We start from the raw sequence: 72,089 nt of genomic DNA on the forward strand, positions 1-72,089 counted from the left end.
GTGCATGTAATATGTGTATGGTTCTATTTATGTTCCTTTGAGGTGGTAATTTCTTACTTGGGTTTGTCCACATAAAACTGAAAATTTGTTCAGGATCTTCCCAGTATCATTAGTAAAAGATTTTGTTTAAATGTGGAAATTGTTTCTATGAAGATATATTATGGTTTTAAGTAACGATAATATACCAGATATGGCAGATTCCAATACAGATGCTCATAACTCCTACAAACTGATTAAAATTGTTTTAGATATGAACAGGATTGACGGACAAAAGGATTAAAACAATTTATTTATACTTACTAACATTACCGGTATGTATAAGTGAATGATCATTTACACTAAGGACTCATCAGCAGGCAGCACAGATGTTTAACAAGTGGAGAATGTGTCCCCATGGACACAGATGATGCCCCCACTTGCATACAACATTATAAAGGGACATAACTCAAGAACAATAAAAGTGACGCCACCAAAATTCAAACTTGATCTGTGTTTTGTGGTAATAAGCAAGTTTGATAACATTTAGTTTAGGCAAACTTAAGTTAGAGAACGGAAACCAATTTTGGGACGTACGGAGGTACGTACGTACAAATGTACGTACGGACAGACAGACAAGGGTAAAACTTAATGCCCCCTCCGCTTCCGCGGGGGCATAAAAAAGTTTTACAAAACCACCTAGCATCATATTGTTAGTAGCACGAGTAGCATTGTTTGATAAATTTGTGCTTTTTTATTTTGCTTCTGGACAAAAAATGTTTGGTTCAAGTGTAAATAAATGCTTTAATCTCCCCTTAAATACTTACATTGAATGGATGGTACAACTCCTTGGGCTGACAGTTTTAATCATCTTACCTTGCAGCAGATCATGTGCAGATGTGTGTTGTCTGTCAAATCTTTGTTTCACAAAGAATGCATTTGCATAACAATGAACTGAGCTCAAAGCAAAGCACTTTAATAATACACTTGGACAAAAAGCTCAATCCAGTGATATACTGTCATGAACATTCACCCTTCATAACCACCTCTATGATCTAACAAACATGCCAAACATGGACCAAACGTCTTGAAAAAAGACATGTATTGTTTTATATTATATGTACGTATACGTATCCCTGCACTAATTAATAATATTAGCTGAGTGCCCCTCTTTTTGAAATAAAAACATACTTCCACCTAATCATTGTAAACAGGTGAACAAACATTAAAACTATAAAATGTTATCAGACTTATCTATCAGTGTCCATTTACCATCACAAATGAATCAATAAATATACATATATGAAGACTCGGATTGACTTCCAGTCTCTAACCAACCCCCATTCCTGAAGTCGACATCCAAATATGATGTCATAATGAAATAAGATTTCAAATCTACACTGTATGACCAATTATATATCCATGAAATAGACATCTTTTTTGTTGTTCTCAAATAAATGTCCCAATAGTATTTGATTACGGAAGCGTATTGGCGCCACACAACTTTTTTTTAATATTTCTTCCTATGTTTGCAAACATAGGAAGAAATATTAAAAAATAAAGTTGTGTGGCGCTAATACGCTTCCGTATTGGATTCTCTAATTGATGTCTTTTTTACAGACTAGCCACAATGAAATCAAAGTTTTTTAAAATGTTAGGTTGAACCTAATACTAAAAAAGTTGTGAAAGATATAATATTTTAAATCTTGCAAATGCATGTAATAATACATTTCAGCAATTGGCTGTACTTTTAGTTTTTTATTTTGTCTATTGTTTGAGATTGTGTATTGACATCTAGACGTCTTTCAATTATCTTTGACAGTGGGTTGTTTTCTTATTGTTGTACATGTATATTAATAATAATCCTCATGGCATTTATTTAAATGAATATGAAAGGAATATGACAAAGTAGATCGAGAGGATGAACTTCTTACACCAAAATATTAATATGCATGTACAAATACATGTAATCTTTAAGATGATGTTGATGGTGGTCTTATTGTAATTTTCTGAGGTTTATCCTTTTAATTTTAAGCTGTAACATGCCTAAGATTTAATGTCAATAGACCATGACAACCATGACTAAGGGGGTTGACCAACTAATCCCCATGGATGAGATGTTGTAATTCTGATACATGTACACAACACACCAAACATTATTGACTTACCAGTACAAATGTACAAATGTACTGGTTCCTCACAAACTGAACTAATCAGATTCAGCATATAACAGAGCTCCACATAAGAATTCACAAATTGGGGGTTTTACCCATTATTTTTTATCATGTTTATGTAAATGAGTGAAATAGTTTTTTCAATTGCATTATTAACTCCAATTCACCCATCAAGCAAATATTAAATTGGGGTTTTCACCACCAAGCTCTTTAATGTATTGGGTTTTTTCATCATCAAGATATTGAATTTAGGAATGTTATAATGAAGTTATATCAAACCGAGATGTTCATCCATGATTTAAATATGTTTCTTTCATTATATATGTGAAGGCTGTTTTATTTGGTTTATACCTAGATGAGCAATTGTTCGTTTAATTTGAGTCTGGTTTGTTTTAACTGTTCAGCCAGTTTTGTATTTTCTCTCAAATTTATATAAACTGGTGTCACTAGTGGGGCATGCAGTAACTAATTACCTTTCTAGAGCACATTCGATCACCTTTCGGTTTATTTTGGGTAGGTGCACGTGTGTCTAAGTTTTTAGATATTTATGTAGACGAGTACTTGTGAACATTGGATCCTGTAAGACAGTTTTGCCAGTCCTATCAACTGTTCGCCAGACCTTCTTTAAAAAAAAATGAAAAAAAAATAGTTGGATTAAGATACCTTAAACCTTGACTGGAACGACCAGGTAATAGATATGACCAGGGGTGGTTTAATGACTGGGATCTCACTCAATTTAAATGTTCCTGTAACATTAGATAAATAAATGACAATGCTGTACTACAATTGATACTTGAATGTTTTTGTTTAATTGTATTTACATTAAAGTATCTGGTATATGGTTGTCCCTTATTGTAACTTTTGGTTTCAAATGCTATTCAACTATACATTTGATTTGCCGTTTAACAGTTACAACTGATTTTATTGTTGCACCGTTGATTTATGGAGACGAAACCTGTGTTTGTCATACTAACAGAATTCTCGCTAAGGCGCGTACAGCTGGACGCATTGTTTTCTGTCTGGATGAGCTATGCATGAACCCGTACGTCCGAGGAACGCCTCCTGATAACACTAGGCTGAGTCTAGTTATCATTAACTATTCCTCAGCTATCAAAAAGAAGCTGAAATCAGGGCCGTAACTACATTGAGGCAAATGAGGCAAATGCTTCATGTTGGAAATTTAAAAAAAATTTAATAAGTTGAAACAAAAAGCTTGTCTTCATATTAGATTGTTTTCACGGTGAGTGACTTGTAAGAAGCAAGCTCTGTTCACCCTCTGACGTCGCCCCTGTTTTTTCGGATCCATGTTTCTCATCTATTTTTAGTTTTCAGTGTTGATTGTCTATAATTTGTTGTTATGTGTCTTATCTGTTCACGGGTTTGTCTTTTGTTCATTGATTGCCCTTCTTCATGACTATTGTCTAAGCGTTGAATTTCATTTGTAAATTAGTAATTTTGTTTTAAACTTGAGTTTTATTATATTTAAGGACCTTTAGTCTAATTTCAAAAACTACTTTAAATTCTAAAAATATGTATCGGTTAGTCTATGAAAAATTGATAATGAAAAATAAAAAATATCGAAATAGCATCAGTAGTCGAAGTGGTCGGTAATGACGGGTGAACGGTTGTGTGGTTAGGCAATGTTAGATCTCCACAGATGTCCAGATATTGCTCGAGAAAATGTTTTGAGAAGATACGAAGCTACCGGACATAGAAAAATTGGTCGTTTTTTCATGGAAAATTATACTTTATATTAACGAATACAAAACTGGCTCTCTTTTCTATTAAACTAAAAAGATGACATGGGTTAAATTAAAGTGAGACAACCAATCTCCTGGAATCAAATCATTTAAAAAGAAAAATAATGTATTGCTATATGACCTTTTACATTGAAGGGCGTCAACTTGCATTAAGCCGTGTTCAGGTCCTTTAATATAAAATAAAGGAATATGGAGTAAATGTGCATGGAAAAAATACAAATTATCAATGAACAGGACTTTTATTCCTGTTCTTCATCTTGACAGTCGCTGGAGGGTCTTCAACAATGAACGAATCATTCATACCTTACAACAATGTCATGACGGCCCCAAGCGCCGAATTAAGCGGTACTTAAAGTAACTGTGAATAAATAACAAAGTCATAAAAAAATTACACCAAAGTCTAAACGCAATACAAGACCAGAACAGGCAGATCCGACATTAATCGCCCGATATATATTAAAACAGCACAAAAATGTAGCAATGAGGTCTTTTAAGAACAGTTTTCCTGAGTGTACCCTGAGTGTACCCTTTCTATCCCAGTTAGGAACTACATCAAGTTGTAATTGAAATGTGTTATAAAAACTGAATTCACATAGTTATGTTATAGATATTTCATATCTTTTGGATAGTTTTGCGGTGTTTCGTAAATTATACCATAGCTTTTGTTGAAACCCCCGGCAATAACCTCACGAGACGAAGTCGAGTGAGGTTGCCGAGGGGTTTCAACAAAAAACTATGGTATAACTTATTACGAAACAACGCAAAACTATCCAAAAAATATGGAATATCTGTTTTAACTTATCGCATCTTTTGCTGTTTAAAATTGTATATTTCATATATTTTTGTTTGTTTATTTTAAAAATAGTTTTGATAAGAATCAGTTAAATAACCCTTTTCGGGCCTTACACATAAAGCTCCGCCTACTTTCTAAAATAAGCACGGACTTCTGAAACAGCGGGAAAATCAGTAAGACGAGATGTTTCAACAGAGATGGATGCACATTTACATTGGTGACGGATAACGTTACAGACGAACAAATGTTAAAGGAATTAGATGTTCTGGATATGGACGCAAGAGACCACAGATTAAAAGTTGAACTGCAAAGGGTTAGTTTTTTTCATTTCATCAAAATGTTTGAATGTTTTAATTTTTTAATATTCATATATAATTCTGAGGAAAGTAATTTCACAAGAATCTTTTTGAGAGTTTGGATGAATCATTCTACATTTTAATTTGTACCTGAAGCCCAAGTCGTACATAAATTAAAACGGATTTCAAAATGTTCATAATTAAAATCACTTGTTTACTAGCAATAATTTGCATAAAAATGTAAGCTTCATTTAGAAAAACCAGACGCCATCTAATTTTAATATTTCAACATTATTGTTATTACTTGAGCAACCTCGTTAAAGTCTAGATGTCAGCAATGTATAACACATCGGGTGCGGGTCCAGGATTCTGAAAGGGGGATCTAGCAAGCCAACATTTGGAGTAATACAATGAAAAAGTCTATGCATTTACCAAATATGAAGCTCCTTAAAAGGGGCTTGCTCCCTGCCCTCCCCCGAAAAGCCATCTCGGCAAATTAAAATCTATACATGTAGCTGTAAAGTGAAGCCTATGGAATACATTCCAAGTATAAATCTAAATAACCGAAAATCAACTTATATTTTCCAGTATAATATATACACATTTATATATTTTTTTTAACTTTATTTGTTTGTTTATTTGTTCTAGGAGCGATTTTTTTTTCATTTAAAAATATAGGACAACAGAGTTGGTCTAAGTGGGTTCGATTCCCACCCTAGGCATTCATTTATATCGGCTGGTGCAAAGCGGGCAGTTTAGCTTAGTGGCCCCGCACTGACTCTGTTGTTCAAATGTCAAAACATTCAGACAGCCAGGTCTTGCTATCTTTCTTTTTCTCGAAGACCCTATACAACAAAACCATGGTATAATTGTGAAAATTATACCATAGATATCTATGGTATACATTTCGGTTATTGAGATTTATACTCGGGTTGCATTCCCATAAGTTCCATTGCACAGCTATAGGTTAAATTAATGATAATCAGCTCCTTCTTAGCTTAATTTGAAAAGAACATAATTGACAGGTATAATACGTTTTCCCTACAAGCAGAAACTCAATAACAAAAAAAAAAAACTAAACAAAAAAACAGCAGCCACACACTTAACTATGTGAATTACGATTTTTGCTTTATCCTTCATATCGGTCTTTTGATGTTGTCCCTAAAAACTAAAAGTCTTACACTGAATCTATATATTTTGCTTTGAGACCAGAATATTGTCAAAAAAATAATTAAAACAAAACTTGCGTTTCAGATTAAGAAAGGGTCCGGGAAACGCTCATAATGTACGATTTTGCGTCATTTTTTCCAGAGCTTTTGAGGGCCTTGAGCGGCCCCCAGACCCCTCGCCGGAAATTTTTTCGCCAAGCGACGCGAGATGAATAATTGAGCCTCACTTTTAACAGAGGCTAGTTACGGCCCTGAAATTGGAAAGTGGGAGGTCAGTCAAACTCCTGAAGATGAAAAGCAAAAACACTTTCGATGGTCTAATAGTCTAGTAGTTAGTCAGTGTCTCTTAATCATTTTCTTTTTTATTAGCTATTAAACAAATAATTGCCAAAAATGGGATGCTCTTCCGCCAGTAAATTTCCCCATGTAAAAGAAGGATTAAAGTTGATGTAAGTTATTATAGACCCCATGAAATACCTCTCTTGACCTTCAAATGTCTTTTCTTGTTTTATTGTGTTGTTTTAGTTGCTGTCTCAGTGACAAATAAAAATACATGTACCCATCATCTATCTACCTTTACTACTATCAGAGTTTTGACAAAGCAGACATCATAGTTAATTCATTTGCCGTCAGCCTCGTTTTCTATTGTTATTAAGAGCATTTGGTGTTGATGGCAGATTTTCTATTGGTTCTGCTTAATTCATTCAAAACATTAATAGGCCCCGTGTTGAAGGCCGTACTTTGACCTATAATGGTTTACTTTTACAAATTGTGACTTGGATGGAGAGTTGTCTCATTGGCACTCGTACCACATCATCTTATATCTATTATATAAAAATAAGGAGATGTGGTATGATTGCCAATGAGACAGCTATCCACCAAAGTTCAAATAAAATGGATGTACACAGACCGGACGTGGCAGGGTATTTATCCGTTCTCATCACTAACAACCAAAAGGACACTAAGTACATATCTGAGAGTACTCGCAGTTACTGACAGCTAATTCAAAGCCAATAACAACTATTAAAAAATTAATGTATCTAAGACTTAAATATCAATCAGTACACATCCAACATCCAATGGATTTAGTGTAAAGACGTCATAAACAGTCAGAGAACATGACCTTGTGCAACGCCAAAATAAAGGTATCGACAGATTGTAGTACCGTTAAAATGGATATGTGTATAACAAATCTTTAGTATGATTTTAATTTACTGATGACAAAATCAATATTTATACCAAAAAAAAACAATATTCAAAGATCTAATTACAGTGTTGAATTGGTAACCTTTTAGAATAAGTTTATTGAAAGGATTGATTATGGCGATTAAAAGCTTGACATAGTGTACAGAAGCCTATCTATTGTTGAAGACTATATACTGCCCTCTATAAATGTTCTCTGGTTATTCTTGAAGTCAGATTGCTGTCTCATTGAGGTAAAAAAACGTACATGAATAGGCCAGATCTCCTAACCAACGTTCATATTTCTGCATATTTCAATGTTAGTTTTGGCGCCAAATTTATATAATTGTCAAACAATGAACATAAGTTTTAAGATGCAATTTAATTTTTGAAAGCAAATAATTAGTTTTCGTTTAGTTTTTGTATCGGTCCATGACATCTAACCATCCACGTTGTAGGCAAACTCTTAGGCTGAAAAAAATAAGAAAAACAAATGAAGGAAATAACAGTTAAGAAATCATGAATTATTATAACTGTAATCGTGGAACTTAAATTATAGGCTTAAATATACCGGAAAGACTGATTTTTTTAACAAGAAAAAATAATTTCAACGAAATTGAAGTTCAAGAAACATTTCAATTTATATTGATTTTTTTAACCGTTTCTTGGAAAGGAACATTTAATTTAAGAGAGTAATTCCTAGTGATTGCAACAATGCAAAACCATTCATCATTTTTTTTAAATTTCTGTAATTTTACACAGTACAGTACAAATATTTTCTATTGCGAATTAATTATATTTAAATATTTTGTTTGCACATGGCTAAAAGACAAATAACTCTCTATAAGTTTAATTACCTGAACATTTCCGTTGTATAAGAACATCTCGCATGTTTCGTAGAGGATCAAAGCTTGAGTCGGAGAATACATATTTGTTATATGGCTCTGTTGCCATCTCCTTGAAAAGTTCCTGGTTAGTATGGGAGCCAACGCCTATCACCATCACCTTTATCCCACTGTTTTTTGCCTTCTGTGCTTCTCCCAGTGTTTTGGAAAGTCCCTTGTCAGACCCATTTGTTAGTATGACCATCATTTTCTTTGCCTTGCTGCGAGAATCTGAAGGATACATTTAAATTTACAAGATTCGTCTCCCATAAAAACTAGACATTTAGAGACAATAATAGATTAGAATAAAACAGATAGCATCATGGCCAAAGAAAACAGACGAACAAACAGACAACAGTCCACAAAACACTATACCAAGAAAACATAAGAGTGCGCAACACGAACCAAAAAAAAATTGGGTGATCGCAGGTACTTCTTCAGAAGGGTGAGCAGTTCCTGCTCCACTATTGGAAACATCATTTTTTTTGTTGTAATTTTGATGAGTTTCTTTATATCTTTCTTTGCGGTATGGGTTTTGCTCATATTTGAAGGCCGTACATAAACCGATAGTTGATAACTTCTACGTCATTAGATCTTAAATTGGCGGAGAGTTGTCTTATTGGCAATCATACCACATCGTCTTATTTTTACATTTACTATAACAAAAATCCTTAAGAATAATAAATACATTTTAAGAATTTGATAATAATAGTTAAACATGCGCAAGTATGTCGTTAGGTGATTATTTAATTTGCGTATGCCCCCACGTCTCCTTTTAATCAAAATAATAAATGACTGTTTGACTGCTGTCTCACTCTGCGCCAGTGAAACAGTTGCGAATGTTTTAGTTTCAGGACGAGATTTAAATGATATATGATTTACCTGGGAAACTATTCTTCCTTGTATATTCAATAGCTTTTCCAGTATTCACCTTTCCTCCAGTGTATTTTATTTTATTAACAGCTCTAATGATGTCTTTCCCCTTTTTATACGTTCCAACTTGGAATGCTGTACTAGCAGTACATCTGAATGTATTGACACCAACTTGGACATTTCCTTTACCAACCGGTACTTCTTGGACAAGATCTTCAACAATGTCTAACATTTTCTGGAAATTTTGTTTCCCTACATGACAAGAATCTTCAAGGACAAATACCAAATCAGTCATGCCCCAACAAGCTGCCAAAATAAAACAAATTAAGTTATATACTGTGTAACATATGTATTGACATGTGAATTTAGGGAGCTTCATGTTCCATTTCAATGTTAATGGGGGGGGGGGGGGGGGGTCAACTGTAACACGAGATAATGTACAGGTTAATATGTCAACATAACAGTAACAATGTAATAATAACCTTTAAACTGGGTGCACGCTTTTAATATTCTAATATAAAAGGTATTATGAATATATTTAATTCATGGATAGATACTGAAATACAAATTAAAAAAGAATAAGTACAATTCTAAATTAAATCGCTGTTATCCGTACATTCGTTTTTTCAAATGAAACAGAACAGCTGCATTTAACAGGTCGGGCATATTTCCTTATACGGACATGTATAATTATTTAGCATACGTATGCCCCGTCAATGCATGTGCTAGTGTTTGTTTACAAATAAAGCATTTTGTTTATTTTGGCGATTGACCTATGCACTGAATGATTTGGAATGTATGATGGACTACTTGTCTATAACTGACACACTACTTAATTTTTCACTTATTGCCAGAAAAGAATTTTTCTTTCTTTTTTTCTCTCGATTACTTGGTGATACCACCTCTGAATATACTCATTCTTTCAAAAGAAACTTTTTGCTGTGATTATATGAATATAAGTTAATATACTCAAAAACAAATTCCTATAAACTTTAATGCAGAAAAATGATTTTAAGAATGGACATGTGTAAAATAGGAATTATGTATATCCCCATTGAGAGGCCCTGACATACTGTAATTGCGTGAAGTCTTTGTTGTCGACAGTCAGTTACCGACACGATATCATTTAAATATCAGGTGTCCATGTCCACACTGTTATGAAATTCATTCTATATGTGTGATACAGTTTTTTGTACCTTTAAAGCTGGTAAACATTTCAAAGTGTTTCTAGCTCTAATATTCGATACAAATAATTATTTTGCGACTCATCTAGAAATTTGATTGCCCATACAATATACAAGAAAGGAAATCAAATTGCCTCTTTTGCATCACAATAATTTGCCAACTGATTCATTTGTAAATAAAATATCGAAATATAATTTTTTTTATGCGCACATCACACGCACATAATGGAAAAGCCCTGTAGGTACATATGCATAACAAAATCGGTTTAAAATGTGAAAAAAATAAAAACGGAACAGCCGCAGCAGTGTATGCAACCCTAGATTTATTTTTTGTGAGCTCGAAATTCACATGAAGATGCGAAATGATCGTTTATACTTGATTGCATTACATATTTACACATTTTGTGACGAAAGTTTGATATTCGAATGAAAATAACAAGTTTAAATATTAGCATAATACTGTTTTTATTCAACTCATAATTTGTTTGGGTGTTTTAGAGAATGTTTCATTGATGTGAAAATATAAAGTTTGTTTTTCGCATACAACCATTTGAAATGCTCACTAAAGTCGATCGTGTGTACACTTGAATTGGCTTTAATTTATGTGAATCTAAGAAACTAATAAAAGATCTTGTATTATAGTCTAGAAATACCAGATCAGACCCTGCAGCAACTTTGTTAAACCATGCCTTGACCATTGCAGAATAAAACCTTTAAATCGGAACACTGTTTCAAGAAATCTGAGATGTATTTAACATTTGCAATCAGACCCTTGACCCCAGTCATATTTTCAACTCATAAAGGTATTTTATTTAATTATATATGCAAAGAAAAATATGAATACTTACTTATATCGGCGACTGTAAATAAAGTCAAAACATATATTTATAAGTATTAAATTGAATTTACATTTTAAAATAGTCCATTTTCAAATTACCGACCTTTAAAAGCATTATTTTTTATCTTAAGGGAAAGGGAAATGATCCCTATACACTGTGTTCAATGTTACTGAAGCCTAATGAAAAATGTGTTGGTGAACGTATAACAATGTAAGCTTTTTTAAAAGCTTTTTCTATTCCGTTACCACTTATTTTGCAATCTCATTTGTGATGCTCTTTGAAAATACGAAGTCAAATTGTTGTTGTTAGATGCGTTACAATAGACCAATGCCATGATCGTCCAATCTATCTTCTACAGGCAGGAACGCAGTATATCCTACCTAGGTGTTGAACCAATTTGCCAAAAAAAAAAATAAAAAAAATAGGAAACAAAGTCGAAAATTTAAAAATGGACTTTTACAATCGAAACTAGTCATCAAAACTACAAAATCTTCCGTACTCTTGATTCTTAAGATTATAATTTGTTCAGAAGTTTAATAGTACGTGTTATAATTGTTTTTCTTAGATCTTCAATTGAAGTATATATTTCTACTTCTTGAATATATATTGTTGTGTGTGTAGTATGATTGTAGAATATTTGTACTGACATATATTTTATTTGGTAAATATGTATAAATACAATGTAGCTTTCACTAATTATTAAAAATATGTCATTCTTTATTTAATTTTTTTTTTTTTTCAATTTCTAGCGTGATTTAGTAAATGACATCTATTTTTAATTGTTAGAAAACAATTGACTGATTGGTTGGTTTATTTACCGATTGTGTAGACTTGAAAAAAAAACATATATTAAAAATTAACAGATGATTAGACCTACCTTCGCAAGCCTTACTCAAGACTAAAGTCTTGATTGATTTCAGTAAGTTGAAATTTGCAGCTGTGAAGACAAACTGGCTCTTAGGTTCACTGGCCACACTCTGGATTTCTGTCGCATCCACGGAACTACCCACTCCTATAGAAAACATTTTAATCCCCTTGAGTCGGGCATTCCTGGCCTCTTCTCGTGTCTGTGCTTTGTTTGAAGAATATCCGTCTGTTATTAAAATTCCGATCATTGGGTGTCCAGGTCTATGGCCTAAATCATGAAAATCATTGGATTCAAACTGTTTAAAATTGCTTACACAAAGCAAGCAAAACAAAAATAAAAACAACAAAACATTCAACATTAATGACTTGCAAATGTACTGCGTGTAACTTATTACTCAAAGCAATGTTAAAATGGAAGAAAAACACGCATATTTGACTACCACTTAGGAAATACCATATACACATAGCATGATATTTTACTGCCACTGGGTCGATGCCTCTGCTGGTGGACTGATAGTCCCCGAGGGTATCACCAGCCCAGTAGCCAGTATTTCGGTAGTGGCATGAAAATACGGGTTTTGTGCTTAATATTTGCTGTTACAAAATTTTGGAAATTATTTTAAATTAAGGAATGTATCTCCCTCATGCAAAGCTCTGATTCCTTGCCCGGCTTTAGCTATACTTTTTTGTCCTTTTTGGTTTATAGCTCTTCATCTTTTAAATAGGCTTTGGATTTTCAAATATTTAAGCCTCGAGCATCACTGAAGAGACATTGATTGTCGAAATGCGCATCTGGTACAGTAAAATTGGTACCGTTAATGTTATTATGACGAGAAATCTTTTATAAACCATCAAAAGCCTTTAAACAGTCTAGTTAAGAAATCAAATCAAATGCAGAAATAGTTATGAAACAAATACATTATCATTTGTCCAGTGATAGGGGTGAGAATTTACTAGATACAAATGATCTTTCAGTCTTTTTTTTTTCGATTAAACAAGAATATTTTTAGATTGAAAAGAATTTTGCTGTTGGATGTGATACATGTATAAACTTTAACATGTTATGTGTATATGGTATTTCATCACATGATCATTTGTTTGTTAAAAATTTGAACTGCAACATGAACGATACTGCTACAAACTTAAGGAAAAAAAACTGAAATTTATTCTAACAGTACTTTTTGTCATGATCGCCTGTGCGACTGGATTGTGTCCATGTCTGAGGGTCTGGATGAGGTTTAAAGAATACAGAATAATGACACAAAAAAACAGAGAAAAATGAGCAGAAAGAAAATAATGGGGGGGGGGGGGGACATATAAAAGATAACTCTAAAAAATAAAAGAAATATAGGTAATACAATACTGGTTACAGAAATGAAAGATGTGTGGTACAGAACAAAGATAGCATCAAGAAAAATTTAATACTTTAAAGTTAAATCATTTCATCAGATTTGTTTGAATTTGATAAAATAACCGTTTTTAAGAATTGAAAAAATCCCTAAAAATTTAAAGAATACAAAAATTAAGGACCCCCACCCAGACCCTGATGTGTCTGCCTTGTAAATCAGTTACAAATCTTTAAGTATACTCTAGATGCACACCTGACGAGCGGGAAAAAGAAGTCGAATGTAGATATTTGATAGCACTTCCGGTATTTGTTCCACCTCCCTCATACTTGATTGACATTATAGCAGCCTTGATATCTTTCTTATTCTGATACTTGTCAAGATTAAACTCCGCCTTCACTGGTGTGTGAAACGTTATCACTCCTACTTGAAACTTGTCTTTGCCAACATCTAGGCCATCAACAATGTCCGACATAAACTTCAGAGTGGTTTTGAAATTTGTTGACCCAACACTGCCAGAATTATCAACCAGAAAAACCAGGTCCGCTCCAGCTTTGCAACCTGATATTATGAATTAGCATACTTATTAAAGTTTGAGAGAAAAAAAAAGAATATGTTATAACTGGATTCCTTTCATTTATTGTTGGTATTGTTTAACTTTATATACATTTGGATTCCCATTCATTTTAGTTTTTTGTTTACCATGTACTGAGCATTTTTTTCGTAATGCACACTACGGTGCCACTAGTAAACGTCGGTAGCTGGTGATTTGTCTCAATTTTCACGTGCAAATATTTGATAATATGTTGGTAAACTACAAAAAAAAAGATTAAGAATAAATGTAATTAAAAAACTGTATACATAGGCACAAATATGAAATATCATTCATAGATCCTGCTAATAGCTAAAATTTTGGCATGGGATTTTTCGGAGTGCACACATCTGTAAAGTAATTCGACAGTTGAAATATGTCGTTAATCAATACACCGTAACAGCAATACCGTTTCTCCATCTTTGGTCAACAAACATAATCTGTACATAAACGATATGTATACAAAGAATTGAATTGCAGTTCTAGTTTAAAACGTTAAAGACTTACCAGTAGGTGTTGGTGCGAATACTGAAATCATAAGATGCAAATATAGTCGTATAATAAAACACAAGGCGATTTGGCGCAGTTGTCAGTAGACAACAAACCTACTAAAAACAAGAAGACAAAACAATAACATCAGAAAGATAATGTACGACCCTTAGCAGTATGTTCACAGCGTTTGGAAAGCTTAATAAATGTTATACAATGCAGGATAAAACACATTTTCTTCTTGCTAGTAAAAAAAATCATCCCTCATTTAATACTGTGCATGGCGTTCATCTTTTGAAATATAAAAAGAATGTCTTCTATCTTGAACCCATCAATCTAACTTAAAGTAATAAATAAGGTTATGTTTGTTAAAACGTATGTAGAACTGAGGGTGAGGGACTGATTCATGTAAATGTATACTATTTTTATCACAAAATGTAATGATGAATAAACACTGGACACTTTTAATTTGCAAAACACTCATTTGCAAATCCGCCGCCGCCTCTCCTTAGACCTACAGTGTCATGTATATAACCAAAATGTGCGGAATTACATGGGATTCAATAATTTCATTGCTTTTCTGCTGTTATTATTATATATATTTTGTAATTTGATTTAGAAAAACATGGGATTTTCAATATCCCATGGGATACGGCAAATCCCATGGGATTTACCATTATCCCATGGGATTTTGGTTAAATCCCATAGGATTTTTTTGGGTCCCATGGGATAATTGTAGTCCCATGGGATATTTGTTGTCCCATGGGACAAAAAAAATCCCATGGGACTATAATTATCCCATGGGATTTTTAATATCCCATGGGACAAAATAAAATCCTATGGAATTCAAATTATAAATATACAGTAATGTGTATGTTACAATGAATTCTGTTTGGTAGTAAAAAGTTTTGTAATATATATATGAGTGTATTTTGGTTTTTTTCATTTTGTCACAAACATGTTTTTAATTTGTTTATATGACAATAAAGATTATTATTATTTTGGAAAGTATAATAATATTTAAAGTCAAAAAATAAAATCCTTTAACTGAAATAAAATGATGACATGTCTTAATAAAAGAAAAAAATATTGATTTGAAATCTTGGTCTTGTTTGTTTTTATTATGAAAAATAGAACTGAAAAAAATATTTCATATTCTGACTGAATAAATTGACAAAGCACAGTTAATAGTTTACTCTTTTCGTGAGGTAAAGTTTCTTTGTTATAGTTCCATTGCAATATATGAATATGCAAAGGATGTGAATCTTATACCTTTGTGGTGTTCATAATATTACATTTATATTTGCAAATTTATAAAATAAACACTTTTCCTGTTAAGATTTAGTTTTCTTGTTTCAGCTTGCTATGAACAATTATTCAGTCCACTATATAAGAGTCAAGTAAATAAATTATTTCATCCACTAGAATATTCCTACAATTCTTAGACAAAACATTTTTGCAATCTGTTTTTCAAAAATCTTCCTCCGTACATCTTTATTGGATGGAGCGATTTAAATGAGTGGCAAGTTCATTTGGACAATAAAATACTAATATATTTTTTCATTCCTCCCTTCTTTCAATTGATAATTACGTTGTTGCATTTACATGATTAAGTTCTTGTGCATCTATGATCATGATGATATGACTCCTTTTTGTTTATAGTCATCATGTTGAAATTTCCTCTTTCTTATGTAGGAAAAAAACACATTCCATTTCAAATTAATAAAAAAGACACACTATGTAGAAAAATATCAACTTTAAGTTTTCTGTTCAGTATTGACCTGTTGAATGATGATCATGAAAACCAAGATGTCTGACCTACAAATACACAAAACTCAAAAATTATAAATGAAGAGAAATACAGCAATAAAATGGCTATTTTATCATGTTTATGTACATTTTGATAAAAATTTCATTTGAATATTTAAAATTGTAAGAACTCTTATTTCAGTGCTTTGTGTCTATGGTTTTCATATTAGTTGTTTTTTGTGCCTTGTTGCAGTCTTTTGAGTTAAGCCAATTGCAACAAATGTTTACAGTTTGTTCAAATGTTGTGCTGTTATTAAAACCAATGTCCCAGGTTAGGGGTGGGTTGGGTGCTCACTAAATGTTTATTTTATTAGTCGATATTTGCTTTGAATTAGCTGTCAGTAACTGTGAGTACTAATAGATCTGTATGTTGTGTCTTTTTTGTTAAAGGGAAAGAATAAATTTCCAGCCACATCCAGTCTGTGTTTTTGGTAGCTGTTTTTCTGCTTTGTTGCATTCTAATGAGTTAATAAAATTGAGAATGAAAACGGGAATGTATCAAAATAACCTGACCCAAGAGCAGAAAAAAACCCTTTTCAACTGATTTTATAGTTTTTATATTGACTGATTTTATAGTTTTTATATTGAACTGACACTTACTCCACTGTCCTTAATTAGAGGAGGATTTGGCGCCAGCAAACATGTTAAACCATGCCACATTTTGTAAGTGTCTGTCCCAAGTCAGGGGCCTATTATTCAGTGGTTGTCAATTGTTGCTATATATCATATTTGTTTTTTGTTTATTGTTTTGTGCAAAAATCAGGCACTTAGCTTTCACCTTTGTGGTGTTTCCCCCAAAGCATGTTTAGCATGGATAGACACCATGCCCTTTTTAAATGACGCCATGCCCTTTTTGAATTGTTTTACATTTGTTATTTCATGGCCTTTTATAGATTTCTATGCAGTATAGGGTTTGCTCATTGTCGAAGGCTGTACAGTGAACTAATTTTGTTAAATTTAATGTCATTTGATTTCTATTGGAGAAAAGTCTCATTGGCAATCATACCGCTTCTTATTTTTATATCAACCCTGCTATATTTTGCCTGTCCAAAATCAGGAGCCTGTACATAGTTCAGTGGTTGATGTTGGTTCACGTCCGTCATATTTGTTTTCATAACTTGTTTTTTTTATAAATTAGTCTGGTAAATTTGAAGTTTGAATTGTTTTTTTTCTAAATTTTGTTTGTGGTGTCTTTTATAGATGACTATATCATGTATAGGGTATGGGTTTTCTCATTATTTACAGGTCATCATTGGCCTCTAATAAGTAATTGCATTGCTTACATCCACTTAATTGAACTCTGGTGGATAGTTTTCTCATTTATCATACCACATCTTATTTTCATAATAAACATTATTCAAGGGCAATAACTTTTATAGAAGTGGACTTACCATTTAGGTTTTGTTGACGTCTGTAAATCTATTTTTGTTGATAATTTCTTTTGTTTATAGTTTCCCTTTATCTTTAATGTTCTTGCCCTACACATAAAAGGGTAAACATTATCATTTAATGACAATAACTACTATTACATAATGAGTAGGCAACTGACAATTTTGGATCATTTTTATATCTTGTCTTGCTCATCATTTTTGCTGTTTAATATTATCAATATTCTAAGAAAATGAGGTCACAGTAATATTAAACTTGGCAGACAGACATCTTCTTATTTTTATATGACTCCTTGCAGTCATTCCATACACCAACAAGTAGACATATGCTTATAATATCTGATAAAATGAAAAAAACAAGAAAACTTAGCATTGACCAAAGAACCATAAAATGCGATCATGGTTATATGAATCTGCCAGACAGACATGTACACCTTACAATCGTTACATCCGCCAAATATAATTTACCTGTTGCTTAAAGCATATGATAAACTGACAAAACAATGCAAATTTTTCATTGACCAATGAAACATGAAAATGAGGTCAAGGTCATATAAAACATGCCAGACAGACATGTGCATCTCACAATCATTCCATTCACCAAATATAGGGGCCTTATTCATGTTATTGCTTACAGTATCCGAAAAAAACACAAAAACTAAACATTGTCCAATGTACTATGAAAATAAAGTCATGGTAAGATGAAACTTCTCAGTCAGACATATGCACCTTACAATCATTCCATACACCAAATATAGTTGACCTATTGCTAATTTGAAAATAAGAAAATAGAAAAACTGATCAAAAAACAAAAAAATAACATTGAGCAATGAACCATAAAAATGAGGTCAAGGTCGAATAAAACATGCCAGACTAACATGTACATCCTTAAAAATTTTCATACACCAAATATACTTGACATGTTGCATACAATATTAGAAAAACTGGACATTTTTACCTAGGAATAGTGATGTCATGGACTAGGAAAATTAGTCTGGGGACATAAATAATATTTTACTGACATCGGACTTAATATACTAGTAAATTCTGTATCTGTGGACTTTTTATACTAGTTATATTTGTCTGACCAGACAATTTTTACCAGGACTAATTTATCTCTTACACTAGTTCTCAGAGAGACATGTCACCTTACCTTGACACATTATTCTGACTCTGAACAAACCAGTATTTGCTCTTACTCCTTAATAATACTGCGTGCTTAGGGGAGTAGCAGCAAATACCAACTTTAAAGTCTTTGGTTTTACCCGGTTGGGTTCAAAATAAACAACCTTCTGCACTTGAGGTGAACACGCTACCACGAGACCAGGCAGTATAATATAAGGAGTTTACCCAAGATTTAGAGTTTCCAAGTTTTTGCAAAAACTGGATCAAAATCATCATTGAAAAGCAATAACTTTTTAATAAGATTTAAGTTTCTCTTTAATTATTACAGTTTTCGAGATAAAAAGGCAAATTCAAGAAATATGAAGAAAAAAAAATGGTTAAATAAAATCTGTATTTTAAGGCAACAACTCCTATGAGTCAGCTGCCAGTTTTGATGCAAATGGACAGTAGATTTTTTTTTCAACATTCTGAACATTTCTACCCTTGTCAGATATTGTCTATCTATTTTGGCCTTTTGTAGCTTATTACGCAGTTTGGCTTTTTAGCCCATTGTTGAAATCTGTACGGTGACCTATATAGTTGTTAACTTCTACGTTTTTAGTTTCTGTTGAAGAGCCGTCACATTGGCAATGATACTATATTTGTATATGTTTTGTTATGTAGGTGTAAGGAGACAACCTTTTGATTTTCTGGTGGGATAAAAAGGGGAGACAGATTTTTTATCACCTGGCCTGGTAAGTTTTTCAGGGTTCGTAAGGATAGGAAACCCGGCAAATTGTAACAAACCACTGTGGTTCGACCATATTTGCCAAAAGATTAGTCCAAAATAATTATTTTAACTTTTTTCTGTTATAGATAATGCATATTTTAAGGTTTTCTTGTAGGGAGGTCCTTTTTTGAGCAATCCTGACACCCCTCGGTGTGTTCTACGACAAGAAAACCCTTAAAATGTGCATTATCTAACTTATATACCGTCAAAAAAATACTGTTTTTTATAAAGATTTGTAAAATCTTGCATCCTATTTTACCGACCACACAAAAGTGGGATATTCCTTTCTAATGCATTCAGGTTTTAATACGCCATACGGCTCATTTAGAATGTGAAATAAAACTCATTGATTAATCTAGATATAAACCTTAGAAATTATTATCCATACACAATAAAAATATTACTGTAACTGCATGAAGTAAGACACAAATGAATTGTTACCATCTGATAACGGTGTATGAAAAATACAAGACACTTTGTAAGTAATTTATTGTACCAACTTAGTTTATGGAAAGGGGGAGGTGCTATGTTTTTTTTTGTCTATTTGTAATGACATTTTATCGCGGAAAAGTGGTTATTTTGTTAACAATTTTAATTGAATCGAATGAAATATTCAGAATGATTTTCTTTTGAATAGCAATACATTTTTTTAACAGATAATCAGGATATAATTATATACTCTCCCCCCCCACCCGACCTCATTGTGAGGTAAGTGAATGTTATTCAATAGAATATAAGAATATTTTATTAGTTAATCATTTGATAGAGTAAAAGGTATACATAAATGTAAAAAAGTTAAGAACTGACACTAAGGTGGCACGAAATCGTGATACATGTACATGTAATACGAAAACGAATATCAATACATGTAGGTCACAGTATGATTTCCTATTCAGTGTGTATCGTCCTGAACTTGCATGAAATATTTGCCACTGGACATTAAGTAACCATCAATCAATGAACCTATTCGGTGTGAATCAATAAAATTTTCAAAATCTTACACACGAATATGTTAAATCTGGCTTTATTTTAAAGTGTTATGAAAGTTTTACATTAAAATTCATCTTGCATATATATGATAATGTCTCTGTATTGTAGCGATAAATTAACAAAACTTCACATTATTTGTTTCTAAAATTAAAATTCGGGCAATGACGATTTTTTTTACACCTATCATAGATTGAACTTTAAAAAATAAATTCCCAAATCAGCAACAGAAACTATCAGACGAATATAATTATGGAGGAAATAATAGTTTGCATTTTTATCAAGGAAAATAATGACCATGTGATGACCTCACACAGGTCATTATTTTATGCCTTGGAGCATATTTCATTGAAACATGGTATCGTCCGGGTTGATTCTTCGAAAGAATGACCTATCGTTCTGAAAGAAAATAACTCCATATAGGTATATAAGGGCACGTAATAGTCAAAGTTGTTACTGAGTGCGGAAATATGAAGATAGATAGATAGAAAAATTATAAAGGGACATAACTGAAGAACGGTAAAAGTGATGCTACCCAAGTTTGAACTTGATCTGATTTTTGTGGTAATAAGCATTGTGTGTAAGTCTCATAACATTTGATTGAGGCTAACTTAAGTTGAGAACAGAAACTAAAAATTCAGCAATTTTTCTATTTGTAAACATGCATAGCTCTAGAACGGTTGTGTATAAGTTTTATAACATTTGGTTGAGACAAACTAAAGTTAGAGAACAGAAACGAAAAATTCAGCAATGTTTATGTTTATAAAGGGACATTACTCAAGAATGGTAACACCAAATTTCGTACTTAATCTGTATTATGTAGTAATAAGCATCATGTATAAGTTTCATAACATTTGGTTGAGGCAAACTAGTTAGAAAACGGAAACAAAAAATTTGTACTTGGTCTTAGTTTTGTGGTAATGAATATTGTGTATAGGTTTCATAATGTTTGGTTGGGGCAAACTTAAGTTACAGAATGGAAAGTAAGATTACTCCAATTTTAAAAATTACTTGATATTTAGAAGAAAATAAAAATTTTGCAATTTTTCCATTTATAAAGGGACATAACTCAGGACGCCACCAATATTCAAACTTGATCTGTGTTTTGTGGTAACATGCATTGTGTATAAGTTTCATAACATTTGGTTGAAGCAAACTTAAGTTAGAGAACATGGAGAATGGAAACTAAGTTTTTGCAATTTTTCCATTTATAAAGGGGCATAACTCTAGAACGGTTATAGTGATGCCACCAAAATTAAAACTTGATCTGTGTTTTGTGGTAATAAGCATTGTGTATAAGTTTCATAACATTTGGTTGAGGCAAACTCAAGTTAGAGAACGGAAACTAATTTTGGGACGTTCGGATGTACGTACGTACAGACGGACAAGGGTAAAACTTAATCCCCCCACCGCTACGGCGGGGGCATAAAAAAATTAAAATAGCCTTGCTAGACGTCATAATTATTTGGACTACCAAAACTGGCAAAAGATGTAACCTAATTCTTACTTGTTTGGGGAAGAGGGGATTAACCGAACCACTATTCAATCTAAATCAGTGAACTGAATTATTGTCTTTTGCAGTAGTCCGAGTCGACATCTGTTACTAATCATGCAAATTGATAGTCAACAGTATACCTTTTTCCGAATGTCAGCTTACAACAAAGAATCACTGGTGATAGGGGAGTGTAACCGATAAATTGATCCTGAATCAGATAAGATTTTCCCAGTAACGGAGAACCCCTTTCTTTTTAGTGAATATAAATAGTGACGGGGGTCTCACAAATAAATTTAAATCTGAATTACAGGAACATCGATTAGCAAAGTAAACTTACATATTAATCTCGAAGTTATTTACGGTAAAGACAGACTGTGCTCCTGAATTAAGGTATTATACATTTGTGTATTTTACTCGGGGGGGGGGGGGGGGGGGGGGGGGGGGGGGGGCACTTCCTATATAACGTGCCGCTGGAATAGGTCACTTTTTCCAGCTTGAAAATATGGGAATAGGTGGGGAAAACTATCAGAAATATATGATAAGGTCGATAAAGTTCCAATTACTTGTATATGAAAAGCCCTGTCATTTTTTCACAGCCGAAAGTCTCGCCGTAAGTAAACATTACATACAGAATCTTAACCTTAAATATTCCACTTTTCCAACACACCCCACGAAAACCAACCAATATGGGAAAAGGTTACAATTTTACCCACGCAATATATGAAAAGGTATACATTTTTAAGATCTAAATTATATGAATAGGGTGGGGTAACAGAACCCCAGCGGCGACACACCCTATCAATTAAGTATTGAAGTGCCTCCTCCACCCCCCCCCCCCCCCCCCCGAGGTATTTTACTGCTACAAGATATTTGATTTGCTAATCACGCACCCGTTGATGAGCAGAGAACCATACTTTCAAGCCAGCTGTAAAAAGGCAGGCAAATCCTAACAGTACTGTAACTTAATGATACATGTATATCAAGTTACAGCACCTCACCCAGCACAGTTAGCACACTGGTGTGTGTCAGTCTTATAATATAAAACTGCGTAGGTTCATATCGTTTGATTCAACGTTTTTTTAGGACCGTTGTCATCATTGTCAAATCCGACCTGCCACTTTGCAACCTGACCTGCAAAAATATAATTCGACTAAAAACAATGCCAGTCAAAATTGCTTTTTGAGACTGGGCGACTGAAAAAGTTTTAAAATGTGACCTTGTTGTGACCTTGTGACCCTACTTGGAATTCTTCATTCATCGGCGTGTGTCGGTAGGAAAAAAAGGAGGCATTGTTTTTTTTTTTCTTTCTTTATTAAAAAAAAAACAATCATAAATTTTTTTTCAAAACTCAGTGTCGTATTTAACTGTTCTCCCAACAATTTTTAAAATGTTTGTTTCACTTCCCTTTGACTTCCTTCCTGATTTTTTTTCTCATGAAATTATAGAATCAGTAAATGGATATATATATATGTCTGTGGTCACCGTCATGCATTTAGATAAGAAATTCCAGCATGCATCATCAAATTATTCATGTTTTATTTGTGACATCAACATAACTGAAACATCATATTATTTCCCAGTAATTATGTAAATCATTTTGATTTACAATTATATATGTCTAGGACTTATGCATGTATATATCTTACAGGCACTTTTCTCAGAAAAAAATCCTATATACTTTAATAGAAGTATATAGGAAATATATAGGAAAAAAAATCTGAGACAAGTGCCTGTGATATATCTGTCAGTCCCAGAATAATAAATATAATTTTATCTTAATCTTTGGAAAAATCCGATTATTAAATTGTTAAATTCTTTTACTTCATAATTATGTCAAAGTATACTTTTTAAAGTTTTAAATTTTAAAGTTAAAATGTATATTCCGTTTTGATCTGAGGAAAAACTTTTTAAACTGTAATGACATGGTCAGTCAACTGATTTGTTGCATGGCTGATTACAGGTAATTAAAGCATGCAGTCATTTTCCATTACGACAGTGCGTGTACCCTGGGGTGTGTATAACATATTAGAAATACCATAGTTTTCTAGAGAACATCCTGTCTATGTGTAATACAGATTGATGACATTACACAAAATTTCTTTCGTTAAATCTAGTTAAGTATCTATGTCCATTCCCTATTGCAACACTACAATTTTTTCGAAGAAAAAAATGTTAAAATTTTAGAAAAAAATCATTTATATAAAATAAAGAAAAAAGTAGCAAAAAAAACTTATGTTACTACGCATTGAGTAAACATAATTTCACTTAACATGTACAAACCCTTGAGAAAACGTATATATAGATGTGTTTAAAAAGGCCAATTCCCAGTGGATTTATTTAGACCACAGGCACTTGTCTCAGAATTTTGTTTCCTATATACCTTAATACAGGGACTTTCTATACTAACTTAGTATAGAAAGTCCATGCTTAATATAACATTAAAAGTATATAGGAATTTTTTTTCTGAGACAAGTGCCTGTGACTAGGAACTAAGATAACTAGAACTAAGTTCATTGGAAAGTCTTTTTGTCTGATAATGTATACCTATAGATAATGAACATAATTAAGAACAGCTTCAAATATATGCCTATAAATTAACGGTACGTCTAAAAACCGCTCAGGACCTCCTGAGTGCAGACAGGACATAAAAAGTCAGTCAGGACATGTTTATATGTTTTAGTGAGCGTTGATGGTATACATTCGATAGATAATTTAATATTTGATCTCATAATTTTGGTTTTGATAAAATCAAACCAACATTTAAGAAGTTATTTGGGATACGTCATGCATGACCGATGATCATATTCAATACCAATCATCATTTTGATTAGGACGTTTGATCTTTAATAATTAGGACTGATTGGTGATGGTTATAAACACATACAAGTAAACTTTACAAACAAACCAAAAAAAAAAACAACGTTTCCTTGGAAAAATTATAAAAATACATGAATATTGTTTTTACAAAAAAAGTTAAATAAATTTTTCGTTTTGTATGTAATAATTGAAGCCATTTAGAAATATAAGAAATCTTAACATAGTCGGGAAATTTTCAATTCAAGTTATTTCATTTGAAAACGTTAACAAATATAGATCTTATTCGATGTAAAATGTGACGTCCTTGGAGATCAAAACCCCGTTTAAATAGGGTTTGTCTACTTTCGTCTATTGCCGAACATTCTATAATCAAGTATTTTTACAAATCCTTGCTATAATATAATGAATCGCGTCGCCACTATCACCACAATTACATAATGTACAAGTACAATCTTCTCCTAAATATTTGGCATCTAACAATTTCAATAGGAAATTTTGAGTCGAAACTGAAGTACCAAATCTACAAAAAGAATCACTATTTTTGTAGTAGTAGGCGTCGAAAACCAAACTGTTTATAATCTTTTTTTTCCTCCTAAATTAATTGAAACTCCTGAAATAATTTAACATTATCTATAGACAGCTTACATATGCAAATCTTTTTAGAAGTATGTGAGTGTGTAGTAATAATTTGTTCATTAACCCCCCTTTTTCCTTCTATAAAATTACATTGAAATCGATTTTATTTCCAAATTTGTGTTTGCTAGGATTGACACTTAGAACGTACAACAAAAAGTATCAAGTAAAAAGTCACGATTCAGTTTTGGGATATTATTTTCTTTGAATAATTTTAATTTTAAAAACGTTTCAGTATTTTTCTGAAACATTTTTAAAAAGAAACGGACTTGTAAACAAAATTTATTTTTTAATATTAATATTGAACAATGATTGTTAAGAAAACAATCTGCCAAAGAGGTTTGGTAATTAACTGGCTTCATGCTGTCAAAAATGTCTCCTTTTTATAAGTTATTGATAAAAAAAAACTATTTGAAGGCGAATTAATCATTTCCTCAACTAAATACATTTATCTATGAGTAAAGTCAATTCGTCAAGAACTTTCTCTCATATATTTAAACAATTGTAAAATAATTAATTTAAACTTTTGTACTGCGACTTTCTGTCCGTTTACCAATACTTATTCCTTGTTAAGTTTTTCATATCCATTTACGAATACTTATAATGTGATAATTAATTTTTCCGTATGCTTTTTATCCTATTTTCATATCAAACAACCATGTTACCCGTAGAACGGAGTTAAGTACAAATTTAGGAATTTAGTACTTAAAATTTTCAACAACAAAATTTTACACTTTCATTTACCTGGATTGTTTTCTACGCTTCGAAGCCGCCATCCTGTATCAAACTTAGCCAACACCTCGCATGGCGTATTCACGATGTGGAGGGATTGACAATATACAATCAAAGTTAGCAATATACAGCAAGTAAATAATTGGGTGTTGAATGCCAGTAGATCTGAATTTGTAAATTTTTAAATTGAATTTAACCTGTTTAGAACGTGTATTGTTGAATTGTTTAATAAAATTACACACATAATCTGGGCTGATATGCATAAAACCACTTTAAGTTCAAGGTATCAATGAAACTGGGTCTGCATGAAAAAATGACTTATCACATAATACCAGAACCTATGTTTACTGTTAGACGATAAGAAAATATAGCTGTAGGCCTAGTTGAAAATCTTTACAAATTATTTATTCTTTTAATTTCTATTTGACTGTCTGGGTGCTTCTTATGTGTTTTAAATGTTTGCGTTTTGTATGCTATAGTTAAGTTTTATAGACTGTTGTACGTCATTTGGTCGTTTTTAAGTTTTTGCCATGGCGTTGTCAGTATATGTCTTCGACTTATAAGTTTTATATAATCTGCATCTCTTGTGCTGTATTTCAAAATGTATTACAATTGCTGCATCTTTACACATTCATCAATACACCAAACAAGATGAATAAAGCTTTCGTATATATAAAAATAAGGAGATGTGGTACGATTGGTAATGAAACAACTATCCGCCAGTTCAATTCAAAAACCTGATATAAGCAAATGTGACTTACTTACTTACTTTAGTCAGAGAGATCTTGAATCTGAATTCAAGGATACGAAGTGGGAAGGGTTTAGAGGTGGATTAAGGTGGGGGCATTGGGGCCCGCCCCTTTTTTGGAAAAAAATTGGTTGATTATTTAGAGAATCACTGAAGCGGGCCCCCTCTTTATGCATGACAGTTAGTGCCTCCTTATGACATTTTTTGGATCCGCAACTGGTGAGGACTTCATAAAAAAATATTTAGTAAGTTTTTGTTTTGTGATAAATAATGTTTTTACATTCACATAGACAGAAATAGGATAAAATAAACTACCGAAAGTCCACATAAGAGGGTATGGATGGGGGTTAACAGAATAGAGAATAACGGGCAAACAATAAAGATTAAAGAATAATGAAATGCTAAAATATGAGGAAAGAGAGTAATGAGCAAAAAGTGTAAGTTTGTAGAAATATAGCTAAAAAAAATAAAGAACACAGAAAAAGAAGACCAACAACCCCAAGATCCTGACTTCAACTTTAACGCTGCCGGGATATTTTGAGACAAAGTGCACGTATTAGTAGTCAGCCGAAACCACTAAGAGTTTTGCATCGGCCATACCGTCGTTTTTTTCCCGGGATACTGACTGCATAGTAAATTATCAATGTACTAGTTAATGTTCTCGAGGGATGATCCTATTACAGAGACATATATACACATATGTGTATCATGATATGTCTCTGCCCTATTACGTGTCAGTAACCTTCTCGACACAGTTCATTTTTACGGCGGCTCAGTTTTGTCTTAAGAATAAACACAATTGATAAGTTTCTTTCCCCTGCATTCATCGATCGCACTTGTAAAATAGCACATTGGTCTCAAGACATTGGTACACAATAATATGTATACGTTACAACACTTGCCGTCAGTACTCAAAATGGGAAAAATATTAAATAAGAAGGTATGGAAAAAATTTGGTTGATTATATAGGGAATCACTGAAGGACCTTTATCGGGACTTCAGGATTGGGTGTTTAAGGTTCCGCTAAAGTCAAATTTTTCTTCATAAGAGGCATTATATTAAATGTGCTATTTCTAAGCTAGTTCTTACACTTGTGTCTTAATATTAAGTCCATACATTAACACCAATATGAAGTTACTTGTGATGAAAGGATTTTGGAAAATTTAAAAAAACAAAATACGTAATTCTGATTTTAAAAGATGAAAATTGGACTTTCCAAGACACATTTTTTCAATAAATCCAGTTCTCATAAATAGCACTTTTCCTTGCCAAGGATCGTACAATGTATGGGTGAAGTTTGTATGAAGTACAAGCTAGCATTTAAAATGCATGTCAATTATCTGTTAAACAGTTCTACTAAATTGTTTGACTGCTGTACAAAAAATAAAGGGCGCTATTTTTAAATTTCAATGTGGCGTTGAATTTCCAGCATGCATTAGAAATCCCTAGCTTTGATCCCCCTTTATTATGATTTTTCTTAAATTTAATATTGTATTGCGTGTCCATAACATTTATTTGTTGAATGCATTTACCTTTTTTTACCTTAAAATCAAAATTTATTTACAGTTGTCCATACCTTTGGAAACCGAAAGTAGAAGTTAAAATTAATCCGCTGTTTCGAATTAGAGAAAACTCTATAATATTGAAATTTTTAATAATACAACATTGGTTTTGATACGAAGAAGTTTATTTTAATATTAAATGCATAGTTATTAAACGATTTACATAATATTTAACACTTAACTCTAATACGAAAGCATTAACTATTTCAGATAACTTATATCCGGTTCGGAGAAAAATGGTTGATCAAAGATCACGAAGACGTAAACAAACAGTTTTAATACTTTTTATGGACAATCGATGAATATTTATAGGTAAGATTATGTGTCATGTCATTTATATATATAAACCCAAAACAAATAACATAATTAATGAACGATCGGAGGCTGTTTGTAAGTACAAGGGATAAAAATCAACTATGTTTGTGGAATGATTTTCTCTGCACACATGCATTTCCGGTAGGTAATATTTCAATAATTACTAATTTTATTTTAAAAAATAATGATTTTGAGGCACATACATATAGGTAAGAATGGTATACTTTGACAGGTAAGTAAAAATTATAAGTTTCATTAGAGGAACATATAAAACAAAAATCTAAGGAAAGCAAAAGGAAACACTGAAAGGGAAACAGATTGAATTGCAACAATATATATATATGAAGTAAAATGGGGAGCAAATACAAGAAAGGTCGCATTTTTGGTAGAGGTTTAGGGAGACACAGAACATTTAAAAGAGTAAAACATTTGGGTAGACCAGTTTATGAAATTAAAAGGCAGAGAAACCAAAGAAAACACATTTTGAAGTTGAAAATACGCAAGATAAACAAACATTTCAATAACAAACCACTGTATGGAAACAAAGAAGTTTATACAACATTCTCAACTGGTTGTGACTTGAAGCTAAAGATTCAAAAAGTAAAAAACAACTTGCCAATTGCAAAGGGTTATCGGGTTATGAATTTAGACTGTCTACAAGCACACATATCTGATATTACTTTGCATGTATGTTTATGTGCCGGTGCAATAAACTTGGCTAAGGAAGGGAAGGCACCAATTAAGTTAGAGACAGAAGTGCGTTCGCTTGGTTTGGCTACTGTTATGTTGGCTCAGTGCATGGGATGTTTACAGAAATTTAAGCTTGAAAGCAGTCCAAAGGTCCCAGGATCTAAAAGATATGACATTAATGTACGTGCAGTTTGGGGCAGTATGGTGACCGGCAATGGCCCATCTCACCTTAATGAGTTTTTAGCAACTCTAAATTCCCCAGGGTTATCGCAGCCGTCTTTTAGCGCAATTGAAACAGAGATAGGCAATTGGTGGCACAGCGTTCTAGATAAAGAGATGATGATTGCAGGCCAAGAAGAGAGGCGTCTAGCTATTGAAAGAAATGATTTCCATGAAGAAATTCCGGCAATTACAGTTATAGCAGATGGTGGGTGGTCTAAAAGAACACATAAACATTCGTACAATGCAGCTGGTGGTGTAGCTATAATTATTGGCAAAGAAACAAAAAAATTATTACACATTGGAGTTCGAAACAAATATTGCTACATCTGTAACAAAAATGATAGTACACCTCATACTTGCTTCAAAAATTGGGATCAAGACAGTCAGTCGATGGAGGGTGACATAATATTGGAAGGGTTTCGTGAGGCCGAAAACAGACACGGACTTAGATATATGAGACTGGTAGGGGATGGGGATTCCTCTGTTTTTGCTAGAATCAGAGAGGAAGTACCAGGTTGGGGACGGTCTGTTTCAAAAGAGGAGTGTGCAAATCACCTTTGTAAATGTTTTAGATCAAACCTAGAAAAATTGGTAACAGATAATCCACTCTATAAAGGAAAACATCACTTGACAAAAAATACTCGAGTTCGACTTGTAAGTGCACTCAGATGTGCAATACGTGTCCGCTCCAGAGATCTAAAGGACAAAAAAATTGATAAATATAATGCCATAAGAAAACTAACACATGACATAAAGAATTCTGTTCACCATGTTTTTGGCAACCATAGCCATTGTTCTGATTTTTGTCGGGCAAAAAATCAGCAGCTCCAAACTACAAATGAGGATAATACATCTCTACAAATATCTACCAACACATCTGAATCAGGTATTGAAGAACAGTTAATTGACCAACAGATAAATTACTGGAGTGAGGGGGCATCTATTTCAGCGCAGGAACAGGCTCGCTTTGGTACCACGATAGCATACAGTAATGTGGAGCAGCACATCATAAAAGATGTAACAAACCTTTTATGCAGGATTGCTGAAAAATCCGATCGACTTATAAACAACTCCACAACCAATCTTGCAGAAAGCTGGATGCATATCCGAACCAAGTTTGATGGGGGCAAGGTACACAACCTCTGCAATCGAGGATCTTGGCATGCTCGTTGCTATGGTGGGGCTCTGCGAATGAATTTAGGACCACAGTGGTCTTGTAAGGTTTGGGAGTCAAGTACTGGTACTGAGCCAGGACATCTTTTCCGGAAATTGTATGCTCGTCATGAACAGACATTGGCCAATTCGATCAGGCACAAGTCTAAACCTAATATTCAACAGGTTCGATGGAAGAAAAAGATGTCCTGTCTCAAAACAAGCACCTCCAAGAAAGCTCGCAAAGCTTATGGTCCAGAAGCCATAGATGTTACTGATGACGTTACTTCTGATAATCTCGAAAAACTGAAACAAGACTATTTAAACCTTCATATTCACCTTTCGGAACAACAACGCTTAAACATAACAAATTTGACAATTTTACAATCACAATCTGGTCTTTGGCATTCTGAGAGAAAAAAAAGAATTACAGCATCTAATTTTGGATCTATTGTTAAACGAAACCCGTCACTTCTAACAGCTAAATTTATCCGTAATATTCTATACTCTACATTTACTGGAAATCGTCACACCAGAAAAGGTATTCTTGAAGAAGATACAACTATTGAAGAATATAAATTGAAAAAAGCTGAGGAATCAGAAAATGTTTGTGTTGAGCGCAGTGGACTTGTTATACATCCAACTCAAACATTCTTGGCTGGAAGTCCAGATGGTTTAGTTTCAACATCTAAAGGAAAATTTGGTTTAATTGAAATTAAAAATTTGTTACATTCCAAACCTATAAATCTTTGGCAAGCTTCGGAAAACAAAAACTTTTGTCTCAAAAATCTGAATGGAAAACTGGAACTTAAAGAAAATCACATATATTTTTATCAATGCCATGGTCTTATCAACATTTGTAACAGAGAATGGATCGATTTTGTAGTTAGAACTTTAAATCCTCATCAACTTTTTATTCAGCGAATTTATCGTAATATTGATTTGTGGGAAAACACCATGTTGCCAAAACTGGAAGCATTCTACAACAAAGTGCTACTTCCAGAGTTAGCAAGTCCTCGAGAAGGAAAAAGCCCAGGCATTCGAGAACCTGGAATATGGGTAAGTTGTTATGAATACAATATTGTCTGGAATGAGGTTAAGAGAATACAGATGAATGGAACAAAACTAGACAAAAATCAGGCCAATAGAAAAAATTGGACGATAATGTACAGTAAGAATAGAGAAAAATCACCTAAATTATTGTATATGAAAATGCATGATATATCCCCATTCAGACCCCCTGACATGAAGTATGGTAACCATTAGTAAAATACGTTTGATATACATGTACAACAGTAAGTATAGACACAGTGCATAAAGCTATTTTTTTTTCAATCAGATGCCTTCCATCGCCTTATATGAGTGTAAGTTGAAAATATGTATGATTTTCATGTCGATTTTCAATTGAAATTCATACTGGTATCATTAAACAATTATGTTCATGCTATTACGTGTACAAATGTATGTTAAATAAAAATTTAATTTATATTAATATGACAGACATCAAATAATGCTATATAGACTAAGAGATAATGTGTTTACTGGCATATTAAGCATTATATATTTGATTTTTTGGTGTTTAAACTGATCATGAAAGATAAATTGTCTTGTATCACATATGAATACATGTATTTAAAAGAACTACTTGGTATACATGGTATATGTCAATGTCAGTATGGCAAATAAAAAATTATTTGTATTTAATCCTTCTACAAATTAAATGGTAATTGCTTGTGAATATTGCATAAGAGCTTATACAAAGATATATGTATATATTACAGGTATATATATATTTTATCTTTGTATTTATATATATATTTATATATATATATAATAGGCGGTGGTGTTGTACAAGTGAGAAATAAACAGCACATGATCCAGTGCCCCTCTTGGAGGAAATTAAGAATCAGATGTACTCTAACTAAAGCTTCAACACTTTTTGCAGTGCTTTTCAATATTGTCTTCAAATATATTATATATTTTTTTGGCAAATTGTAATGAAAACTGACACCGTTTTAATACTAAATATTTCATTTACAGTATGCTGCACCATTACAATCAAAGCGACCTAGAAGAAAAAGAAGTAAAAGCTCTACAGAATCAGTTAATGCAAGATCTAAGAAACGAGTATCTGAATCATCCAGCTCATCTGACTCTGATATAGTTGACACTGAACTTCAAAGACCTGCTCCACTTCGCAATAGGTAACTTTATCATTATGTTTGAATATAATATATTTAGTATAAACATTAAAAAGCATGATTTATTATATGCCATAAAAGATTTATATAAGTTGTTTACAAAACACATTATTTGCTAAAAAAAATTGTTTATAACTGTAGATGAACTTTTGGTAAAACATTTCAATGAAAATGTATAGAACATTACCATTTATATAAAAAAGCTAAATAGTAAGGTCATATAACCATGGAAACAATGAAGAATGATTAAAATGAGAATCGAAGCTTGCATTAATGAAACAGCAATTCAACAGCACAACATAACCACCAGCATAAACAACTTTAGGTCATTTTTTTTTTAAATCAATGATATTATTTGAAGTCAATAAAATTGAGAATGGAAATGGGGAATGTGTCAAGAGAGACAACAACCCGACCATAGAACAGACATCAGCAGAAGGTATCCAACAGGTCTTCAATGCAGCGAGAAATTCCCGCACCCGGAGGAGTCCTTCAGCTGGCCCCTAAACAAATATATATACTAGTTCAGTGATAATGAATGCCATACTAAACTCCAAATTGTACACAAGAAACTAAAATTAAAAATAATACAAGACTTACAAAGGCCAGAGGCTCCTGACTTGGGACAGGCGCAAAAATGCGGCGGGGTTAAACATGTTTATGAGATCTCAACCCTCCCCCTATACCTCTAGCCAATGTAGAAAAGTAAACGCATAACAATACGCACATTAAAATTCAGTTCAAGAGAAGTCCGAGTCTGATGTCAGAAGATGTAACCAAAGAAAATAAACAAAATGACAATAATACATAAATAACAACAGACTACTAGCAGTTAACTGACATGCCAGCTCCAGACTTCAATTAAACTGATTGAAAGATTATGTCTTCATCATATGAATATCAGGCACAATCCTTCCCGTTAGGGGTTTAGTATCATACCATCATAACATATATGAGAAGAACATAACCCGTGTCATGCCAACAACTGGTTTTTAAATAAATGTGTTTAATTCCGATGCAAAGACCCTATAAGTGAATAAATATTAACGCCAAAATATGCAATCTTTAATGACCTGACAACAGTATCGTAACTATATCCCTTCTTAATAAAAATAGTAAGACCTATTAAATTTATGAATTGTCAAGTTATAACATGTTTTGACATAAAAAATCACTTTATTCGTTTATTATCATACATTGCTCTTTCTAATTGTACAAATTAAATAATGCAGTTTGTGCTTCCTTACTTTCCTTTCAGGAGAACAAGGCTGAGACCAACCAAATTTTTGGGTAGAAGTATCAAACAGGAATGGATAATCGATGAACAATTAGGTAAAAAAGAGTGGTACAAAGGAACTATTCTTTCTGTATTGTCTGGGACTGATGGTAATTTGAATGCTGTTTATGAGATCAAATATGAAGGAGAGGATGAGGCTTATGAAATAGACCATTTAATTCAAGATTACCAGTCTGGATCTGTTGAGTTTTGTGATGTATAGATTAACTTCAGTTTAGATAAACAGGTACATTACCTAGAAATTATTAATTATACAGTTTGTCATGTTTATGGGATAAACCTTAATGTTACAGCAAACCAACAATAAAATAAAACAATGAATAAAAATAACTAGGCATCAAATCAAGGATTGATTTATTCATAAAGCAATATTCAATGAATGACAGAACAAATGAGTAGTGAATCAAATTATTATACATGTACATGTGTATATTATTGTAATTGCGCACATGTTGTAGTTTTTTAAAATCTTTTACAACAAAAATGTATCAGATTAATGTGTTTGATAGATATAAGAAAATGTGGTATGAGTGCCGATGAGACAACTCTCCATCCCAAAAAACAATTTATAAAAGTAAACCAATTATAGATTGAAAGTATATGGCCTTCAACAGGAAGCATTGGCTCACACTGAACAGCAAGCTATAAAGGGCCCCAAAATTTTTAGTGTTAAAACATTTAAGCATATATGTGGAATTTGTCATTTAAAAAACTGTGTGACTTTGTACCTCTAATATAAGACCAGTACAAATACGATTCTATTGATGAAATGTATTTTTTTCAATTAATGTAACATATAAACATTGTGTATATATACATATATATGTCATCATGAAATTAAAACAACCAAATAATTAAGGTGTCTTCAGTTCAATAATTACACATATAAAGGATAAAATAATCTTTACTTATTGAAAAATTTAAAGTTGTCTTTGACCATATTTTCAGTAAATTTGAACATATACACATGTACATGCTTCATAAGATGAATCTGGTCAAACCCAACAGACAGTGATTTACTATAATGAATGGGCAGACTGAGCTGATTTTGAGTGAAAATGTAGACTAACTGTTAATAGATGAACAAACATGTTATATTAAGCTTTACAATAAGTTACAATGTGAAAGATTGCTAAAAATGTTATACAAGATAAAAAAAATTGTCTTACCTCCAGTTTTATGTGATTAACATGATTATCAATAACTTACTAATTACAAAAGAAATTCTAACACAAAATTATAATGTTGTTAGCCATAGTAGTTCAAGAAAATGTTAAGTTTTAAGCTTCAAATAAATAATTTTGTTTTGTAAACATATACATAATATAGTTAGAGTGTATAACATGTATAATGTTCACTTTTACAGTCCCCCTTTTTCATTTTTGTGCAAAATACAGTATTTTCCCAGTAAATGTAAATGAATTTATTATTAAATGTCTCTACACACATTAATTTATGCTGTAAATATGCCATAAATGAGCATACCATTGATTTATACTAAATGGTCCATTAATGTTATTTTCATTGAAGATGGGCTTCCATACTTTTGTAGGAAAGTAGTTCCATATTAAATATGTCCTCTAATTTTCTTTAACCTAGCAAACTTAATTCTCTTAATACATACTGTGGGGTGTATTTTAACATCAATTAACAGTAGCTTGTACTTCATTAGCTTTTCCTCTACCTTTTTAAATATTTTTTTCAGGATTTTGGGAACTTGGAAAAACAGTAGAATTTTTTGAAGCATAGACTACTAATTTGAAGAATATTGGACCTGTGAACATTTCATGTTGTTTGTAAATGATATTTTATGTTAGTACTCATCACAAGGAAGATTTTGATGTATAATATGGTATGCTATATAAACTGAATATGTATTTATTGAACTTTGAAGTTGATCTTAAATTTGACTTTAGCGGAACCTTAAGCTAGGGATTTCGGGATTGATCCTTTCGGGATCCGGGAATTCTTTATTCGAATGTCGGGATGTCGGGATTTAAATTTCTTTAAATTCGGGATTTCATGTTTTTAAGCCCGGGATTTCGGGATCAGTACCCCTCTGACCCCCCCCCCCCCACTGAAGCATGACTGGAGCGGCCCCCCCCCCCTTATGAAAAGTTCTGGATCTGCCACTGAGAGAGATATAATATAAACATATATCAAAGGCTGATCGGGGGGGGGGGGGGGGGGGCCCTTTCTTGGGAAAAATTTGGTTGATTATATAGGGATCACTGAAGCATGACTGGAGCCGGCCCTCCCTTATGAAAAGTTCTGGATCCGTCACTGTATATTCTTAAAATAAACCAACAAATTATCCAAAAGATGAATAATACTTTTATACTTACAACCAAGATTGATTATAAGTAGACTTGCGTTGGTTTTACAAAAAAAAAAATTACAAGTAATCGTAAGTATACTGTATTGTACATGGCTTAATTACTATCAATATTATTTGTAAGTTTTTTTGTGAAACTGACTGCTGAATGCTTATGGTACATCTAAGTCGTATGCTTTTTTTAAAACCACCTCCAGGGTATAATGTCTGCTCGTCCATAGAATCTGTTTGCAGATATAGGAAGATGTGGTATGAGTGCCAATGAGACAACTCTCCATCCAAGTCACAATTTATAAAAGTAAACCATTATAGGTCAAGGTACGGTCTTTAACACAGAGCCTTGTTTTTATCAAAAATGAAATATATTGATATTAATAGTATATAGGTTAAATAATTTATTCATACATTTTTAATTGACTGACCTAGAATTATCATGGTTATTGAGGAATTTAAAAAAGGGACAAAAATCAAATTTATATATAATAACAGGGTGATACAAATGAGAAAAACTCAAGAAATTGTTTTCAATTAAGATAAATACATGCAGTTTATAATGGTTTTCAGTTGTTTTTTAAAGCAGAGGCAGATTTAGTTTAAAGTTGGAAAAAATTGTTTGTACCAACAAAAATAAATACACGAAGTTAATCCAGAATTATGTGTTTATCATTTTTTTTTATGTTTAGGTTGCCTGCAAAATGAAAAAAACAATGCAGTTCAAAAGTCAAAATGTGGATAAGCTGCGGTACAAGGTCCTACTTTTGCAGATTTTCATATTTTGCATGAATGACTTTGAAGTTTATATCATAGAGGGCAGAGAAAGAAAAGAAACACTTCAATTTTCCTGCTTCTGAAGGATAAATGTAAAACATCTTGTTTGGTAAGTTTTATGCTCTGTTTTGATAGTGTTTGTGCATCCATCTGTCTTTCTCTAAATTGTATTCACTTAAAGTTTTTGGTTACAGTTCACCATGAACTTCAGTTAGTAACTTGTGGTTTTACATGTATATACTCAAAATTTAGTACTTTAAAATGTTCATGTATTTTTGTCGAGCCTGCAACTTTTGTCGCAGAAAGCTCGACATAGGGATAGTGATCCAGTGGCGGCTACGGCGGTGGCGTTAGCTAACTTCCTAAAAGCTTTATATTTTAGAAGGTGGAAGACCTGGATGCTTCATACTTTGTATATAGATGCCTCATGATACGAATTCTGTCTGAAACATGTCCATTGTCCTCGACCTCATTTTCATGGTTCAGTGACTATTTGAAAAAAAGTTCAGATATTTTGTAATGTTAATTTCTCTCATATTATGAGTAATAGGATAACTATATTTGGTATGTGCGTACCTTGCAAGGTCCTCATGCTCGTCAGAGAGTTTTCACTTGACCTAGACCTCATTTCATAGATCAGTGAACAAGAACTTAGTCTTAGATGCATGATTTTTTTTTATTAGTTGTTAGTGGCTTTGTACTAGCTGTCAGTAACTGCGAGTACTCTCAGATCTGTACTTAGTGTCTTTTTGTTGTTTGGATGTACAAGTACCCGGCCACGTCCACTTGTAATGTAGTATTTTTATTTTTATCCATCTGATGAGTTAAGCCTTTTTCAACTGATTTTTATAGTTCGTTCTTATGTTGTACTGTTACACCACTGTCCCAGGTTAGGGGGAGGGTTGGGATCCCGCTCACATTCTTAACCCAGCCACATTCTGTATGTATGTGCCTGTCCCAAGTCAGGGTTGTCGTTTGTTTATGTGTTACATATTTGTTTTTCATTCAATTTTTGTACATAAATTAGGCCGTTAGTTTTTCGTTTGAATTGATTTACATTGTCATTTCGGGGCCTTTTATAGCTGACTGTGCAGTATGGGCTTTGTTCATTGTTGAATGTCGTATGGTGACTATAGTTGTTAATTTCTGTGTCATTTAGTCACTTGTGGAGAGTTGTTGTCTCATTGGCAATCATACCACATCTTCTTTTTTATATTTAAGGTTAAGTTTTGGTGGTCAAGTCCATATCTCAGATACTATAAGCAATAGGTCTAGTATATTCAGTGTATGGAAGGACTGTAAGGTGTACATGACCAACTGGCAGGTGTCATCTGACCTTGACCTCATTTTCATGGTTCAGTGGTTATAGTTCAGTTTTTGTGTTTTGGTCTGTTTTTCTTATACTGTATGCAATAGGTCTACTATATTTGGTGTATGGAATGATTGTAAGGTGTACATGTCTAGCTGGCAGGTGTCATCTGACCTTGACCTCATTTTCATGGTTCAGTAGTCAAAGTTAAATTTTTGAGTTTTGGTCTTTTTTTCTAATACTAAATGCAATAGGTCAACTATATTTGGTGTATGGAAACATTTTATGATGTACATGTCAGTCTAGCAGGTTTTATTTGACCTTGACCTCATTTTCACGGTTCATTGCTCAGTGTTAAGTTTTTGTGTTTTGGTCTGTTTTTCTTAATCTATAAGCAATAGGTCAACTATATGTGTTGTATGGAAGGATTGTAAGCTGTACATGTCTGCCTGGCATGGTTCATCTGACCTTCACCTCATTTCCATGGTTCATTGGTCAATGTTTAGTTTTCTTGGTTAAGTCTGCTTCTTAGACAATGTTAGAAATTATAAGCAATAGGTCAACTGTATTTAGTATATTGAATGATTGTAAGGTGTACATATATTTCTTGTCAGGTTTATATGACCTTGAATTCATTTTCTTGGATCATGTTGAGTTTATGTGATAGTTGTAGTAAAGCTTTATATTTAGGACTATCAACATGATATCAATGATTAGTAAAGAAGGCACAACATTTCAGCATGTGCACTCTTGTTTATACATTATACACCACATTTACTGTTTTTACCCTGATTTTATGGATCACTGAACATAGAAATGTCATAATGTGAAATTATAGTACATTCTTAGGTTAAAGTTTTAGGTTAAGGTACATAGCTTACCATGAAGTTGAATTTCATACACATGTTCATTATGTGTTGAATTTTTAAATTCTGTGCCGAACTAAGATTTTGAGCCTGATTACATGATTGACTAGACATTGACACATGCTAGTGTTTGCCAGGCATGGTGTCCTGTACTAGGAATTTGTCCTGTACTATAAAGAACTTTAATAGTACTCGCTGAGTATGGAGTTTTTGTGAAAGTTTAATATTAGTGAGATTTTTGCATGACATCCTGTCAACTGCTTGTTGATCATGTTTATACATGTCTTAAATTTAATATCTGACACATTGGTGTTTTGTGAACTTGGAAATAAGTTATTTGATAGAATAAAAATGTTTTGAGATTATCAAAATAAAAAATATCCCATTTTTACTATTAATGATTAAGTTTAAAAAAAAAGAAGATTTAGGATATATGTATAACCATATATAAAAATGAGACAGCAACCGAACAACAGAAAAATAAGAAAAAAAAACAATATAATTTTTTGTATCAATGTTATAATTTCCAACATGTCCAAAGAGTTCAATGTATTTTCTAATTGAAATAAAATACAAGTGGAACTCTTTCAGAACTTCAGAAGCTTAAAGAAGTGCTGTTTCTATTGTTGGCTTTCTGTATAATATATTGCAAATTCTTTTGAAAAATGGAATTTTATGGTAATTGCCTAAAGTTTTAGTATTGATCTATATATATATATAACTGGGGAAAATACCCAAATGTTACATAAATTGATTGTTATATAATATTAGAATAAGAAGATGTGGTATGTTGCTAATTTGACAACTCTCCATCAGAGACCAAAGGATGTGGTATGTTGCTAATTTGACAACTCTCCATCAGAGACCAAAGGATGTAGGAGGTTAGCAACTGATGACACTGGACAATCTTCAACAATCAGTAAAATCCATACCGCATAACTATTTTTATTGAAAATCATATGTTATTGCTACATGTATGCAAACAATTTTTTATTATCCATAACTTCGGATTTTATTGGTTCTTTTTCAGAAGGATTGAAATTCATCACTTAGAATAAAAGGAGAAAACACAGAAACAAGACCAAAATAAATTCAAAGACAAAAGTCAGATCAGTTATTATTTTCATCACTCAGTCAATGAATTGAAGTTCTATTAAATATCTAAAGATATCTAAACCACAATAATGACAATGTTCTGTGCTGAATGGCCAAAAAGTGGACTATACATTACGATCACACAATGCTGGATGATAAGAAACTTTTAATTTTTTGGGTGGAGGGATATCCTGAAAAAAAAAAATAGATTTATGTAAAAAGCTACTAGTATGTTAAGCCTATTAATAGAGTTTTCATTGATTTCAAATGGGAAAAAATTGTGTTTCAAAAAAGTATTCTAGAATTCATAAATAAACATATATTGATACTTACATTATCTGCTTTGTTGTTTAAAAGTTTAGTTTTGAACAGTTATAAAACAATATAATTGCATTAACATTTCCAAGGAAAAAAGATATTCAACTAAAAAGATTCATCTTAAAACAATTTACTACCAAACAGAATTCATTGTAACATACACATTTATTTACTGTATATTTATAATTTGAATCCCATAGGATTTTATTTTGTCCCATGGGATATTAAAAATCCCATGGGATAATTATAGTCCCATGGGATTTTTTTTGTCCCATGGGACAACAAATATCCCATGGGACTACAATTATCCCATGGGACCCAAAAAAATCCTATGGGATTTAACCAAAATCCCATGGGATAATGGTAAATCCCATGGGATTTGCCATATCCCATGGGATATTGAAAATCCCATGTTTTTCTAAATCAAATTACAAAATATATATAATAATAACAGCAGAAAAGCAATGAAATTATTGAATCCCATGTAATTCCGCACATTTTGGTTATATACACGACACTGTAGGTCTAAGGAGAGGCGGCGGCGGATTTGCAAATGAGTGTTTTGCAAATTAAAAGTTCCCAGTGTTAATACATGATATATGTTTTAAACCTAAAAAACCTAAACAACCAAAACAGTAAAAAACAGTGAAAACAAAAATTACCAAACATAAAACAAAAATAAAATAAAACAACAAAATAGTGTCGACTGACTTAGAACTTATTCATTATATATGACACCATTATTATTTTAATTATAATCAATGGTCTCCGAACAGCAGTAACATATTAAGTAAGTCCAATTGCTTGTATAAACATAATAATAAAAAATTGTTATGTAAACAAACAGATGAAAAACCTTGATGAACTATGAATCAAAATTAACATACTTGTGCACGCTTTCGATGCAAGACTGCTTTCAATTGACTTCAATGCACTGAAATCGTTGACTTTGAAATAAAAGTCACTATCTGGGTCATTAGCTATACCCCTCAGTTCTGAACTACTAATACTGCTACCAATCCCGATAGCGAATAATTTTATTCCACTGGCTCTGGCAGCATTTGCGGCAGAAACGGTTGCAGATGAAGAACTTGATTTTCCGTCCGTTACGATTATCCCGATCTTAGGAACATTTGGTCGTCTTCCTAAAAAAGACATAGTAATTTATAAGAATGTTAGTTAATTTTTAGTACCCTCACAAATTTCACTATGACTGGCAAAATGATTAAGAAATTTTTTGAACAACTAATGATGTTTTTTTTTCAGAATGTAACATAATATTTAAGAAGAGAAACGTAATACACATTTTGACTGCATTTAATTTATATATACAATGAGCCTGAAAATATTTATGATGACATTATTAAAGTTCATACATTCATTGAAAATTCTATCATTAGTAGTCTTGAATATTATCTTAAGGATGTTCGCTACTCTGTTTTAAAATAACAAGCTTTTTAAAAGACTGTTACAAATTGATTGAACATAAATATAGAAACTAAAAAAGCAGAAAAAAATGATGGGGCCGTGTGCTGGTTTTCGAGATATTATAAGGCACTGAAAATTTTGCGGGAAATAATTCTCTCTAGATTTTTCATACATTTAACATTGACACCTTTTTACTTTCAAAAACCATGAAAAAATAACAAGGATTTTTAAAAATTTTCAAAGATGACATTTCAAACTATATGTAATCAAATTAAGGAAAAAAGGAGGGGTTAGTGGGCAAAATTTTTAAATGGCACTTCATGGATAAAACCAGAGGATTCCGAATATCTGACAAAAAATCAAAAACAAGAGTAGCTAACATCCTTAAACGAGTTTATGTATTTAATTTCTTAATAAGTTTTTTATTGGATTAAAAAATCATAATATATATAATTACTCTACATATCAGCACAACAATGTTAAATCTGCAAATTTGCGGAAGCAAATTTTTGTTCTTCCCTCGCCGGGATTCGAACTCATGCTATTGAGATATTGAGACAACACCGCCTGCACTGTGTCCAGCGCTCTAGACTACTAGGCCGCCTAGACTGAACTAAAAACTCAACTTTCGGTGGTCCAGTGTTACCTTTCCTCGTCAGTATAATCTAGAGTTGTAACACAGTACATGATATATTAGGCATGAAGATGGAATTGATTGCAGATTAGCTAAATTATGTGTCGTAAAGGATCGTAAAATGCAGTCACAGAAATAATTATTTGTACGTATTAGTACGTCTTAACAAGTGACAACTCTACGACATATCGATCCATCTTCATGCCTAATATATCATGTACTGTGTTACAACTCTAGATTCAACTAAATTAACTGAATGTTTTTTTAGTTATTGCACTCTCCAGTCCCGCCGTGTGTCGCTTGTCATAGGAAAAGCAAAAAACGGGAGGAGCTTAGACCAGTGCTCTAACTTCCATCTCAAAAGTTTTTCACTGTCTACACTACAAAAGTCAAAAAGTCTGAAAAGACCAGTTTTTGTCTGAATTTGCATGAATTTTTACTCGACATTCTTAATTTGTCTGAATAATTTTTAAAAATTCTTGACATAGTATGAATTTGTCTAATAAGGTTCTTGATTTTTCTTGACAAGTGTCTTGATAGTATGAACATTGTCTTAAAATTTCTCGACACTTCCTGTATCATCTGATAAGAGTGTGGATTAGTCTCGACCAATTCTTGACTGTCTTAAATTTGTCTCGATCTGTCTTGACATATTCTTGACATTCTTAATAATGTCTGAATATGTCTCGACATATTCTTGACATTCTAAATAATGTCTGAATATGTCTCGACACATTCTTGACAGTCTTAAATATGTCTTGACACTATCTCAACAGTATAAATTTCGCCTGAAATGTGAACAGACTTATTTTGCACTGTCTATGACATTCTATTGCTGTTATATACTCCTTTTTATTATGGCTAAACTAAACTTTGAAGAATCAAGGATTAATATGGTATAGTAAGATACCCTTTTGGTGCAACTAAGTTGGAATACCCTGAATAATCCCCCATGTAATTTAATTTTGATTTATTTTTTATTAAACATTTAAGTAATTGTTTTCACTTGGAATATAAGTCGAAGGTATTGACAAACAGCATTTAGATTTTTGCCGTTCGCAAAACTGCCGTTCAAATTTGCTTTACTTAAATAGGTGTCTTGTATCTCTTTTGGACCCCACAATTCATCTTTTGGGTTTGTGTGGCTAAAAAAAGAGGGGGGGGGGGGGGCTTTCGTTTAAGTCAAAGAATTTGTTCCCATCTTGATTCAAAAACCTTATTCATTTTTTAGAACAACCCAAAAACATTTTTTATTCAAATTTGAGTGTTGAATTTTATAATTTTTTATCAAAAAAAATATTTGTGATAACTCCTTCCTGAAAAGAAAAAAATGTAATTTGTTTAGATCTATATTATGCATGTCTGTTTGAGAACCATTTCATAAGACCGATGATTTCTATAGAAATCATTGATGGGACCCATTATAAATACATTTTTTTTATTATTCCTGGAGTAGATAATAATTTTCTTTTAATCTTTGGGAATTATTCAATTTGTTTTTATGTTAAAATAATTAACTTCATAATTTTGATGAAGAAAATCCATTTCAATTCAATTTTTTTTTCATCAAAATGATGATTTTCATTTTCATCTATCAACAAATTTTTAAATTGTAGTGGCATGGTCGGTCAACTGATAAGTTGTATGGCTGATTACAGGTAAAGCAATAACTTCTATTTGACAGTTGCGTGTACTCTGGGGTGTGGAATACCTTAATTTTATGGGGAACATCCTGTCCATGTGTAATACTTAATATATATATTCCAACAGATGACATTACACAAATTTTTCTTCTGTTAAATGAATGACTTGTATATCATCATAATTTGCTATTTATATAAACCACATTTTGGTATAATAATTATTTACCATATCATTCTTGAATATTATGAATGTAGAATGAAATATGTCTACAGTATGATTGGTTTGAATCATTTAATTTATAAGATTTAGGAATCAAAATTTGTAATTATTTAAAAACCCACATTGAAATTGTTTTATATCAACACACCCACATTTGAATTATTTTATACTTAAGATTTCATAGCCATATTTGCATTTGTAAAAATATTTATATATTCAAATTTTCAATTATTTTACATGCCAAACTTTTATTTTTGTTGTAAAGAAGTGTAACTTGAAACAACAGTATATCATATAAAGAGAAATAAAGATTAAAGTTATATCATGAATATTGGTCATGATTTGTAAAACTCAGAACTGTCAAGTAAATTTAAGACACGATTCAAAATGTTCAGAATACGTCAAGCCATACTGAGAAAAAATAAGAATGTCGAGAATATGTCGAGAAATTTCAAGACAGTATTCAAATGTCAAGAATTTGTCAAGAAATTTTAAGACCATATTCAGAATGTCGAGAATATGTCGAGTAAATTTCATACAAATTTAATATAAATGAGAATTTGTCAAGAAAAATTAAGACACAAGTCATACTTTTGGAGAATGTCGAGTAAAAGTTCATGCAAATTAAGACAAAAACTGGTCTTTTCAGACTTTTAGACTTTTGTAGTGCTAGCTCCGCCTCCTTGGCCAAGTAAACTATGAAATCAATGACCATAAAATGTCCTAATAAATGTAAACAAAATGCATACACAACAATATATCAAAGAAATTTCGAGAAAAAAAGGGGGGGGGGGGGGGCTTACCCTAACACTAGCCAAACTTGTAAACCTAACCCTAAATTAAAAATGGTTCCCTATACATTGTACTTGAAACAAGTGAATGCTCGAGGAGAGCTACAAAAGGGAATAACGTAGTCTATAAACGAAGAGGCGATATTGATAAATTGATGGATACTTGTTTTTGTCGTAACAATATAAATATTCCAAAAGAATTGTCACCGAAATTTTAGTCGTTTAATTTCCTCCACTGAATGAATGAATAAAACAAAATGTAATAGAAATGACTATAAATTTCCCTACTGTTATTTTGGTTAGATACCTGTTTTTATCGTGTCGAAATTAATAATATTCTAAAAAATATATGTCACTGGATGTTTTTGGTGAGAAACAATATTCAATAACACGTAAATGGCTATCGAGCCTTAATTCCATGGCAACAATTCATTTAAATATACCTGTATCTGACATACATGTACAAATCCAACTGACATCTGCTGCATGTGTTAATTTTCTGGAAATCAGATATAGCACGGTAGGTATAGTGTCCGGCTATGATCGTGGTTTTTCGAGTGAATCGGTCCATTTTTTTCGAGTGTAGATAGGGTTTTTTCGAGTGATAAAACATGCAATCAGGTCAATTAACTGCTATTTCGTAATAGTATCATATTTTTTACTTGACTACCCAACTTATTTTGAATACTATACATGTTTTGAGCAACAAAAAAGCACAATTTCCTTGTATTTAACCAATAAATTCAGTGTTTAATATTGTCCGGGTTTTTTTCGAGAGCAACTGTGAAACTGTCCGGGTTTTTAAACAAACGGTCCGGGTTTTTTAACGAAAATTTAAATAAGGAAAAAGGTATTCTCCACTTTAAAAATGACTTTTCTAGTTTATAACTGTTATTTAATAAATGAAAATATCATATATTCTCAATAAATCTCCAAAACATATTACTACGTTGATCAAAATTAGCCTTTTTCAATTTAATGCAAATTTTCTGTTCGGAAAACGTTCTACCACAACTTTCCAGTATTAAATTAGAAATTATTGGATCCTTTATAAAAAGGTCTTTAGAACATAGTGCAGGGGACTCATAATCTTTTCAACTTCATTTCATGGTACTTTTGTTGTCACAATTAATAATATTTTTCGTGGTGAACCCCGGAGTTTTTATACGGGACGTATTATGGTATACCGTTGTCCGTCCGTCCGTCGTCAGCATGTCGGAAAATAACTCAAAAACGCTGTAAACTTCGGTGAATTGTTTATATCTATTGAGGTATCCTCCCTTTCGAATTTTATAAATTTTAGATTTTACGTTTCCGAGAAAGGGAATTTTATTAAACAAAACTAGAGGCTCTAAAGAGCCTGTGTCGCTCACCTTGGTCTATGTCCTGCAGTGAATATTAAACAAAGGACACTCTCCAACATTAAAGACAAGAATAGATTTCATGAAAAAATTCTCTGTTTTGATGATGGTGACTTGTTTGTTGATCTTACTTTACTGAACATTCTTGCTGTTTACAGTTATCTCTATCTATAATGAACTTGGTCCAGTAGTTCCAGAGGAGAAGATTTTTGTAAAAGCTAACGGACGACGACGACGGACAACAAAGGACGCCAAGTGATGAGAAAAGCTCATTTGACCCTTTTGGGCCAGGTGAGCTAAAAAGGGGTGATTTTTTCTGTTTTCGGACAATATTTTTAAAGTGCTTTGAGGTGTTTTCATGAAACTTTTGTGACTGGTTTATATAGATTAAGGTAACCTCCCTTTAGTTTTTCATAAATTTTGATATGTCATTGAGAAATTATTTATAGGTTTCATACTGAGTGAGATTGGATATCGCTTGATATCAACTCTCGTTATTTAATTCAAATAGTAATAATAAACTCGCTTTCGCTTGATATCAACTCTCGTTATTTAATTCAAATAGTAATAATAAACTCGCTTCAGCGAGTTTATTATTACTATTTGAATTAAATAACGAGAGTTGATATCAAGCGATATCCCATTCGCACAAGTTGGTAAACCTATATGTCTTATGGTCAACACTCTCATTGTGTTAAATTAAAAATTCCACGAATCGTTGGTGTAGTATTTTCCACACGAAATGTACATCGTCGTAACCTTTGAAGGTCGTCAATGACATAACGAATAGCCAATGGAAATGCCGTAATATCGTCATATAATGCTGGATAAGCAAATCAAATTAACTCATATTTTCGTATCACTTTTTCGTATCACACTCCGATACGAGAAATGTCTATTCATGCAAGAAACAGATGATAAGCCACAACCATAAGAGAATGAACATTATTCTTTGAAAACGGGACGAGTGTATCATGCGCCCATGGCGCAGCTGCAGCTGTTTATTAAAAAAACGGAGTAAGAAACCTACTGGACATCAGAGAAGAATCAGAAAATGCTATGTAAAATAAAATTTTCTACTAAAAGAGGTCTGCCCCCTGCCCCCAAATAAAAAAATCATTAATGACAATAACAAAAACATACACACATACACACACTTAATCCGACCAGTTTTTATACCCATTGACAATAAAATTGGAATTAAATTTCATGTATAGTTAACAATGAAATGAATAGTTCATCAGCTTAACACACTACTATGTACGTACGTCTATGCTTACATAGGATTGTTGCCATCATGAATATATACTGTACATGTAATTTATAAGATGTGACAAACAACAATATAAACAAATGAACGATACTTGTTTATAAAGTGTAAGTGTTAGTACACCATTATCAAACTGACGAATGCATTGGTTTCGTGCCTTAAAAAAATACATAATTTGAACCCTTTTTTGTTGTTTTTAAACGTAAATACACGTACACATAACATTTTAAGCTATAGGAAATTTGTATAATCACTCGATAAAACACGGACGCACTCGAAAAAGCCCGGACTGCTCTCGAAAAAACCCGAACACACAGAAATAAATTTAGTCTTAAATTGTCGTTTTCAATGCAATAACAAGAATTTTTGTAAAGTGTCTGTATATCTAAGGATTATATGGATTCCATGTATGCATTTCCATCGACATTTGCATTGGTATGTGTATAAAAATGGCTTTGTTCTGTTTTTTGGAATAAAAGCATTGTAAGGCTAAATTCAACTTTTTTTACGAAAAATGATGTCGAATTGATAATATCTTTTTATCGCTAATACTAACACACCTTGTATATCCAAGTGTATATAAAACTCAAGCTTCTATATCACGTTTTGTCAGAAAGGAAGTCTGTTTGTTTACATTTTTGATCATATTCACCCGAAAAAAAGTGGTCACACTCGAAAAAAAACCGACAACATCACTCGAAAAACCACGATCCTAGCCGGACACTATACCTACCGTGTATAGTATCACACCACTATTTGTTTGACATATTGAAAAGTACAGTAAAGTTTTAATTATTGGTCAGAATTTAACCTTTGACGTGTGTCATAGCCCATTAATGTTACAAATCATATATAGCCACGCCTTACTTATTAACATATTTAATCCACTCAAAGCTACGCTTTTCGTGAATAAAATACGTTAATTCGCAAAAGGCGTGCTATATACATAACATCCATCTGGTTCTTGCAACGTTTAGTTTACATAAGTTCCGTTGAATAATTGAACTGCATATCTGGTATGAATAACTCATGAAAAGCTGATTGAATGATATTTGTATATTAAGTCGCAATACACTATTATAACTATTAATATTGTAGTGACTTTTAAAGGTGCATTAGCTGTCAATTCATGTTCACCGATTTGACTCAAATTCTCATATTTGATTTATAACATACTAAAACGTATATAAAAATTACAAAAAGTCTAAAATAAACTACAAACAATTCATAGAATCGATGATATGTGACAGAATTTAGTGTGTATTCTAGTCTTGATGCCATTTAATATCTCCGTAAAATGCTGAGGGTCTTTGACCCAGTATAAATATATGTATATCTATAAATAGACAGATAAGATACTGAATACTGTTCTAGGTCTGTTTGATTTCATGTCATATATTTAAAAAAATATGAAATCATCGTTTATACCTATTATAGAATGATTTTTTTGTGGATCGAATCAGTCAACGAAATGGTCCACCCTTGTTTCACTTTCAAAGTTAATTGTAATGATACTCTTTTCTTTTGAATAGCCGAACAAGCCTAGTACATTTTGTACATGCGTGCAACAATGAAACCTATCTCCAGCTAATGGTTAAATTGAAGTTCACATGAATACGGATTCAAAAATAGTTGAATAATTGGCTTGAAAATCATTAATCAATCAGCGATGTTTTTGAGCTTATTTTGACAAATTTCGACCAAACTGACTGTATGTAACGTAATATTATTTAAGAATTTTGTTTTTAATTACGCTTAAAATGAATAAATCGTATTTAATTTTTTTGTCATAACCGTAGCTAATGCCCCTTTTACTGTTAAGGATAGTTCCATAATCACCAAAGAGTACTCCAGTTCAGACATTTTCGAAAAGTCATCTACACGGACACTTATACCGACACCGAAACCTACACTGACTAAAATAGAGGGACCGTATCAAAATGTCAAAATACACTAAATGATTTATAACTATATTAACGAGGTAAATTATATTTAAAAATAAACGCAAAAGCCATATATTTTTAATATGGCAACCCTGCAAATAGGATGGATATCCCATAGAAGAAAAAAAACTCCCCTCGTAAAACTTTCTTTCAAATTGACTCAGCAGATGTAGAAAAATATAAATATATATATAAATTCATTATTCGTTAGTTGTTTTTTTTATAATTATTCGTTAGTTGGTTTTCTATAATTTTTAATTCAAAATCTGAGCTAGAAACACAAAGTGCTCTCATCAGTTTTGGAATTCTTTTAGTGATGATTTGTGATATTCCAACTGTGTTTTCTTCTAATTGTCGATTTATACTGATTGATCTTTTTCAAGCAGTAAATTACTTTCATGTAGTTTTTGGGGTAAAATAACCAAAATGGGTATTCATCTTATCAAGAGAAAATCGGGTACACCGTTTTACGTTCAAGCCTGTTTGAGTTTACTGTTTTGTCCTGAATACGTATAAAGCAAAAATATTGATACATCAGTCTCGCTTCAGATTCATTTTTTTTTATTTATTTAGGCTACATTTGATATTATAATAACATTACACACTCACAGAACCAAAAACAGGAAATATATTAGTCAAGTGAAATACCTTTCAAATGTTTAAACTAGAAGTGTATTTCTTAGTTGTATTTTGTTTTACTTTCGTTCACTCATTTTTTAGTGAAAAATTTAAGCATATTAATTATTTTATTTATGAAATGTATATTAAAAAAAAGTGGGACACATGTTGTTCACTAACTCCTCCTTGGATTTATACAAAAAGTCCATGACTTTATAAGTGGATATTAAAAATGCATAACTGAAAAAAAAACATTTTTGTGTGTGTAATCTAGGTTAATTATTCTTCAACCTCTGCAAATGTTTAGTCTGCCCTTCCACATAATACTTAAATAAAGTTTTTTTAATGTTTTTATTGACTTTCAAAATTTCCCCCTGACAACCAACCAGACAATAGTTTTTAGTTGACAAAAGGCCCAAAAGTACATGAGATGCTTTATAGCTAGTAGATACATTTGTTTTTCAAAACACAACTGTCATGTAAGGATCGTAATTATGCCAAGTGGATAAATTTATCGGTTTTCAAGAGCTAAGTTGACAGCACGGGTCATCCTGGCTTCCATTTTCACGATTGAAAAAATTAATCGACGTAGCGGGTTATTTTAAAGTGTGTACCACATTTTTTATGTTATTTCGAATAGACAGAAAAAATATTACTGTCATTTCTTATAATTTAATTCTAAATTCCATTTTAAACCGGAGTAAACCATGAAAAAACGTTGAAGACGTCACGGTCACATGACAAAATTATGTCTATGAGCTGATAAACAAAACAACGTCAGCCAATCAGAAGACGCGTTACATCCAAAATTAAATTATTGAGAGATGATTTTGACGAAGTAGAATCCTGACTTTCTGTGGAAAATTCTACTAATTTACACAAAGCCTTCACCCTTTTTTTAAAAAATATAATATGAAGATCGGTCAGTTCTCAGCTTCTAAGCAGAGCCAATAAATCAACAAATCATTGAAAATATTTTTTATACAGTATTTAAAGTGTAAATTATATATATATATTTTGTTATAATTGCCTGTGCTCATTATACACCTTGAGATGACCCCACCTAAAATGTTACCTGTAGCCCTAGCTATAGGTGTAAGCGTCAGTGTCGATAAGTTTTCGAAAATGTCTAATAGGGATCTAATGAAACTGATACATTTATGTATGGGTATATTCGGATATTGTGCCGAATTTAAATTAACAACATTCCTTCTGCATCCGTCATACAAGAAATTTTATTAACAAATAAACATGCACAAAAGACCGTTTCACCTATTTTATAAAATATGTTGCTGACCCAAACAAATGTATGAAAATATCAACGTACATTTTCAGAATATTCAAAATATTACCGTATGACGAAGAAAAACTTGTCCCAGTCATGCGCTGTATGCCAGAAGACGTGTATGTATTTCCACCTTTTAGAAATGAAATGGTTTTCACGGCATTAAGCAATTGTGTTTTTGACTGGTAGGAGTTCAATTTAATTTTTGTATAAGTAGTATGCGCATAGATGTCAACGCCTACTTGCACTTCATCTTTACCGATGGTAAAGATGTTTATAACATCTTGTACAAACTTTAACATCAATTGCCAGTTTGATGCCCCGACACTACCAGAGGAATCTAACACAAACACTACGTCTGCCCTTGCACCACAACCTGTGAAGAAAAAGAATTGCTCTCAACAAACCTTTGAAGTCATTTAAAATGTATCAAGTTGTCTTGTTGTGCGACCGACTTGATTATGTTTGCTCACACATTTTTTATCAATATAATGGAATTATATGCGACTGCAATACAAGTGAGAAGTTTAGCTAGCTATAAAACCAGGTTTAATCCACCATTTTCTATATAAGGAAAAGCAGGTACAGAGTACCAAGTCAGGAATATGACAGTTGTTTTCCATTCGTTTGATGAGTTTGAGTTTTTGATTTTGTCATTTGATAAAGGACTTTCCATTTAGAATTTTCCTTGGAGTTAGGTATTTTTGTTATTTTGCTTTTTCCTACCTTCATTGATTCATATGTCGGACCCGAGTTACTCGTCAATTGTTGTCTAACATGTATCTGAATGCGTTTCTTAATTAGAGAATTTGGTGCTGGTGGCAGATATTTGATACTTTCTGTTTGATTAATTCATATTTTTTATGTATACTTAAGTTATTTGTGTTGTCGAGTTGCTGTCTCAATGATTTTCTTTATTTTCAGAAGATTTATTAGTCGAAACAATCAAAGATGAGGTATTAGACTTTCAACGACTGATTAACTGTTCCTTTTCTTCGTTAAGGTAAAGGAGTAGTTTCCAATTAGGTTTATATTCAACCGTAGAAATTGTTGAGCAATTTCCGTTCGGTAGTCCTCACATTTTATAAGTGAGCATCCATTGGATGTTTGATGTGTACTGATTGATATTTCAGTCTTAGGTGCATGATTTTTTTTATTAGTTGTTATTGGCTTTGAACTAGCTGTCAGTAACTGCGAGTACTCCCAGATCTGTACTTTTTGTTGTGGGGATGTGTAAGTACCCTGCCACGTCAACTCTGTGATTTTGTTACTTGCTTTTGCTTTGTATCTATCTGATGAGTTAAGCCCTTTTTAACTTATTTTTACAGTTTGTTCACATGTTGTACTGTCCCAGGTTAGGGGAGGGTTGGGCGCCCGCTAACATGTTCAACCCCGTCACATTCTGTATGTGCCTGTCCCAAGTCAAGAGCCTGTAATTCAGTGGTTGTCGTTGCTGTATATCATATTTGTTTTTCGTTCATTATTTTGTACATAAATCAGGCCGTTAATTTTCCTGTTTAAATAGTTTTACTTTTTTCATTTCGGAGCCTCTTATAGCTGTTAATGCGGTATGGGCTTTGCTCATTGTTGAAGGACGTACAATAACCTATAATTGTAAATTTCTGTGTCATTTGGTCTCTTGTGGATTGTTGTCTAATTGGCAATCATACCACATCTTCTTATTTTTATATTTATGATAAATTGCAGGTTTTTAGAATAGTTTTCATTAAAGTAGCTTTGGCTGCTGGCTTTGATCAAACTATTTTTTTTGTATATATATATTCTTTCTCTTGGTTTGCGCGGTTGTTGGATAAGGGTAAAAATTTAACCTTCCTGCATAAAGCGTCTGAGTTTATACTGACTGGCTTTGATAAAAATATTTTTTGTATATTCCCGATTTGTTTGCGTGATTGTTGGATAAGGGTAGAAATTTAATCTTGTAACAGGTCAGAGAGAGAGAGAGATACTTTTCCTACGCAAAGCGTCTGAGATTATATCTTTTAAAAGGACGTGACTGCGTATTTGTACATACCGCATAACCAAACGTAACATAGTGCATATTCTAACGGACACCAATACTCGACAGGGGTCTTAATGCTAGATTGGAGAAGCCAGAGTTACCATCTTTGTTGATTTTGTTTTTACTTGTTAGGGAATAATGGTTGATGCATGTATGTACTGTTCAATGTTTTGGTGTTATTCTTTTAATGTATTATTTCCCCGCCAAATAAGGTATGTACAAACCTTTTGTTTTCTTAGCATCAATAGTAGGTGTTACTAACAGACACAAGAAAACGGTTAATGATATCTTCGTACCTGTAACAAATCAAATTAAAATACAGAAATAAAAACATTTAAAAAATATTTGGTATTTTATTAAAGGTTAGAATTAACTACATGTGCAATTAAAAATGCTATACTTCTTTTTTACATCAATTAAAAAAATATTCATATTGGATATCATATGAATAAAAAAATTACGGAGGCTTGCAAATACAAATTACAATTAATATTTATGTATATCTACATATTGATTACGTGTATATGGGTAAAGAAGAAATACCTCTATAAAACAAGGGATACAGCGATGCGAATGAGATATAGTTATTGTATATCGATCTCACCTTACTTTTGTGGCAAAACAATTTCCGCCGAGAAGTCTTTCTTTGATTTTAAAATTAAAATTTATTTATTGACTTTGCATCCGTATAAGTTAGAGTAACTCTCCATAATTCTTGAAATCATCATTTCAAAATTCACTTCAACTGCAATGTGTTCCTGCTTTTCGAAAATGATGTTTGATTACGTGTCTTAGGGTCGGATTAATTTTACGGGTCAAAACTTTGATGTTTTATAATTTTCCAATAAGGATGAGACAAGATTATTTATTTTTATGGGAATTGAGGAATTTATTTATTTTGATTCTTACTTTATTTATCTTTTTTTTGGAATGGTGGTGGGGTAGGGGGGAAGAGGGGTTGGGGGGGGGGGGGGGGTACATTTTTATTTGGTTTTGTGATATTGGTGTTTTGCATACTATGCATTTTGCATTTTTCTTTATTATCATTTGTATTGTGAATTTCAACATACCCTATCTTCTTCAATCTTCTATTTTTTTTTTATAAAACTCAATACAAGGGGTATGCCGGATTTGTTTCGGAAAAATAGATTGTAAAACTTAAATTTCTGTCTTTCTTTTAGAAATAATTCATTGGGACTTGTATTAATGTTGATTCCACCACGGGTTGAGCTTTTATGCAAGATATTCGAAGAGCGATAGAGTGCGAGTATGATTGAAACAGTCCAAACAAAAATGACATTGCAGATTAGCTGACATACAAGATATTTGTATTTAAAGGGGCATTAGCTAAGAGTTAGACAACAAAATAAAAATACGTTTCTTTTTATTTCAAGTATTAATAAAAGAGGGGTTTTAAAATACTATTTCGTTATAAGCAGTTAGTTTGAACCAAATTTGTAAAAATAAGCTCATAAACTTCGCTGATGTATTATTCACTTGCAAGTGAATAATTCGACCTCATATGAATCGTATTCATGTGAACTTCAATTTAACGCATTACCCGGAGATGGGTTACGCATATTATAAGCGTGTTCAGCTATTAAAAGGAAATGGGAATGTCAACATTGAAAGTGAAACAAAGGTGAACTATTTCCTTGACTGATTGGATCTACAAACAATCATTCTTATACAGGTAAAAACGATGATTAACATTTTGTTTTAACATATAACCTGAAATCAAACAGACCTATAAAAATTGCACATGGTCGCTATTTATTTATGTTTATATTTATGTTTATATCGGGTTATATGACCGTCGGCAGCCTTCGGACGGAGGTCATCTCGATGATTGATTAGATGGCGTCTGGGCTAAAATACCCACGAAATGCTAATATGTATTATCGCGTTCATGCATTGTTAATTATTTATTTTAGACTTTTTGTAATTTGGATATACATTTTAGTATGTTATTCATCAAATATGAGAATTTGAGTCAAATCTGAGAACATGAATTTGAAAGCTAATGCCCCTTAAATCACGGGTGTGTACTCAAAGCGTTTGAAGAACGTCATATTAGAATCAATATCCGTATAACTCACAGTATTTTAGATTTTGAATGAATAAAAGTTTTCGTTATATTAGGATTAAATAACATATGAATATAGTCATTTAAAACAAAGTTTCTACTGAATTTGAAATCCTTTATAAATTTTGTGAATTGAATTAAAAATCTATACCAATCATTTGTGATTCAAGATGAATAGTCTCGTTATGCCTTTTCAAAATTGTTGTGCTCTGATGATTAACTTGGATAAAAAAAATATCAGCTGAACCTTTTCCGTTCGGCAGTATAATTAGAGGTCGTCCGTTTGATAATACGAAATATATTCGTTCGCAGCCATATCCGGTCAGAATTTGGACTTTTAATTCGATGCCTGGTGTAGGCAGCAAGTCACGTTCTCTGCGCATTAAACAACTTTGGCCTGGTTGCAAGGCAAATGTTTACCCCTTAGTTTTCACCCATTACAGCCCTGCCGACCCACTTATTGATTTGTCCTCGCCTTAAATATGCATGAAATATTGCATCTGGACGTTAGGTAAACAAGAACTAACCAACCAAAATTACATTAAAAAATGTTGAAAAGAACTAGGACCCAAAATTCTGATAATGTTAATGTTATGTGCGTTTTCAGCATTTTGATGTGAACATTTTTTTGTCCACTTTAAATATTAAAATAGATGCTTAAATTGTTTTCAATTGGAAAAAAACTCTACAAAGGACCTTTCAATAGATCTATCCTCTTCCTGACGACAAAATATAGTATCATCATCTATCCGATACAGGTTCTTTTAAAGTAGAGTGAGGTTTTAACGTAATATTAATATAAGATAAAATAATATAAAATGATATCTAGAATTTTGCTGTAAATTCTATTTTTCAATGCGGTTATCAGTGTTTTAAGACTCTCAATTAGCTATTATATTATTTTAATGTAAAAAGACAAGAATCTTACCAAAATACATGTTCTTCGATATTGGAATTGCTGGCGAAAACGTGTTGCATGAATTAAAACGAAACTAGACACTTGACAAAAAGAGAATTACACTAGTTACACGCAACAATCTACATGCATTGATTTTTTGTTGTGAAGAAAATTACATATTTTAAACATCTATATTTTGAAAGAACATTTTGTATCTAATTCAATATTATGATTTTGAACAGGAAGCACATTTAAATAATTACTTTTCAATTAATACCTGTCTAAATCCTTCATATTACGACCCTTTATTTGTTATTGTATGTAAAAATATCTATGGATATTTGTTTTACATTGGGACACATGCGTACATTGTTTTATGATATATTAATAAACATATTTGTATTCTATAAAAAAACAGGACGAAAAGCTCCGCTGTGAGGATTTATCTTACTACCTATATTTTAAATTAAAATTTTTTCCTCAAGATACGTTTAATGTATAGTATATCAAAACTTTATTACGTCCTAATTTTTATGCAACAAAACTATAAAAAAAAAGAAATAAACAAATCTCATACTTTGAATTTATACTATCTTTATTTACTTAAATAGATAAGCCAAAAAATCTGTAGAAAGTAAATATGATCAGCAATATCAGATCTCAGAAAATGTCAGTTAATACAGACTTCTCATTATCTGTCCCGCTTTTATCCGACGACTGAACTAAATGTAACTTAAAGTACATTGGAAGGACACGATACAACTCACTTCGAAAAGCAAATTGACTTGCCAATTTCCAAAATTAAGGTGACAATTATCCACCAGAGTTCTAAAGAAGCAGATGTAAGCAATTATAGGCAACCGTACGGCCTTCAACAATTATAAAAAAACAGTAACTGTTAGTCTTTTGTTGGCTAATCAATTAAGATAGATATTTTCGGCAGACCCAATGAGTTTTAAATGAACATTAAACAAAAAGCATCTCATTAGTCGACTAAGTAATACATATCAATTTCATTTATCATGGCAAGGCTCTTGAATTGTGAAGCGACACCAAGTTTATTGATTGTTTTATTTTGTTTTGATTTGCTTTTTGTCACCGTTAAATGTCGATGCAAACAATTTTTTTGATACCTGATCTGCAAAATTCTACATTTAAACTACGATGATTGATGGTGCATAACCTTTTAAGAAATTGATTTAATAACAATTTACCAGTTCAATAGAAATAAGAAGATGTGGTATGATTGCCAATGAGACAACCCTCCATCCAAGTCACAATGTGTACAAAGTAAACAATTATAGGTCAAAGTACGGCATTCAACACGGAGCCTTGGCTCACACCGAACAACAAGCTATAAATGGCCCCAAAATGACTAGTGTAAAACAATTCAAACAGGAAAACCAATGGTCTAATCAATATAAAAAACGAAAACGAGAAACACTTAAGAACCACATCAATAAACGACAACCACTGAAACAGGTTCCTGACTTAGGACAGTTGCAAACAAATGCCGCGGGTTTAAACGTTTTAACAGGCACCAACCTTCACCCTAACCTGAAATAGAAGTGTAACATTACAACATAGAAAGACAAACTAAAATATCAATTGAAATGGCTTAACTCAATCAAAAAGACATGTTAACAAAAACAAGGAAACATACACTGAACGAATAAATTTGATCTTTTACACAATGTCAAAAAGACAACTACAACCTTGGACAAATTTATACGATGGGACATATTGAATATTACTTCTCTTGAGATATTTTTATTGGTATTTATAATTTATTTTCGAACGTGTCTTAAAGACATACTCATAATTTATCCCAAGTTGAGATTTTCAGTTTAAGTACATTAGTGAGTTTTGGTAGCTTTTATGTGCCTTCGTATATCCTCGGGAACCAGATTATCAGAACGTATTGAAATTTTTCGATGATTTATACAGGTAGTTATCTATATCCTTTGATACTGTCACTCTATGGATTTGCTACCAAGTGACATTGTATATTTGCAACAATTAAAGTTCTTTTGTGGATCGAAAAGTAAAAAAGTAAAGACTAGATTGCAGTTAATACTAAAAACATCAATTGTTATATATTCCAACCTATTTGCGTTTTGACAGAACATATTCGTCTTGATTTGAAAGTTTATTAAATAGCAAGTATAATGATAACGCAATAATTATATATATTTTTAAATGGTCCCTGTACGTGTTGTGTGTGTAGTATTTAATACAACGTGGTATTGTGCATTGTGACAATACACATGGGAAAAGTATACTGAAAATTTATTATATCCCAATTTCTGAACGTTTACCACGTGATATTTTATATTTCCACCATAGCTTGAAAATTATGAAAGCAGAAAAGTAAAAAAAAGATATTTCTGTTCAAAATATTTATTTGGTCGGAAAGCAAATTGATAATTCAACAAAACGATGTTTGATTTCATTAAAAGATACTAACCGACCGAGGGAATTCGAAAATTCATTAAAATTATTACGTTTTAACTGAAACTAAATTTATCATTAATAGACTATAATTATTAATTTCATATTATGTCCCACAGGTTTTAACAGTGCAACATTGATTTAAATTATATGCAAAAAATGAGCAGCAAGTATCAAGGATGCACATAAATAAATTGATTGATTGTTGGTGTTTTAACGCCACTTTTAAGCGCCACATTTGGGCTATTTCGTGGCGGCCAGTTTTTATTGGTGGAGGAAGCCGGAGTGCCCGGAAAAAAACACCGACCTTCGATAGGAAAACTGACAATCCTAGTCAATTTAGATTGGAGTCGAGTGCACCCTCACGAGCGGGTTTTGAACTCACAACCTCAGTGTTGACTGACTAGTGATTACAGTAGTAGAACTACTTAGACCACTTGGCCACAGAAGCCCCCCACATAAATAAATAAGTATCTACTACTTAAACTGTAGTGAATGAAAAAAAAAATGCATGGTTTCAATTAACAAGGATTTATAAGACTCTACTTATATTTGGTATAGCAATATATTCATAAAATGGAAATTTAGAATTAAAAAAGAGATTGTTTGATAAAATAAATACATCATTTAATACTTTACGTTTGTGTTTATTGATAGCATATTTTAAATTATCGGAAACAATCTATTAACAGGAATGTATATTAATTTAATTTCACTTCTTTTTTTGTTTGTTCTAATAGTGCAAACTTATAGCATCTAAATCTTTGCAATATTCTGCGATTTTGAAAATTGTCAAACCATTTGAGATAGGTAGTTTGAAATCCTAATTCAACTGACATTAGATTTGAGCATGTAGTAAATATACGTGATAACACAAATGCATATTCTAATCAAGAATGCTTTCCATTTACTATTTCTTGCACAAGAAAACCACATGCATGCATAAATATTTTCACTCGGGGAATGTAAATTATCTCATTTCTTATCTATATTCAAGACACGACAGTAGGAGCTTGACATGTGATTTTTAAAGTATTCTGATCTCCAGTTGTTTCTCTTTTCTTTTTATTGTTTTGAGTGACTTTCGTATTGACTTTTACCAAACATATCCTTTTATATCATTGGTTCTTTTCAGAGCATGGTAAGCTATTCATAAAACTTCTGAAAACAAGATATTACTAGTAATAAAAAACTAAGTGTTTCCTGTAAAATATTAGGATTGATTAAAGTAACTTCAGGAAATCCTTAAAATGTTAGATGTTTTATGAGACCAAAATGATTATCAGTATATAAGAGGTCCAATGAAGCTGGTGTAATACTCTCAACAACAAAATACGAAACCTTTTTGTAACTTGCATGACACAGAGCTACACTTCACATGGACATTGGACTTTCAATTTCTCTATACCACCTTTAAAACGAGGACAGACAATAATGAGTATAAGAATTATTGGAGCCATCCAGGAATCAGAATATGAAGATATGAAAGATAATAAATGCATCCTGATTATAAATCAAACTGAGTGCTAAAATTTATATAGCGATTGGTGTGTGAAATTTCCTTTAGATATCCGGTTTGCAGAAACTGGGAATTGCAATAGGATTAGGACTTTATATATTAAACACGAAGAAATGATGTACACTTCTAAGTAATGAATACGATAGTCAAGCATTAAAAGATATATTCAAAAGGTAGCTGTGTACACTCTTCTATTTACAACTAAATCCAACAGTGCTTTTAAGTGACTTGTGCAAGAATCTGCACACAGTTACATATTTTCAATAAAGGTCTTCTAAAGTCACCACTACCTTATTCTATTCATAGTCTATTATTTCAAATCAAAAGAAAAAAAAACATAAGCAATAATTTTTTGGTGACCAGTCAGCGGTCTCGGATTCACGTGTTGCTTTTCTTTCATTAAAGAAAACAACTTGTTCATTCCCACCTCTCTATAAAAATATTAATCAGCAAATTTTGATCCTTTTAACTATCTTTATAAACAGATTTTTTGGCTGATTTCATAGCTAAAAATAAGAAATCTTTGCATGGTTGGGGGAATGGCTCATTGTAAAAAGGTTGGTCAGTTTAATGACCATTGTAGTCTTAAAAATTATTAATAAGATCCACCCATAAAATTGTATCAACATATTCTGATTTAAAGGATATAAAGGAAAATAACTAATTAAAAACATCATAACTGTAAACAGGGGCACAAGTTAGAGACGTATACACAAGACCTAGTGGGAATTAAGAAACATTGTAAAAAAATACATTATGGCTAATGAAAAAATAAAAAAATAAAGACAAACAAATAATTGACTGTCTATGAAACACTACACACATACTACTTCTACTAAATATTGAGCAACACGAACCCTATGGACTACAAGGAATAAGTCATGGGCTCTGGACGGATAAAGAGTTCCTGTTTCATATTATCATTCTTCGTGTTGCTCACGGCATGTAAATATCCGGTGATAATTAACTTTCGATAATTTAATATATAAGGAACACATGACAATACAACAAGTAAATGAATATCAGTCTTAAACGGTCATTTTGATCTTAACAACATCATAAAATTCTGAACAACATATTTTTAAGTCAAACTTAGTATTTCAGTCAATTTTCAAATGTATTCACTGCCGTGACTTCAATTCTGCGAAGAATTGCTTGTTGTTTATTTAGTACTGCATAGTACATTTTCAGACAATTCAGTATGATGTTTATGTTAAATAACAACTACTGACCAGTCTAAAATTAGACTGAACATATTTTGATTGAGCGCAATTGAATATATGAAGAGTATTGAATTCACCGCAGGGGATAAGTCTAAAAAATGACTGAAAGATTGAAAATTGCTTTATTATTTGTTGTTCAGTCTTTTCAGAGCAGTTCAAATCAAAATGACTGTTTCTAATCAAAATTAGATTACTAGTATATAATGGCTTCGACAAGTAATATCTGAAACCGATGTTCTAGAACGGACAATCTAATAAGGCATTTTAACGGTAACCATGTTATAGCGTATCAATTAGGAGAAATATACTCCATATCCAGGTGCTGCTGGAATTTTGCATCTTAAAAAATACATTTGTTTTGACTTTTGATGTCAATGTTTGCATGTAAGTCAAGATGAAAGAGACCTATATCAGTGGTATCCATTATATCAAAGTAAATGGGATAGATGCGTCAACATATTCGCAAAACTTTGCGTTATCCATTTTTCTAACTCCGACCCAACCATTCTCTACTCTTAACACTACAATCCACAGTCTTAGTGCAGAAGCAGCAAATGTCCAAATACTCAAGTTATTGGGTTACCCAGTAGGGAATCGAGTCGAAGAGCCCAATAGACCACCAAAGTGGTGCTATCTATTGAAAAACACATCCAACATTGTTTTCAGTTAGAAAACTGAGCATTTGTTGTCAGTTCACGAAAACGTTTTGTAAATCAGACTGTTCTTCTACGATGCATAATTTTTCCAAGTCTTAATTATAATCGTAATATGAGACATGGTTTACACGTGAAAGAAGTACGTATACATTATTATTATTAGAAATCCAGAATATCTTAACTCCTGTCGAAAAGAAACGTATAACAGAAACGTTTCCGATTTTGTTTCAGATGTTAGGAATTTTAGATATGGCGTCATTTTTAATGTAAACAAAGAAACACCATCATCAGGTACCGTTTTCGTTTTCATATTAAAGAATAATTTAAATTAAAATGTAATACATAGTCTGCTTGTTATTCTAATCAGATACTGAAATCTGACTAATTGATAATTGAGTTTCCCGAGAGAAAAATCGTATGTTTAATAAGCTCTAGCCTCAATTGAAATGAAAGTAACTAATGTTAATTGTTTAATTGCCAAAAGCAACAAACATGTGGGAAACAATATGATGCTCCTTCCCTTTTTTAGCTTAAAATCCTGTCACAAACCAGACTGGAAGAGAGAAACAATACCGAAAAAGATTTCTGCGCAAATGCGGGAAACTGTTAGATCTTTTCCTCAATATTGACACATATGGACGATTTCACGATAAAAACTATGACAAACGGGATGATTTCAACTTCCCAATTATCAATTTCTCATTTCTCAGCAGTAACATACCCTCTGCTCCGTCATATGGTGTTTACATATCTCAGTTGACACGTAATGCTCGTGCATGTTCACACTATACGGACTTCATACACAGGTGTGTGCTCCTTACGCAGAAACTGCTCTAACAGAGTTATGAGGAGGAAAGATTAAAATTTGCACTCCGTAAATTTTATGCACACCATCATGAATTGGTTGATCTATACGATGTGTCTGTGTCTAAACTAACTAAAGACATTTTTACCACGTCTTAGATTTTGGTTTAACATCTACATTGTACGTCGTCTGTCTGCTAAGTACCGGACGTGAGCTATTCCCGAATATGACTGATTTTCCGAGTGTGAATTTGCATTGCTATACGACGTGTCTCGGTATTAATACATCCAACAGTCATGTATTAAGTTATGATGTTTCAGTTGTTGGTTCGGTTAGATATTGTGTTATGTCTTATTCTGCGTTTTGCATGCTGTAACGACTATTTTATTATTTATTTGTGCGTTTCTCTGTGCTGAGTGTTCTTGCGTTTGTTTGTGCTGTATTTTTGTCACATAGTGTTGTCACTTTAGCGATATTTGTTAGTATTGCCATATAAGCGGGAGGTTTGGCTAGCCATAAAACCAGGTGCAACCCACCATTTTTTTTAAATAGTCATAAATTGATTAAGCAAAATCAAATCCGTGTCACAAACCAAAACCGAGGGAAACTATAAGTGGAAAACAACGGAACAACAGATGGTGGATTGAATCTGGTTTTATGGCTAGCCAAAACCTCCCGCTTATATGACAATGTTAAAAATACCACTAAAATGACAACATTTGATACACACGGAATCAGTTTTCACAAGTTTGGCAACACCTTTTATGAAAATTGGTAAAATATATGTTTTCTTGATATGTCAAAAAGTAAAATGAAGAAAATTCTCAGTTAAAATACCACTAAAATGACAACATTTGATACACACGGAATCAGTTTTCACAAATTTGGCAACACCTTTTATGAAAATTGGTAAAATATATGTTTTCTTGACACTGATTGACTTATTGTTAATTCTGGTGAAACTCATTATACATTTTACCATTCGTTTTATTTTTCGAGGTACAGGAATCCTGCAATCTTGATAGTAATGATTAATGGATTGTACAATTCCAAAAACAATCAAACTGCTGTACATCAGTTGTACTAATACGAGTATGATGAAAATGTATCGGTAGAAGGTAAACTCTGCAAAACAGTTGTGACGAATACAATAAATGTTAGCAGGAGACTAACCCCAAATGACAATCGCTCTGCTGATTCTATTGGTATAAGGAAAGACAAACTATTGACGATACCTATTGCCATACACGGAAACACTAAATTTATAACAAGGAAAAGTTGTTTCTATGATAAATTCACTACAAAAACTGCAGTCGAAACTAGATTTAAATCGTTATGATAAATGAAAGATGAAATGCTCCATTCCGAGTGCGTGATTGTATACCCAACACAAAAATTATAGCTGATATCCCTGAGGTATTCAAAGCTAGTCTATAGAACATATCAGAATACATAAGGTATTTCACAAGTATGTTTGTCAAAACGATAATAAGACATATCTGTTGAACATGTTGTTCGCAAAGGGAATTCGAATATTCATTAAAATTATTACGTTTTAACTGAAACTAAATTTATCATTAATAGACTATAATTATTAATTTTGTATTATGTCCCACAGGTTTTAACAGTGCAACATTGATTTAAATTATATGCAAAAAATGAGCAGCAAGTATCAAGGATACACATAAATAAATTGATTGATTGTTGGTGTTTTAACACCACTTTTAAGCGCCACATTTTGGCTATTTCGTGGCGGCCAGTTTATATTGGTGGAGGAAGCCGGAGTGCCCGGAAAAAACCACATACCTTCGATAGGAAAACTGACAATCCTAGTCAATTAAGATTGGAGTCGAGTGCACCCGCACGAGCGGGGTTCGAACTCACAACCTCAGTGTTGACTGACTAGTGATTACAGTAGTAGAACTACTTAGACCACTTGGCCACAGAGGTCCCCCACATAAATAAATTAGTAACTTATACCTAAACTGTAGTGAATGAAAAAAAATGCATGGTTTCAATTAACAAGGATTTATAAGACTCTACTTATATTTGGTATAGCAATATATTCATAAAATGGAAATTTAGAATTAAATAAGAGATTGTTTGATAAAATAAATGCATCATTTAATACTTGACGTTTGTGTTTATTGATAGCATATTTTAAATTATCGGAAACAATCTATTAACAAGAATGTATATTAATTTAATTTCACTTCTTTTTTTGTTTGTTCTAATAGTGCAAACTTATAGCATCTAAATCTTTTCAATATTCTGCGATTTTGAAAATTGTCAAACCATTTGAGATAGGTAGTTTGAAATCCTAATTCAACTGACATTAGATTTGAGCATGTAATAAATATACGTGATAACACAAATGCATATTCTAATCAAGAATGCTTTCCATTTACTATTTCTTGCACAAGAAAACCACATGCATGCATAAATATTTTCACTCGAGGAATGTAAATTTTCTCATTTCTTATCTATATTCAAGACACGACAGTAAGAGCTTGACATGTGATTTGTAAAGAATTCTGATCTCCAGTTGTTTCTCTTTTCTTTTTATTGTTTTGAGTGACTTTCGTAATGACTTTTACCAAACATATCCTTTTATATTATTGGTTCTTTTCAGAGCATGGTAAGCTATTCATAAAACTTCTGAAAACAAGATATTACTAGTAATAAAAAACTAAGTGTTTCCTGTAAAATATTAAGATTTATTAATGTAACTTCAGGAAATCCTTAAAATTTTAGATGTTTTATGAGACCAAAATGATTATCAGTATATAAGAGGTCCAATGAAGCTGGTGCAATACTCTCAACAACAAAATACGAAACCTTTTTGTAACTTGCATGACACAGAGCTACACTTCACATGGACATTGGACTTTCAATTTCTCTATACCACCTTTAAAACGAGGACAGACAATAATGAGTATAAGAATTATTGGAGCCATCCAGGAATCAGAATATGAAGATGTGAAAGATAATAAATGCATCCTGATTATAAATCAAACTGAGTGCTTAAATTTATATTGCGATTGGTGTGTGAAATTTCCTTTAGATATCCGGTTTGCAGAAACTGGGAATTGCAATAGGATTAGGACTTTATATATTAAACACGAAGAAATGAGGTACACTCCTAAGTAATCAATACGATAGTCAAGCCTTAAAAGATAAATTCAAATGGTAGCTGTGTACACTTTTCTATTTACAACTAAATCCAACAGTGCTTTTAAGTGACTTGTGCAAGAATCTGCACACAGTTACATATTTTCAATTAAGGTCTTCTAAAGTCACCACTACCTTATTCATAGTCTGTTATTTCAAATCAAAAAAAAAAACATAAGCAATAATTTTTTGGTAACCAGTCAGCGGTCTCGGATTCACGTGTTGCTTTTCTTTCATTTAAGGAAACAACTTGTTCATTCCCACCTCTCTATAAAAATATTAATCAGCAATATTAATATTAATATTAATAATCTGATCCTTTTAGCTATCTTTATAAAAAGATTTTTTGGCTGATTTCAAAGCTAAAAAAAAGAAATCTTTGCATGGTTGGGGGAATGGCTCATTGTGAAAAGGTTGGTCAGTTTAATGACCATTGTAGTCTTAAAAATTATTAATAAGATCCACCTATAAAATTGTATCAACATATTCTGTTCTCTTTCGCGATATAACATGAATAAAAAGATATGTTGAATACGCACAAATGACACAACGACCCACTGTCACGATATTGTCAAAAGTGCTGAAATTGGCACCAAAAATCAATTAATCAATCACAACACAAGTAAAAAGCTAAATGACATCTAGATGTTTAAAAAAAATCATCAACAATAGACAAACGCATATACAATATTTCAATCTTTAATTTGCCCAGAACCAAAAATGTTTTGAATGAATTTAATTGTACGAGACGACAAAAAAAAAAAGGCCAAACATGAAATTCGATAAAATGGAATAAACCAATTAAAAACATCACTGACTTAATTCATAACTTTAAACAGGTGCACAGGTTAAAGAGGTGTAAAAAAGACCTAATGGGAATTAAGAAACATTATAAAAAAATACATTATGGCCAATGAAAATAGAAAATAAAGACAAACAAATAATTGATTGTCTATGAAACACTACATACATAATACTACTACTAAGTATTGAGCAACACGAACCTTATCAACTTCAAGGAATGATTCATGTGCTTCTGACGGATAAAGAGTTCCTGTTTCACTATCATCATTCTTTGTGTTGCTCACTGCATGTAAATATCCGGTGATAAGTCACTTTCGATAATTTAATATATATGGAACACATGACGATATAACTAGTAAATGAATATCAGTCTTAAACTGTCATTGTGATCTTAACAACATCATAAAAGTCTGAACAACACATTTTTAAGTCAAACTTAGTATTTCAGCCAATTTTCAAACGTATGCACTGCCGTGACTTCAATTCTGCTAAGAATTGCTTGTTATCTATTTCGTACTGTATAGTACATTTTCAGACAATTCAGTATGATGTTGATGTAAAAAAACAACTGAGACAGTCTAAAATTAGATTGAACATATTTTGATTGAGAGCAATTCAATTGTCTGAAGAGTAATGAATTCACCGCAGGGGGTAAGTCTAACAAATGACTGAACGATTAAAACTTGCTTTTTATTTGTTGTTCAGTCTTTTAAGAGCAGTTCAAATCAAAATGACCGTTTCTAATCAAAATTAGATTACTAGTATATAATGGCTTCGACAAGTAATATCTGAAACCGATGTTCTAGAGCAAACAATCTTTTGCAAAGTATTCGAAAAAAAAATAATTTACGAATAAGGCATTTTAACGGTAACCATGTAATAGCGTATCAATTGGGAGAAATATACTCCATATCCAGGTGCTGCTGGAATTTTGCATCTTAAAAAATACTTTTGTTTTGAATTTTGATGTCAATGTTGCATGCAAGTTAAGATGAAAGAGACCTATATATATGGTATCCATTATATCAAAGTAAATGGGATAGCTGCGTAAACATATTCGCAAAACTTTGGGTTATCCATTTTTCTAACTCCTATGCATAATTTTTCCATGTCGTAATTATAATCGTCATATGAGGCATGTTTTACACGTGAAAGAAGTCCGTATACATTATTGTTAGAATTCCAGAATATCTTAACTTCTATCGAAAAGAAAGGTATAACGGAAACGTTTCCGATGAAGTTTCTGTTGTTAGGGATTTTAGTTATGACATCATTTTCAATGTAAACAAAGAAACACCATCCTCAGGTACCGTTTTTTTTCATATTTAAGAATAATTTAAATAAAAATGTAATCATTTGACGTAGATACATAGTCTACTTGTTATTCTAATCAGATACTGAAATCTGACTAATTGATTAGGAGAGTTTCCCAAGAGAAAAATCATATGTCAAATAAGCTCTAGCTTCAATTTAAAATGAAAGTAACTAGTCTTAATTGTTTAACTGCCAAAAACAACAAACTTGTGGGAAACAATAACAACAAACTTGTGGGAAACAATAACAACAAACTTGTTGGAAACAATATGATGCTCCTTCCTTTTTTTGCTTAAAATCCTGTGGCCAACCAGACCGGAAAGAGAGAAACAATACCGAATATTGACACATATGGACGACTTCACACTAAAAACTATGACAAACGGGATGATTTCAACTTCCCAATTATCAATTTCTCATTTCTCAGCAGTAAAATACCCTCTGCTCCGTCATATTGTGTTTACATATCTCAATTGACATGTAATGCTCATGCATGTTCACACAATACGGACTTCATACACAGGTGTGTGCTCCTTACGCAGAAAATGCTCCAACAGAGGAAAGATTAAAATTTGCACTCCGTAAATGTTATGCACACCATCATGAATTGGTTGATCTATACGATGTGTATGTGTCTAAACTAAATAAAGACATTTTTACCACGTCTTAGATTTTGGTTTAATATCTACATTGTATGTCGTCTGTCTGCTAAGTACCGGACGTGACCTATTCCCGAATATGACTGATAATTCTTTATGGTTTTTTTCTTATCTAGTATGTACCTTAATAACAGGATTTTCAAAGGAAAATGTCGGTTAGTAATTTGGTGCTGTACGTCGGTCGGGCGGTCGGGTTGCAGACAAACGTTGTCCGTGCAATAACTTAAAAAGGCGTTGACGAAATCTTATAAAAATTTGATATGTTGTTTCCTGTGACCAAATGATAATCAAACACAATTTTCACGATTTTAACTAATATCGTTGTTGAGTTGTAGACCTTTAAGTAGCGAAAAAGTTATACTTATAGTGTTGTCCGTGCAATAACTTGAAAACGTTTCGACGAAATCTTTTCAAATTCTGATATGTTGATCCTGTGACTAAAGGAGTTCAAGTTCGATTTTTCACAAGTTTAATTTTATCATGTTTATCGTTATTAAGTTATAGACCTTTAAGAATCGAAAAGTGATACTTAGAATGATTTTGGCCTTTCTATTTCTGAACCCTGGTTCAATTTCAGACTAGAAATGAAGGGTATTTTATATTCAAAAACCTTTGTCAAACATATGGTACTTGATAAGTTGAGTATTTGTTATATTTGATCTTAAGATATGTATTCTTTCAAATTCATATATTAAAGTTTTTACATAAGAATATAAACTAAATACTGATTTGGAACCCTTGTCAAAAAAAGGTGTAAGTAATATGTACGACCTTTGAATACTTGGAACAGAATGAGGTAAATTCTGAGAACGTATACTATTGATTTTAGGAACAAAGATGTTAAAATTTGAATGTCATTGAATTTCCATATATCCTTTTAACTATTTCAATGTTTTCCCATTTCTGCATAAAAAGTAAAGCTTGTCGGCAGGACCCAAACTATTGAAAATACAGATTTTTGTCAATTAAATCATAATTCAGAAACATTATTTTCAGTAATAAAACCCCAAAAAATAGTGATGTGGTAAAAACATCTCAGCTACATATAGGTTTTGCCCAACAAGTTAAATGATTGAACATTATACGACTTTATGATTTTTGTCGCCTAAACCCGACTCAACATAATTAAACAAAACTTCAAACACTGTTGGCACATGATACAACAATTAACATCAATAATGTTCCGAGAAACTTACAAAAAAGTCGAAACACTACACCAACCACTCATACATTATACTATCTCTTCTTTTGTTATTCATTTTAATCTATGTTGTCTTTAATTGTTTTTAATTCTTTCTTTTCTGCTGTTGTTTTATAATTTTGTTTGGGGTTTGGAGGTTTTTGTTATGGAGCTTTCGTTTTGTTTGTTTTCGTTTTTCGTATTTTAAAATTTTTTTTATATATTTTTTTTTTTATTGTTTTTTGTCTTTGTAAAATAATTTTGTTTTGTTTTGTTTTTAATTTTACGTTTCTACCTATTTCACATTTGATTTTATTTTAATTATAGACATCCATTAGGGACTACAGGAATTATTGATTAGATTTATACAGCAATAGAACTGTGAACAATATCGTTTTTGTGCATTAAAGGTCCATTAAGTTATGAAATCGTAAATACTTAATGAAAACAAAATCTAATACATATTGTTGATGTCATGCATCAGTTAGATAAGTCAGAACGTCTGTTTAGTTTCTGATAGTATTTCTTGGGTGGTTTATAATACTAAAATGTCACCATATGCAGATAAACCAGACAAAAAAACTTCCAAATTGAATGTATATGTTGCTGTTTTTCGCTGATACCATGATTATACCTGGAGCAGCAAATTCTGGATACGACGATGCTCAAAATTTGCACGCATTTTGATGACAAATTATTCCAGAATACAGGCACCACGTTTTAATCAAAGTGAGTCTGTCGACGTTACCTTAGGTTTGTGTCTAAACTCTGTCATTGATTTTCATCCTGTATCAGGAATCATGACCTTTAGTGCAGCTTTTTTCATTACATGGAGAGACGAAACTATTGAATCGAGATGGCGAAACACCGGTTATATAGACATAGATGTGACAAACATTGGTATGCACAATGTATGGCTCCCGAAAATTTATATTCGTAACATATCAAATAATGGCTCCATCTACCAGTTCCTGAGTACTCTGGATAGTGAAATGGCATCCGTTACCTACAAACGTTCCGGTGAGGCAGGCCTGGCGTGTTTAGCAGTGTTAC

The 72,089-nt window shown here is 32.1% G+C and overlaps 1 protein-coding gene and 1 long non-coding RNA gene across 2 annotated transcripts; one reads left to right on the forward strand and one right to left on the reverse strand.

Annotated features, from left to right (window-relative positions):
- Positions 1 to 7,713: 7,713 nt before the first annotated feature.
- On the reverse strand, positions 7,714 to 57,337 carry LOC127717525 (cartilage matrix protein-like). Its single transcript, XM_052223207.1, has 11 exons — positions 57,285 to 57,337; positions 54,495 to 54,566; positions 52,318 to 52,626; positions 41,945 to 42,202; positions 14,443 to 14,463; positions 13,599 to 13,904; positions 12,008 to 12,265; positions 11,140 to 11,151; positions 9,117 to 9,413; positions 8,208 to 8,465; positions 7,714 to 7,821 (listed from the first exon to the last, which is right to left on the reverse strand). Exons 1-11 carry the CDS (start codon positions 57,292 to 57,294, stop codon positions 7,817 to 7,819), a joined length of 1,806 nt encoding a protein of 601 aa, XP_052079167.1. The 5' UTR covers positions 57,295 to 57,337; the 3' UTR covers positions 7,714 to 7,816.
- LOC127717548 (uncharacterized) lies at positions 28,704 to 36,252 on the forward strand. Its single transcript, XR_007989232.1, has 4 exons — positions 28,704 to 28,801; positions 32,909 to 33,072; positions 34,328 to 34,592; positions 36,072 to 36,252. It is a non-coding gene; the product is annotated as an uncharacterized LOC127717548 (long non-coding RNA).
- Positions 57,338 to 72,089: the final 14,752 nt, after the last annotated feature.

This window comes from Mytilus californianus, unplaced genomic scaffold (assembly GCF_021869535.1).
Source record: "Mytilus californianus isolate M0D057914Y unplaced genomic scaffold, xbMytCali1.0.p SCAF_1, whole genome shotgun sequence".
Taxonomy (NCBI): domain Eukaryota; kingdom Metazoa; phylum Mollusca; class Bivalvia; order Mytilida; family Mytilidae; genus Mytilus; species Mytilus californianus.

Excerpts from the sequence above, each read along its gene's own strand:
- LOC127717525 (XM_052223207.1), bottom strand. Across the intron at positions 52,627-54,494 it reads TGATGCTAAGAAAACAAAAG|GTTGTGGTGCAAGGGCAGAC; the intron begins GTTTGTACATAC and ends TTTTCTTCACAG. Across the intron at positions 12,266-13,598 it reads TTCTTTTTCCCGCTCGTCAG|GCCATAGACCTGGACACCCA; the intron begins GTGTGCATCTAG and ends TTCATGATTTAG.